The 70,951-nt window shown below is 35.2% G+C and overlaps 6 protein-coding genes across 10 annotated transcripts in view; 3 read left to right on the top strand and 3 right to left on the bottom strand.

Annotated features, from left to right (window-relative positions):
• Window positions 1-7,767, bottom strand: part of LOC133314909 (uncharacterized) — a 7,845-nt gene extending 78 nt beyond the window's left edge. Inside the window, exons 1-14 of the mRNA XM_061516452.1 lie at window positions 7,295-7,767; window positions 4,868-4,979; window positions 4,375-4,487; window positions 4,134-4,256; window positions 3,794-3,990; window positions 3,523-3,598; window positions 2,957-3,043; window positions 2,756-2,836; window positions 2,626-2,658; window positions 2,485-2,538; window positions 2,318-2,359; window positions 2,062-2,140; window positions 1,909-1,979; window positions 1-453 (exon numbers count right to left, since the gene is read on the bottom strand). The exon at window positions 1-453 is cut by the window's left edge and continues 78 nt beyond it. Coding sequence (XP_061372436.1) covers window positions 358-453; window positions 1,909-1,979; window positions 2,062-2,140; window positions 2,318-2,359; window positions 2,485-2,538; window positions 2,626-2,658; window positions 2,756-2,836; window positions 2,957-3,043; window positions 3,523-3,598; window positions 3,794-3,990; window positions 4,134-4,256; window positions 4,375-4,487; window positions 4,868-4,979; window positions 7,295-7,465 — 1,335 coding nt within the window. The 5' untranslated portion in view covers window positions 7,466-7,767 and the 3' untranslated portion in view covers window positions 1-357. The remainder of the gene's footprint in view (window positions 454-1,908; window positions 1,980-2,061; window positions 2,141-2,317; window positions 2,360-2,484; window positions 2,539-2,625; window positions 2,659-2,755; window positions 2,837-2,956; window positions 3,044-3,522; window positions 3,599-3,793; window positions 3,991-4,133; window positions 4,257-4,374; window positions 4,488-4,867; window positions 4,980-7,294) is intronic.
• Window positions 7,768-17,017: 9,250 nt separating this feature from the next.
• Window positions 17,018-42,144, bottom strand: LOC133314933 (uncharacterized). 2 transcript variants are annotated; one of them, XM_061516485.1, is made up of 8 exons: window positions 42,024-42,144; window positions 41,693-41,927; window positions 33,982-35,080; window positions 32,128-32,188; window positions 31,940-32,046; window positions 24,968-25,058; window positions 17,705-17,752; window positions 17,018-17,315 (listed from the first exon to the last, which is right to left on the bottom strand). In XM_061516485.1, the coding sequence occupies exons 3-8, from the start codon at window positions 35,022-35,024 to the stop codon at window positions 17,256-17,258; spliced, it is 1,410 nt and encodes a 469-aa protein (XP_061372469.1). In that variant the 5' UTR covers window positions 35,025-35,080; window positions 41,693-41,927; window positions 42,024-42,144; the 3' UTR covers window positions 17,018-17,255. The 2 variants fall into 2 exon arrangements, with proteins under 2 accessions (XP_061372469.1, XP_061372468.1); XM_061516484.1 differs by having other exon boundaries at window positions 33,982-35,268.
• A 5,536-nt stretch (window positions 42,145-47,680) lies between these two features.
• On the bottom strand, window positions 47,681-54,239 carry LOC133314914 (cytochrome b561 and DOMON domain-containing protein At3g07570-like). Its single transcript, XM_061516461.1, has 5 exons — window positions 54,060-54,239; window positions 53,799-53,970; window positions 51,671-51,907; window positions 50,428-50,711; window positions 47,681-47,911 (listed from the first exon to the last, which is right to left on the bottom strand). Exons 1-5 carry the CDS (start codon window positions 54,237-54,239, stop codon window positions 47,681-47,683), a joined length of 1,104 nt encoding a protein of 367 aa, XP_061372445.1.
• Window positions 54,240-59,959: 5,720 nt separating this feature from the next.
• LOC133314926 (uncharacterized) lies at window positions 59,960-62,534 on the top strand. 3 transcript variants are annotated; one of them, XM_061516474.1, is made up of 7 exons: window positions 59,960-60,115; window positions 60,260-60,435; window positions 60,588-60,640; window positions 60,914-61,028; window positions 61,210-61,332; window positions 61,931-62,099; window positions 62,201-62,534. In XM_061516474.1, the coding sequence occupies exons 1-7, from the start codon at window positions 60,005-60,007 to the stop codon at window positions 62,384-62,386; spliced, it is 933 nt and encodes a 310-aa protein (XP_061372458.1). In that variant the 5' UTR covers window positions 59,960-60,004; the 3' UTR covers window positions 62,387-62,534. The 3 variants fall into 3 exon arrangements, with proteins under 3 accessions (XP_061372458.1, XP_061372457.1, XP_061372459.1); XM_061516473.1 differs by having other exon boundaries at window positions 60,267-60,435; window positions 60,563-60,640; XM_061516475.1 differs by having other exon boundaries at window positions 60,267-60,435.
• Window positions 62,535-64,921: 2,387 nt separating this feature from the next.
• Window positions 64,922-69,352, top strand: LOC133314929 (RNA polymerase sigma factor sigB). Of its 2 annotated transcripts, none has more exons than XM_061516478.1 (7): window positions 64,922-65,157; window positions 65,247-65,428; window positions 66,140-66,739; window positions 67,850-68,080; window positions 68,194-68,334; window positions 68,496-68,696; window positions 68,794-69,352. In XM_061516478.1, the coding sequence occupies exons 1-7, from the start codon at window positions 65,091-65,093 to the stop codon at window positions 69,073-69,075; spliced, it is 1,704 nt and encodes a 567-aa protein (XP_061372462.1). In that variant the 5' UTR covers window positions 64,922-65,090; the 3' UTR covers window positions 69,076-69,352. The 2 variants fall into 2 exon arrangements, with proteins under 2 accessions (XP_061372462.1, XP_061372463.1); XM_061516479.1 differs by having other exon boundaries at window positions 65,247-65,410.
• An 894-nt stretch (window positions 69,353-70,246) lies between these two features.
• Window positions 70,247-70,951, top strand: part of LOC133314915 (uncharacterized) — a 1,419-nt gene continuing 714 nt past the window's right edge. The window contains exon 1 of the mRNA XM_061516462.1: window positions 70,247-70,951. This exon is cut by the window's right edge and continues 714 nt beyond it. Coding sequence (XP_061372446.1) covers window positions 70,247-70,951 — 705 coding nt within the window.

Genomic DNA, 70,951 nt, shown 5'->3' on the forward strand with positions numbered 1-70,951 from the left:
TCCTAAAGCAGTGTTTCTTGTTGAGATTAACAAGAACCTTGAGAAAACAATAAAATCTTCAAAAATAAATATGATAAGTCTGTGTATACTTCCAAAAATCAGTATAGAAAGTGTGAAAGACAGTTTAGGTGATAGGACCCTATGGCTCATTAACTGCTTAACCTATGCACTACCCTTCATCAGATCGTTATTCTTCATAACTAACTTCGTTCTATTTCCTGTCTTCCGCCATAAAGGTTCCTGATCATGTATTTCGGTCCCAAGAATTAAAGTGGTTCCTCATATATTTATCTATTTAATTTTGCTAAGGCAACATGAAGCACGAGTACTTGATTGTGGAAACAACTTGTCCCCACCTCAGACCAAGGCATCCCTGCAGGGGTTACTGTTAATTTTGCCGCACGCTTTAGAAGAATCCGCTCGTATCATTATACTCTGAATAAATGCAATCACCTGAAAAGCAACGTGTGATATGTTAATTTGTTAATTACATGGTTAATAAACGTTGAAAGAACTAACTGACGCATGATGATGAAAAATTTAAACAGTCAGCAGACGAGCTTTCATTAATTAGATCTACGATCATTTAACCCGAGTCTTGATACTCCATGTAAATTAATGCTCCCAACATATACCAACAATTTCAGCACACATCCCGATCATGGTTCAACTTTAGCATAGTTAAAATATTATCATTTTGTGACCAAAAACATATATTTAGTTTGTTTTAGATATTATTTCAACATGTGTGAATTGTTGAGATATTCAAGTGTGATGAGTCCCACATTAGTTGGTAATGTGCTAAGTGAAGAGTATATAAGTGAAAGGACCAATGAACTCAATGCCTTAAGGTTTTGGGTTGAGATGTGGTGTCAGATCCACTTGGTGTACTTGGAGTAACTTGGCTCATTGGTGGTGGTCCCTCGCCACGGGCTTCCCCTGGACCCACCTGATAGTGGTATCAGAGCCGGGTTGGGCTCGAGCCAGCCTGGTGATTGGCTAGGAGGCGGGTCGAGTACTTTGCACGGGCTTTCCCATGGATCCACCTGACATTGTTAGGATATTAAGTGTGATGAGTCCTACATTGGTTTTGGTGATGGGCTAAGTGAAGAGTATAAGTGGAAGGGACCCATGAACCCAATGCCTTAAGGTTTTTGATTTGATTGTGGTGTCGGACCCACTTGGTCTACTTGGAGCAACTTGGCTCATTGGTGGTGGCTCCCCGCCACGGGTTTCCCTTGGACCCGCCTGACATTGGTATCAGAGCCGGGTTGGGCTTGAGCTAGCCTGGTGATTGGCTAGGAGGCGGGTAGAGTACTTTGCGCTTCGGGTACTCGGTTGAGGGGGAGCATACCAATGGTGGGTTTCACACTTGAGGGGGAGATTGTTAGGATATTCAAATGTGATGAGTCCCACATTGGTTGGTAATGGGCTAAGTGAAGAGTATATAAGTGGAAGGGACCTATGAACCCAATGCCTTAAGGTTTTGGGTTGAGACATGGTGTCGGATCCACTTGCTACGGTTGGCGTAGCCTTAACCTATTAGTGGTGGCCTCCCCCCACGGACTTTCCCCTGGATCCGCCTGAGATGAATGAGTTTCGCATAAGCCCTATGTTTGGGATAGATCCATTCCTAGCCAATGGTGTCTTCTGTTATTCCTTTTTATTTTCAGCTAGTTACAAGCTACTAATTAGAGTTCAAAACATATACACTATTAGCGATGAGAATTAAAGGAAACCATATGACGTATATTTATCATATCATTCTAGGCTTAATTTTCCCTTTGTAACGAAGAGCTGCTAACTAAACCCCCACTAAGTGCTCGATCATTGATTTATGTTCTAATCAAGATGGCAGGTTTTCTTACATTAACTAATAGAGAACCCTTGAGGGAAATATCATCTTACCAGTGCTAGCCCAAGGCACATTAGGCTGAAGCCAGGAAAATAAAACGGTGCATCTTCCGACAGGAACAAGGCTGCATAGATGTAGAAGCTTATTAGTTTCTATAATTTTTATAAAAACAAAATAAGTTCCCTTAGATTATGCTCGTCATATACCTGTCAGTGGACTGAAAATCAACGGAGAAATGATGTTGGCTAAGGAACTAATTCCCGAAAGACATCCTTGAACCATTCCCTGTATCAAATACTGATCAGTTAGACTATAAGCAAAAACAGATGATCATTTTTGTACATCTGAAGATGTGATTGAACCCAAGTTGTCCTACAAGGCTACAAATTTCTCCCATGGAAAATATGAAAAGAAGAAATTAAAAAAAAAAAAGCAGGAAATGCAAGTCCTTTGTCATTAGACCTGTTCAGTCGGTCCAACTTGTTTGGATGCAATGCTGCATATCTGTGCAAACAACGATGTGAATGATTAGATTACTCCTTCCCAGTAGTCAAACGCAACAAATTTATACAGAGCTTAACAAGAAAAATTACATTGAAGGTCTAACCGAATACCAGTAAGAAACTTACACTTGGGCGCACAAAAACTCCAAAAATAGAGCAACCTGCCAGGGCATAAGGAATCTGCATGGTTTTTATCAGTTTTGAGGAATTCTTTTGAAAGGATATAAGAAAATACAAAAATGAAAGCGTTTGAAGTAAGTAAATTACCCAAGGTGACCATGATATGCTGTAGATAAAGATCTGCATAACATCATATATTGTGAACCATCAATACTCTCTAAATCTGCTCATTATGTGGAGCTAACTAAGAGTTTCAGGTGAAGGTGGTGGAACTTACACTGATGGAGCTAACAAAGAGCCCTGTGGAGAGCAACTTCTCCTCTCCTATAGCAGGCAATAGTAGGGGCATGAAAAGTAGCTGGGGATTTGCAAGTATCCCAAAGCAGACAGAAATAAGTCAGCAACGTTACCCTTCCTATAGAATGATGAATTTTAAGAAGCAAAATAAATAGCTAAGCTTGGACTTGGGCGGGCCTACTTGTGTAAGAGTTGCTCCAATCCCATTAATTAGCAGCAAATCCGCATATTGGTTCTTGTTGAATTGAAAACGGGCCTTTAAATAATACTGCATGTCGTCCAAGATTTAATTAATTACAGGGCAATAAAAACCTTCACGATTTTCGGTGGCATTAGGGCCTGAATTGCTCATTCTGCCTCTGCTCTCTGCACTTTGAACTTCTTGTTGCAGACAGATAGAAAAGGGGTGAAAATTTAGTGGGATGATTTTTTTTCCTTCAAATTTCACTCCCTGGCTCTTGTTAAATGGTGAAAAATGGGCAAAAAGAATCAATTATATCTCAAGAGGCCATAAATTACAGGGCTGGACTAAAATTAAGTTGCACTTCAATTTCAATTGTCATTTTTTTTTTGGTACCTAGCAAATGAAAGTAAGTTTTATTCCAAATTTTCCTCTGCCAATTATAAGCACAATCAGTCTTCACCCTAGAAAAAACCTCCGTACAATAATTAAGGTCCTTGACTATCTCAAAAGTGTTGCCTGCTCAGATTTGACAATCTTCTTGAGTAGAGAGAGTAATAATTTACCAGCAATGAAGCCATCAACCCGCCATCTGCAAGGCTGTTGAAGAACAAAACAACTGCTGCTTGTGAAAACGTAGGGCTGCAAGATGAAGCTTCTCGGATCAATGAGTTCGTACAAAAAATTAAAATAAAAAATTAAAATAACTCTTTTTGAAAATAAATAAAATAGCTTATATATATAAAAATTATAACAAGAAAGTAAGTTAAAAATAATTTTCTAAAAAGCTTGGGTATATCCCAGACCCCGGTAAAAGATGCTGCATTCCTCACTCACCTACACTTGAGCAAGGAAATTAAATCCCCCAGGGAAGGCAGCCTCTTGAATGGTGCTGTAACTGTTGTAGTTGGCGATGAGTCATTCTCACAAAATTGTTCATCCTCTTTCAACAACGGTTGCCTCTCACCAGCCACACTTTCCTTCAGGAAAATTCTCATGTACACTGCAGCAATCATTGATAAGACTGCTGCAACCTGAATTAATAATAAAGCAAATCAAAGTAAGAATAGTAGTGTTAAACAAACAAACAAAAAAACAAAGATTGAGTGGTAGAAAATGAAAGAAGAAATTAAGAGGGAGGACAGGAGGACATGATGAGATGGAATGAATAAATTACCTGAAATGTGAAAGCAGTAGAGAGGAAACGGGCAGCTAATGTTCCAACCACGAATGAAGCTGATCCTACTCCAGCTAGTATTCCAAATGCGGATGCTCGTTTCCCCTCTGCAACCTTGTCTGCCTAATAAAAACAAATAATTAACAAAAAACATCATCCAAATCCTATCTATTTTACTATTTAATTATTTATGGGATTTGGGAAGAAATACCATACCATACTGTCCATACATGATACATACCACATATCCAAGAGCGAGGCACTGTACGCAGCCTTCCACCATGGCAGCAAAAGTCTTGGCCACATAGTATGCGTAGAAGAAGTTGGCACCCCTGCTATTATATGCCAATATCACTGCAAATATACCCTACAATATATTAGGCCACTTCAAGTTCAAACAAATATATGCCTATGTCCATGCTCACATACTTTAAATATAGAGTAAATAGTCTTGCTCCCTCAAATATCTACTAAATTTTTTTTTAGTCTTGACAATAAAAAATGACTAAATTGGTCGTTAAAATTATGAAAAAAGGGTCACGTTAGTCCTTATGTCAACTCTTGTGTCCTAACGTGGCCCTTATTACATCTAATTTAGTCTTTTTTATTGCCAGAGACTAAAAAGAATTTCGTAGATATTACCGGCACAAAGAGTGTCTACTCTTAAATATATATATTCCCGCAAAGATTATATTTGAGTATAAAGAGAGAAGAGAGTCAAGAGAGAGAGAGACCTAGAGGAATCACAGATACGGTCAGAGGAAGTGTGAGCAAAGCTTTCCTGCCGTATCGGTCTGACAAGTTTCCTATTAAAGGAGTCAGCACCACCGCTCCCACTCCCGTCGCCTGCACCGCCAAACCACCCATTAATGTGAGCTTTTCGGTATTTATTTAACTATTTCTTAATGAACACTTTAAAATTATTAAACACAGGGAAAAGGTTTTCCGGTGTCAACGGATATAAAATTTATTTACGTGAGTTTAAAATATCGTCGTTTTGGACAGAAATCAAAATGTTTTTATAATTATAATATATTGTAAGATTATATTAGTCTTTATTATTATAATTTTTTAATCTTATAATTCCAAATAATTTTGAATTTATTAAAAATAATTTTATTTCCGGTAACTAGAACTTAAACACAACTTAATTTAGAGTATACTTTAAAAACAAAAAATACCACAGTAATGATATTAACTATCCTTTTGATTTTGTAGTCCATAACGGTATTTTTTTAAAGTACCATATTATTTTTTAAAATTATAAACTATTTTAAATATTACTGTCTAAATTATTAAAGTTGTATACTCATAAAAGTTACGTAATTTTATTACCGAATCGATCTGGAATTTATTTTAAATAATTTTGATGGATAATTAATTTTGGAAAACTAATTTATAGTTTTATTGTAATCGAAACTTTATTAAAAAAATAACATTCAGCAATATTCTTGTTCGTGAAAAAAATATTTAAGTAATGTAACCTAACATATCCAAAACTATGGAGACAAAATTTTTGGGCGGAGAGACAAAGTTAAAGAGGGATGATAATCAACGCAGGCACAAAAATTAATTCTAACTGCATTACTCCGTGCAGATAAACTCCCAACCCAACTAATGTTAAACTTTAGAAAATCTTTCAGTTTCTAATAAAGTTTTAAAAATAAACATGATATAAAAATTTTAGATAACAACTCCTTAAAATTATATTATTTCTAAAATGATTAAGCAAAAGTGTATCTATCGTTCAATTTTTTTTTATTAAAGCAAAGTTTAAGTGAGGTTAGACACTGATATTCAGTTAGGGTTAAGAAATATCCTCTAACCTCTTTGAGAATTTTTGAAAGAGATTACATATCATCCATCAATAAAATTCTCACATAAGCTAGCGGAGTTTGAATCCACATCCTTAAGAGATATAGATCAAATATTTAGCCAACTGTAACCCAGTTGACTATCTATCCTACCCTTAATCTCAACTCATTAAAATTCAAGAATAAATACATCTGTATTTAATTCATTTTAGAAATAATTTTATTTTAAAAATAAATTTTGCAAAAGTTTTTATTATTAGATCAATAACTACACGGATCAAAGATAGTAACATACCAACATTGTGTCCATTTAAAAATTAACTTGCATTGAGGTAGCTTTGTCTTGTCTAAAAATGCCACTAATTAATAGTCTTTTTTTTAATACTTTATAATTATTAAGTGAAATCTGATATGGATCTCACTAAAAAACTTAGCACACTACCCGTTAGTTGTGTCAAAACAAGTGTTAAAAAGAGCTTCTACCTTTTTTCTTGCCTTCAATTAACTTAGTTCTCTCATATCTCAATCCAGCAGGGCTTAAGCAATCTTTTTAATAAAATATGACTAATTCAATAATATTTATGTTAAGGTTAATTAATTCTTATTCTATTTTATAATTTTATTCGAGTGTTTTATACATTTATTTTTAATTTGATAAATTTATATATTTTTTATTAAACATTATATATATATATATAAAGAGAGAGAAACAAAATATTTACGTCGCTATAAAAATAATAAGTTTCATTGATTAAAATTAAGAATATACCTTATAGCAAGTGTTTTTATAAGACATCAGATTATATTCTGTAATTTTATTTATTTTTTATTTTTTTTGGTACATGTAATTTTATTTAGTTAGTTATTCATAAAACTAAAGATTTAATGCATCTACCAATCAAAAGCTGAGCCCTTCGGAATGGTAGGTTGGAACTTAGAAGTTTGAAGTTTAGGCGGCGATTTTTAGATACTCAAGCCATCTGAAAAGCCACGTGTATCTTGAACCTCCGCATAGCAATTAAGATAAAACCAAAGGTGAAAATAGTTTAATCGAAAAAGAAAAAAATGTACCTTAATTATATCGTTCAAATATGGAAAAAAAACCTTGATGGACCATATATGGGATGGGATTTGAATAGTTATTTTGAATTTTATGGGAGTGCATGGAATGGAAGCATGGAAGAGAGTGAGAGGCAGAATGAATTAACACTAACTATCCATTGTGACCCATGAAAGTAGCATTCTGGCTAGACAGTTTTGATCAGAAGAGCATTATATATATACATATATATGTGTGTGTGTGTGGAATAGACTATAAGACTATATATTATTTACAGATATACTCACAGCCTGCTGGAAGCCGGTGAGGTAAATGGCAAGCGAACACTGATCTTGACCTGGGCAAAGCGCCGCCATCGTGACGTCGGTGATTGCCGGAAGCACTATGCAACCAGACAAGCCTGTCAGAAACATTGTCACGAAAAGATGCCCCAACCCTGTTCCGCTTACCGCTTCCATCTCCCTAACTCAATCCTCTATGTAGCTCTTCTCTTTCTATATTTAAGAGTGAGTTTTGCACTCAAAAGAATGTCTGCTCTGCACAATATATATTTGGGTCACTTGTGCCCAATTTGTCTGTGAATTAGACAAAGACAAGAGACAGGGACAGGGACAGAGATAGAGCGAGCTTGACCAAGAGAGAGAAGAGATAAGATTCCAAATACCCTATATTAAAATGGAATTATTAACCGAAACACGACTCAGGAAAGCAAAAAGACGAAGGAGACGTAGCTTCTAAGTTAATTGCTCTATCTCTATGTATATGGTTTTAAACGGTGGTTAATTATGGCCATCGCATCGACAAAAGCATAGTGGGGAGTAAGTAATTGCATGCTTTCCTAAATCATATTTTCGTGTCTTTTACTGTTTCACGCTTAGCCTCTCATTTTCAATCCATAGCCAATGTTTTTTCTTTCTTTGTCGCACTGCGTTATGAACCATCCAACTTACTTATCATTTCCTCAATACTACTTATTTCTCATTATATTTGTGGTGCTGACCAATAAGACCTTCAAATTTTGAATTAACAGAAAGACAAGGAAAATAAAAAAACAGAGTAGCGAACAAACAAATCATTAGTTGGAGATTTGAATTAATTTCGTATTCTCACACCTAGTTACTTATGCTTGCCCTAATTAAGTAATTAGCTGCCTAGTTAGCGGGCGTAAATTTATTTAGGTAATGATCGCATAATAAATGATACTTTTGCAGTTTCGGCTCCGCAAGAAAAGGCTAGATATGGAAAACACTCTGTCTTTGTCAAGATGGCGGTGAGACAGAGGGAGCAGATTCAGAGCCGTGCAAAAATGTAAAAAAAATGGAAATGTCATGGATATACGAGTGAAAACTATTAGGGGAACACAATATAATTATAATACATTATTATTCACTTTTCGTTTCTCGATGTTTTACTTTCTTGTTTTCACGTATACGAAAGTTTTGATTTGAGGAGAATTCTTAGTTACCACAAGTCCACAATAACTGAGAATGTTTTAGGAGGAGCTAATATACAATGTCAGAAAAGTAAGTGGGTTTCTTGGAGTGAAAGACACAAATTAGGTCCATGAACATGATTAAAGTTAATTGTTCTCTAAATTATCCAATATCCAGCACAAACAAATAATTAAAGTTCAGAATGTGCATGCTTTTTTAAAGGAATATATCTTGAGTCTATAAACGTTGGGCGTGTCGAAAGTAACCTGTTGATCAATTATTGTACCATGAAAATGTCTAGCATGTGAAATGACCTTCGCAGTTTCCTACAAAAAAGGGGTTAAATCTGGAAGAATTTTGCCACTGTTGAAATAGTGATCAGAGGAATCCTAGGAGTTATAAGACGATTGATCATGAACATATATTCATCGAAATAGTTAGTTGATGGAATATGTGACTTATAATTTGATTAAGTTGGTTACAGTGAGTGATGGGATTAATTAAATTGCAACTGAACTAAAATGTTGGCTAATTATCTAAAAGAATCCAAGCTCAAGCATTCTCTCAATTCATGGGTGATGGCTCGAAGATCCGTTTTTGGGCGGATAATTAGATTTTGATGGGGATCTCAATGAAAAGTTCGTTTCTCATATCTTCTTTTTCTTTTTTCTTTATCTTTACCAAAAATCTAGAAAAGAAAACTGTAAGATTCAAGGCTAAGTGAAAAAGGGCAAATATCACCCAAACTTTAGTTTTGTTTATTTTGTAAGAACTTATCTTTTTCTTTTTGTGTATCCTCTAAATGTTGAACTTGCAGTAAGAAGATACTTCGAAAAGAGAATAGCTTTTGACTGAGCAAAACGGGGCATTTCATTTCATTCCACAGTTTAACGACTTAAAAAGGAGTAAAGAAACCTCCAATCCCTCAGCGGTGAGTAGTAAATACTTTTTAGTTTTTTGCTCCTTAAAAAAAAAAAAAAAAAAAAAAGAAAGAAAGAAAGAAAAAAGGGAATCTTTTAGTTTTTAGTTTTCGGCTGAAAGGGCCGAGAATACTGAATACTTGATCTATGGTTCACACTCTCCTCCACAGCACCCAGCAGGAGAGGTCCATACAAAGCTGAAAGCACGTTATTCAGTTTTGTGGGCTGAGTTCGTCTCATTGCTTGGGCCATCAATTCTAGACAGTGATACATACACTGTCTAGAACTTCCTCTATCTTTCAACTATTGGATCCAATTTATGTCCGAAAACTGTGGACTTTCACGTTTCATTCTCGAGTCCAATCAGATTGCTGCCAATGGTTTCGTTACAGTTACAGCATTCTTTATAACTGGTTTCTTTAAGCCAAGAACGCCGTAAATATTATGTTATAAAATCCGATCCATCCGGATCAATTCAGAAATCGCTGGATCGGTTATGTAACTCTCCAATTTTCATATTGGACCGACCATATTATAGAATTGATGTGATCCAATGTGATCTGGTAGGTTTTGATAAAAACTAGTAACCTAGTCCGTGTAACTGGTTACTCGGCTAATTCATAAAATAAAATAAAAATTGGTTTGTTCTTATCAATTGATGTCTTCCTTCTTTTCATTCTCACACATAAATGGTTTGTTTTCTTTTGAAATATTTGAGTGATCTGTAGCTTATTAACTTACATAGGTTATGTACTTACAACACTAATATTATATTTGTTATGTAATATGCAAGAAATTTTGATTTGATTTATAGTTAGAGATGTCGTCTATTGAATCTGAAACACCAGTATCACAAGTATTATATGTTCAATTGATCTTTTGTTCGACAATAATGTGTAATTTATTTATTATTTCATATTGAAATATTTAAAATTTGTATCATTTTTCTATAGGTATTTAATTATATTTATAGTTTTTTTAATATAAATTATAGATTTACATATACTTACCGGGTCATGCAATTAAACCAGTGATTTAATATCTCAATCGGGTCAAAATAACCGGACGAGTTTAATAACATTTAATAACTACATTCTAACATGATGTCAGCAAAATAATAATAATAATAGCAATAATAATCTAAGGGGAAATGATTTCTCTTTTTTAAAGGATGTAACTTATGTTTTTTTAGCAATTTATAACTATGTACTAAGAGTAGTACGTAGTTATAATATTAAAGTTATATTTTTTTCTCTCTCTTTCCAGACACGGACATGGAAAGTAAAAAAAAATATAATTTTAATATTATAACTATATATTATCCTTAATACTTAGTTATAAATTACTAAAACAACATAAATTACATTCTCTAGACTGACAAATTTTTAACCCATAATCTAATCTGTAAACTAATATTTCCCTTTGTGTTTGAATGTAAACATGCTTTTTCTATTTTTCCTTTTTTTTATTTCTATTATTTGTCAATCAATTACTTGTTCATGTTTAACTAGAGAGCGCAATTTTCCAAAAAAAAAAAAAAAAAAACTAGAGAGCGCAAATACAGCTAGGGCCTGTAGTTTCTTTTGTTATATACACATAAGGGGAAAAGCCCCAAAACAGCAAAACAAAAAACACAAACAGAAAGCAAAACACAAAAACAAAACAGAAGGCAGTAGCAGGAGATCAATCCGATGCAGCAGACAAAGAATGATCCAAGGAGTTCACTGCATCAGCAAACAGCAGCTCAGACAACAGACTATCAGGGTCAGAAATCAGAGTGGTACCCTAAGAACCAGAGAGGGTGGGTGCCCTGTAGTTTAATTAAACTATAGTTGTGTTTGATTTGATAAAAGATGAGGATTGATATTATGAAAATTGTAAAGAACCTTGGATACACCACCCCAAAAGCTAGCTCAAAGGGTGGGAGTGTCCAATACTCACACGAGAGCCCATTGGGCTTGAAGAGTAGATGATGCAACAGGCTCAGCCTATCTGTGTTAAGAACCTCCACAAGAGAAAGTGGGGGGCGGCGAGACTCTGATACCATGTAAAGAACCTTGGGATACATCACCTCAAAAGCTAGCTCAAAGGGTGAGAGTACCAAAGGCCTTATAAAGGCCACATTAGTTGCACATACAACCAATGTGAGACTATATATCTCAACACGCCCCCTCACACAAGAGCCCATTGGGCTTGAAGAGTGGATAATGCAACAGGCCCAGCCTACCTGTACTAAGAAATTCCACAAGAGAAAGTAGGGGGCGGTGAGGCTCTGATACCATGTAAAGAACATTGGGATACACCATCCCAAAAGCTAGCTCAAGGAGTGAGAGTGTCCAAGACCTTATAAACTCCACATTAGTTGCACATACAACCAATGTGGGACTATATATCTCAACAAAAATATTTATTTTATATTGTTTTTAAAAATAGTCCTTGGACACATATAGTTAGTTACAACAGTTGTAACTGACTGTCTATGTAAACATTTGGGACCCACCTTCTCCTGTATTTGTCCCTCTTATAACCCTTCAAGGGCATAACGAAATCATCTTCATACTCAGGATGAATATTGTCAAAATCGAGTTTCTACCTAGAGAGGAAGGGACGGTAGAAACGTAAATCGTAAAATCGACACGTAACGTAAAGTTTTTACTACTTAAGGTTAAGATACAAAATTATAAATATACGCATATAAAAAAATCACATAAGTCACTACTGAAAATTCAATGAACAACTTCATATTTAAAAGATATAAGTCACATAACTATATAAGACATAAGTTCAAAAACACAAAAAGAGTTTAACAACTCCTACAACCAAGTTTCAAAACATCAAAAGAATAAAGTTTAACAACTCCTAAATTGTATCAATTGATTCAAATCAAACACATCGTCTTGCATCTATTGTATGTCCTCAATGTCCCCTTCTCTTGCTCCTATAACGAGTTCATTTGCAATAAAACAATAAAACATGAAAGATTGATTCAAAACCTACTTCAGCTTGGCACTCAAACTTTTCACTAGTGGCTTCACCCTCTTCTTTATTTGCAACAGCAACCTCGTGCGAGGGTTTTTTTTCCAGATAACTAGAAAAAGATACTGTGCATTTTGATTTAGAGGAAATGAAAATTGGTTTTTAAAAATAAAAATAAAAATTGGGCCATAGGTTAAAAGTTGACTTGGTTCAGTTTTTTGCTCTTTTTTTTTTTTTTTTTTGTATAAGACCCGGTTTAGTATTTTTGTTTAAATAAAAATGTAGAAACTTGCGTTTCTATTGTTTTTATGTTATTACGCAATGTTTTTACCAGTTTTTGCTTACGAATAACTTTAATAAAAACATTTTTACACTAGTTTTTTACAACAATGCCTGGGATTGATTCAATTTTGGTTTCCCTTATTTTATAGGTCCTAAATTATTCTTCTATATCACACCTTGGAAACTCTGGCACAATAATTGTAGTAATGTGTAATCCATGTCTTACGAAATTTCTCTGGTTTTTATTAGTGCTCACTGTAGATAGTTCATTTCCCTATTCTTTGTTTTGATAAGCTGTTGATGCATGTGCAAAAGGGTCTTCTTTTATCATTAATGCTTGATTATTTAACTGCTAAGGTTCCGTGGCATCTGATCAACCACAAAATTGTATTAAAGTAAAGTATGAAGACAAGCTCATTCAACAGCAATACAGAAACATATAATTGGTAATCCTAATTCAGAGAAAACTAACATACGATACTGAGAAAATTTTACAGAAAAGATAATTATTATGATGGTGGTTATTGTAGATATAAAATTACAGCTTAATAGCTTAAGTTTTTGCGAGAATTGATTCTTAACATGATATCAAAAACTCTATGAGCAAGTGATAAGGAGTTTGATTCTAGCCACCTGCCTTCTTCTGAATAAAAGTTAAATTGCAGCACAAGATAGAATCAAATTGTGCATTGCCGACACTTCAAGCTCGAGGGCCCTTTGTGTGAGGAGACGTATTAGATATAAAACTATTCATCTCCTTCACCTAATATCTTAAGCTTTTCTAGAGAGTTTGTTTTTGATACTTATCATTATCTTCACCATCACCATCATTTAATTATTTCTATTTCTTTTAGTTTTCCCTAAGTGAAGCTTGATGCTTGGGGAAATGATGTGGAACAAGGGAAGACTACTGTTTCTTTGAGTGGTTTATAAGCTGTTTGAAGTGGGTTATATTGGCCTGAAATAACAAGCAGTTATAATGGTTTTCTTTTTAATAAAAAATAAATTCATCGAGACCGGGAGTAGAAAAGAGTTAGGACTCAAAAAAGAAAAAACAATCAAGAGAGAACAACAGAACATCAACGAAGCAAAGCTTCCCAACCCCCAATATATGTGTAAGCGAAACTCCTTTAAAAAGACCATGTGCTTTGCACCAAGTGGAAGCCAAACGCCTAATCTTGTCTCAAAGAAGCTGCTCATCCAAAGAAATCTCCTTAAAGATTTGTTACTGTTCAACTGACTGTTTAATACAGTCTATTGAGTCTGCATGGTAATATAGCATACTTGGAAAATGCTCCTAGCAATTTATATGGGACACTTAGGAAAATTGATGGTAGAAAGTAGAAAACTAGCTGTTCGTAGGACTCTTAAGAGAATGGATTTCGATGTTGCAGAGACAGAACTAAAACATTTGGCTACTGTCTGACAGTAGCGTGAGCAGTTTATATTTGTTAAGAAGGGGAAGAGGAGGGTAGTTTGCATTGCATGTGTTTCCATCAGTAGTCCCCTCGTGCTCATATAAACCTGTCTTAGGTCCCATTCAGACTTAAGAAAAAAGTAGGGTAGCATAAGTTCACTCATTCTCAAGCTCAGTCTTCCAATTTTGTTCTTGTTATTTCTCATGTACGAAGAAAACTTGGAAAATTCTTCAAAGCTGACTATGTACCCAATTGTCCTATTATCTGCCTGAGTTGTGTGATCTTTCGTCCACTCTCACAAAATTTTCTGACTCCGCTGTTTGTGTTAATTCTTGAGCCAAGTTTGCTGTAGGTTATTACTTTACTTATTAGTATTTTCCATTTCAACACGGTACACATCTGGGTGGTGTACATGTGAGTGTGACCCTTGTTGAAAATATAACTTGCCGAATTTGAGAATCTCCTATATTATTGACTTGAAGGTCTTTTCCTTTTTGCATCAATTGTAGTTTTTTTTAAACATCCTGTCGAATCTGTAGGTTTGTAGATACTTGATAATTATATGAGAAACCGTAATGGACCATTGGTGGATTAGAAATCAGGCTTATTGTTTCCTGATAGTTAATGCGGCTTAATTTATATTTTTATGATAAGAGATCTGTTTTAGCAGGGGAAGTGGTTTGGTGCAGTCCCATTGAAAGAAAATGTCTGAGCACATGACTGCAATGTAGGATGCTGTGCATTCTTCAAATTAGTTAATTGAGACAGTATTTATCATTTTTAAAAAATAAATGAACATGTGACTGCATGTTCTTCTGGAACCTTACCAGTCTTTAAGATTTATACGTTGGACTTTACTCCTATAGATTTATATGGGACCTTTGTGATCAAACTCAGTTGAGCATAGTCAAGCATTTGTAATAATTACGTTCTTCAAGTTTAGACCTCATAAAATATCATCATTGGGACTCGCAATTGCGTTAACATAATCCATTTCTAATTCACGTGGAACCCTTATAGTTAATTGCCAGTTCTACATATATTAAATGGGGAATATGTGTCTCATATTACATGAGATAATTTATCTCATGCAGCACACATAAAAGTGGGTGGAACTCATTGTGTTGCATAGGATGCAACATGAGAAACATTTCCCATATTAAATTTAGGGGTTTACTAATCTCATGTTACATGAGATAGTATTCTCGTATGGGTATCATAAATATGTGGTGTTCATAATATCAAAAAAAAAAAAAAAAATTGGCACGAAATTCTATGATATGACATAAGATAAACTCTTTTATGAAACATGAGGCTATTATTTATCTTAAATTTATTCTAAATTACTACTTCAAATGTGTTCTCAAGTTGTGTCCCCCTTACACGTTTGCTTTTCATATATCTGATAGCCTCTTTTATAATGACAATTATCATTAAATCAACATGCTGATATCTTTATTCTTTATTCTAGCATCATTAACATGGAATTCCAGTATGGGTTTCACGTTGGCATCACTAGACAGATTCTCATTTCTGTTGATTACGTTAATCTAGAATTGCATACCCTTCAAAAGAATAGAAGACACAGAAAAGTATATCTAGCAATGCTTATATCTTTAGTTTGTTTTATGATAAGCATTGTTGATAATCGCAGTATATATATATTATATCATCTAATTTTATGCAGAGTAGATAGTGATCTGACTAAATATTATGTTGAAGGTTAATTCACCTGATGAAGGAAAAGGATGCAAGGTAAAATTTGCTCAAAATGAACCTTTTTTTTTTTTTTAATAATAACAATTATCTGATATAATTGACAGTGATTTGAGAAACTCTGGTGGTCTTATTTTTCTCCAGTTTTTTGGCGCCCTGGATATCTCAACCTGTATACATTATTTTGATCTTCTTTGTAGATTTTCCAGGTTACATATATTATCAGTTTAAATTAAAGCTAGCAGCTTGTTTAGGATGACTGAATAAAGTATGGGGGATGTTTAAGTTGATTTCTTTCCCCACAATAACTTGTACCTTACAGTAGCATGCCTCACAGTAACAATGACTGAAAGGCTCAGCACCAAGTAAACTCACTATTTGGTTCCATTATATTTTTCATATTACCAAAATATATACATGGAGTTCGTCAATTTAAATAATTATTTTAATAAGGCGCCTTTTAGGGACTATCAAATCAATAGAGGGTAATTTTCAATAGCTGTATTGAAAATAAACAAGGTGCATTCACTCTTCATTTAATCTAGTTTAACGACATTGAGTCATTACATAATTTGAGGGTTTCAAATATCTTTACTTAGCTCAATTTATAAGAGATATTTCATTTTATATAGGCCAAGAACATCCTTTGTGTGGAATGTGAAGTATTTATTTATTTATTTTCATATTTTTAGAAGTGAAAAGGCAGTTTAGTTTATGAAAATATTTTTCACTTGCATATTAGTTTCAGATTTTATTTGTGTATTAATCCTTAAATTTAGAAAACTTGTGTCATTAGTCGTTTTGGTATTTCTGATTGGGACTCTCGCGATACCATGTGTCACAATAAATGACTAAATTGCCACTGCGGAATATTTTAAGAACAGCCTATTTAATCATTTTTTGCTTGTTAGCTGGAATGAACAAATTAGGTAGGGATAACTTGTACTTAATTGTATATATTTTTGTCGAAGGCAATTTTAATCCATATCCATATATATCACATTAAGGTAGAGTTCATCAAGGATTATTAAGCAAACAAGTTTTGCCTTCTTACTAGTTTAGGTATTCAAGGTCTGCGGGACATATACCACACAACTAGAGCTGAGGCCTAGTATTATTTTGAAATTTAGTTAACAAGTCTGTCTGAGATTCGAAGTCACTGACGGTATGAAAATTTTCAAGTTTATTGTTAAGAATGGCATCAGCTCATGAAACATTTGGGATGCTGAGCAGATCAATACAGCTTGGTTTTATTCTATCCATGTGAATGTTATTTAGAGCTATAGTTTCGTTTTAAAGGATTGGTCACCTTAAGCAAAACCATGTATACAAAATTCGAAAGAAAAAACATGTATGAAACATCTCGAAAGCCGGCTTATAATGCCTAAAAAGCAAAATGCCAGTGGATGGCATGGAACAATCTCAATTTGGGTTTGTATGACCAGATTGGACAATATACAAGAACAAGAACAAAACGAGCTTTCTCACCAGACTGCTGATTCTTCAATCACCATTATTCGTTCTATCTGAATTTCTTTGTTTAGGAGCAAGTCGCGGCCTCAGCTGTATGGCATATAAGTAGGTAAACATAACCAAGTAAAACGCAAAAATAGGGGAGAGAAAGAATTTAAAAATTAATAGTAATACTAATTAAAAAAAAGGGGGGGGGATTAAAAAGTTTCAAAAAAATAATTAATAATTTCCAATATTGTTAAGCACATAAACCATTGGAGAATGGGAAGACGAATTGATCTGTAGTCCAGATTCTAATATTCCTAGAAAAATTATAACTTTAAGGTGCATCCTGAAAGCCTTTGTCCCTGTTCTTATTATTCAAACCTGTCGTTAAATTATTTATTTATTCTTAATTAAGTTCTTACCCTGAACAGCACACAAACAGAAGTATAAACCAACTACTAATCAATAATCAAAATTCTGCAGTTTAAACATACCGCTTCTATATACTTGAGTTGCTTCAGAACTTGATCTGTTTCCACCTCCTGCAGCAAATAAATAGGGGAAATGGCTAGAGTTCAGTGACACAACAATGATCATAATACAGGATTTAGTAAGATATTGTTAAAAGCAGTTGAGCTGAAAAATAAAGATCCGCATAGGCCCACTGTATTACACAATACCTGAACGGCCCATATGGTTGGGCTGGCTAAAGTCTAATTCAGTTGCATAATAACTGGTTTGTATGGTTTAAGACAAACAATACTTCTAAGAAATGTAAGTTTGAACTTGTATTAAAAAGATGAAAAAAAAAAAAAAGGAAACACCGATAGAAAGGGGACACACGAAAATATATTAACTAACGAGACTTTGAAGTTACAAAACATCGACCTAACACCTCTATATAGTAAAACAGCGACTATGAAAAGACGCTTACACCCTTCATTCTGGGTGCACTACATGTGATTATTAAATTAACCAAGAAGACAGATGATGGTAATAATAATAATAATAATACTATATTTCTCAACAATATGCCTAGTGCATCTAGGGATGCTTCGTGGTGATGTGTTATATAAATCTCTCTTCTAGATATTAGGATTGCTTTAATTTATGATTCACATAAGACGAGCAAAAACATGTAAGGCACAACACTGACAATTCACTACATCACTCCTACATCTAATATCAGAATATTGAATTGCAGTATCAAATATTTTAAATACATTTTCATATATTCGAACTTTACTGATAGTAATCTGATACGAACAAAACTCTATTTAAAACAAATACTTCTGCCAATTGTATTAATGAAAAGAAATCACAGTTCAAATTCACTCTGTACAGCAATTTACTCCTGATTACGGTATGTAAACTCCATCAACAAAGAAAAGGAAATACTCAGCAACACAATACAAATACAGGGCAAATAAGAGATGCCCTGAGTGTCTCCCAAGCCTAGTCTATTTTCCAAAATGACCAAAGATAGTGCTCACAGTGCAACACGGCACTATATCAACCAACAACGCTCCACTCACGTAACTAACTTCTTACTCAAGTGGTTGCATAACAGACTTCCTTGGTGATTCAGCACTAACCACATTTTTTATGGGCCACACCACTTTTCTATTTTTATCCCTCACATAAGTTTTAATGGGCCTAACTCTATCAATACTTCCCCCCAATTTAAGCACCTTGTCCTTAAGGTGGGAGTGAGGAAATAAACCCTGTAACTGCCCCAAATCCTCCCAAGAATTCTCAAAAGAGGGTAAATGTTTCCATTTAACCAGAACTTCCACATTCCCAACAGCACCATGGCGCCACTACAGTACATCTTCAGGCTCCACCTTGAGTTCCCAATCGGCAGAAAGCATGGGAGGTAATGGTTGAGCATTCTCCACAGGTTTTAACGCCTTTTTCAACAAAGAGACATGAAAAACTGGGTGTACACGACAATCAGTCGGAAGCAAAAGGCGATAGGCAGCAGGTCCAACTTTCTCCAACACCTCAAATGGACCATAATAACAAGGACAATTTGTTTTCTTGGCAAGAGTCTTCAGTCTATAGGGTTGAATCTTCAAATAAACAATCTCTCCCACCTCAAAGTCCACCTATCGCGATGCTGATTGGCCTGCACCTTCATGCGATTCTGCGCCTTAACCAAATTGAACCGAATTTTCATCCAAAATAGCATCTCGTTCAGTCCGAAGCTGAGAAACTGCGTCAATACTTCCAGCACTGTTACCTACGCGCAGAATGTGGGGAGGATCACAACCGTACAACGCCTTGAAAGGGGTCATACCCGTGGAATCCTTATAAGTGGTACTGTACCAAAATTCGGCCCAATGAAGCCACTTTGCCCACTGTTTAGGCCTAGGGTGACAGAAGCAACGCAGAAAAGTTTCCAAACAGCGGTTCACCACATTGGTTTGGCCATTAGTTTGAGGGTCCTACACTGTGCTATAATGGAGTTTAGTACCCGCAAGCTTAAATAATTCAGACCAAAAATGACTGAGGAAAACCTTATCCCTATCAGAGACAATGGTTAAAAGGAATCCATGCAATTTAACCACCTCTCGAACAAACAAATCTGCCACTTCCTTGGCTGAATAAGGGCAAGACAAAGGTAAAAAAATGCGCATATTTGGTGAGCCTATCACCCACCACAAATATGGTATCCACACCACTGGCTCGAGGAAGACCACCCACAAAGTCCATAGAAATATTGGACCAAACTTGCGTAGGAATTGGCAACAGCTATAACAACGCAGGCAGGAGATAAATTCTGCACTTTATTCTGCTGGCAGATTCCACATTCAGCCACATATTGTTTACTAAACCTCTGCATACCTTCCCAATAAACTACTACGACGATCCTTTTGAAGGTCCTATAAAACCCCAAATGACCTCCCATACGAGAATCATGGAATTCCTGAAGGATTATTGGAATAAATTTAAAATTCTTCGAAAGCACCAATCTGTCTTCAAAAAATAATCTGCCACCAACCAAAGTAAAGCCTGAATGCGAGTCAAGCTTTAACACAAGATCCTGAATGATCTCCCGTAGTTTAGGGTCTTTCTGAACCTCCTCCTCCCACACTTCCAATATCGACAGTTGAACCTGTGAAATTGCAGAGAATTGCATTTGCCTAGACAATGCATCAATGACAACATTATCTCTGCCAGGCTGATATTGTATTTCGAAATCATATCCAAGAATTTTCGAAGTCCATTTGTGCTGCTCCTCTCCTAACACCCTTTGATCAGTCAGAAATTTTAAGCTTTTTTTATCTGTACGAACAATAAAATGCCTCCCTAAAAGATACGATCTCCACTTCTGGACAGCAAACACAATGGCCATCAACTCCTTTTCATAAACAGATTTTGCTTGAGCTCTAGGAGAAAATCCTTGGCTGATATATGAAATTGGGCGATTATCCTGCATGAGAACAGCCCCAATACCTTTCCCGAAAGCATCGATCACCACTACAAAAGGCTTAGAAAATTCAGGTAAAGCCAATATCGAAACTGTATACATTTTCTGCTTCAACAACTAAAACGCAGTTTCAGCCTCGTCATTCCATGAGAATAATATAAACCATTAAAAAGGCCCTCACCCAATACTTTAAGGTTTTAGGTTGAAGTGGTTCTTTACATGGTATCAGAGCTTCAGTGACCACGAGGTCACGAGTTTGATCCTCATCACCCCACACTTTCTAGTGGAATTAAATAAACACAAGGTAAAATCAAAAAATTGGGCCTGTGCAATATTCATGCTTCAAGTCCAAAGGACTCTTGCGTGAGAGGGTGTGTTAGAGAATAATATAAACCATTAAAAAGGCCCTCACCCAATACCTTAAGATTTTGGGTTGAAGTGGTTCTTTACAAAAACAATTTGTTGAGATATATAGTCCCACATTGGTTGTATGTGCAACTAATGTGGCCTTTATAAGGCCTTGGGCACTCCCACCCTTTGAGCTAGCTTTTGGGGTGGTGTATCCCAAGGTTCTTTACATGGTATCAGAGCCTCGCCGCTCGCCACTTTCTCTTGTAGCGTTTCTTAGCACAGGTAGGCTGGGCCTGTTGCATTGTCCACTCTTCAAGCCCAATAGGCTTTCGTGTGAGGGGGCGTGTTGAGATATATAGTCTGCAACTAATGTGGAGTTTATAAGACCTTGGACACTCCCACCCCTTGAGCTAGCTTTTGGGGTGGTGTATCCCAAGGTTCTTTACACAATTTTTCTTGAGCAAATTAGTGAGAGGTCTAGCCAATTTTCCATAGTCTTGTACAAATTTTCTATAATAGCCAGTGAGTCTTAAAAATCCACACAACCCCTTGACATCTTTGAGAATAGGCCAATTCAACATTGCTTTAATTTTCTGCAGGTCAGTAGCCACTCCCTTGGATGAAATAATGTGGCCAAGGTTCACTTGTGATTGCCCAAAATTACATTTTTTTCTATTAGTAAAGAGACTGTGACTGCAGAGAAACATGAAAACTTGTTTCAAATGCTCAAGATGTGCAGTACGATTGTAGCTGTATATTAATATATCATCAAAGAACACAAATGCAAACTTTCTTAAAAAAGGTTTCAAAACTTTATTCATTAGAGCATTAAAAGTGGAGGGTGCATTAGAAAGACCAAAGAGCAACACCAAATATTCATAATGGCTCTCATGCATTTTGGAAGCTGTTTTTGGGATGTCTTCATCCCTCATTCTTATCTGATTATATCCAAATTTGAGGTCTAATTGGAAAAAATCTGTGATCCACCAACTTCATTCGATAATTCTTCCACCATCGGGATATGAAATTTGTTTGGCACCGTGATTTTATTCAAATCACGGTAATCAACACGCAAACACCAACTTTCATCTTTACTTATTTTTTACTAAAATAGCAGGGCAAGAAAAGGGGCTGATGCTTAGTCTGACTGTTGCTCAACAATTCTCCCACCAGTTTTTCAATCTCAGATTTTTGATACTAAGGATATCTATAGGGACAAATATTAGAAACAAATTTACCTGGAATTAGAGTAACAACATGGTCCTGTGCTCTCTTCGGAGGAAGTCCCTCAGGTAAGAAGAAAATGTCTTCGAATTCCTTGAGAAGCTCTTCCAACTCAGACCAGTCAAGGGGTACAGGTGTAGCGAAGTCCAAAGTCAATTCATAATTCACATAAAATCCCTGACCTCCATCATTAACAGCCTTGACTACTGTTTTAAACGAAGACACTGTACAAGAGAGAGATGGTTCACCCCATATGTGCTTCTCTTCCCTTTTAATGCCATATTTGAAAGTCATATCTCGAAAGTTGGCCTTAATTTCTCCTAACTCTTTCAACCAATCCAACCCCAACACTACATCCACTCCCCCAATTCAAACAGATACAGATCTTGTCTGATCAAATTACCTTGCATTACAATTTCCACTTGCCTGCACACCCCTTTACTCGACACCTTGTGCCCATCTCCAACCTCCACCTGATAACAGTTGGTCTCTTCCACCACCAACCCAATACGTTCGACTAAGCTGCCCTTGATGAAATTATTCGAAGCCCCACAATCGATCAACACCACTACCTTAGCTCCAAAAAAATCTCCCCCTAAACCTTTATAGACTGGCTAGACGTTAATACTGGCTAGACGTTAATCCCATTAAATTTTCCAATGACAACTGTAAAGCTAATTCTTCATCCTGCTCCAACTGCGAACATAACTCTTGTTCTTCCTCAGCCTCTGATTTTTCAGTTCCTTCTTTGCCATCGATAATCAAAAGGTGGAGTTGCTTTACTGCACACTTATGCTCAGGTCTCTACTTTTCGTTACACTTGAAACATAAGCCTTTACGCCTTCTTTCTTGTGCCTCCACCTTTGACAACCGACAGAATTTGTTACCTTGACCATCAAACCCGTGCACTGCCATCCCACATGCTTGACTTGCCATGGACCCCGTGTTTTGGTTACTGCTCACTGAATTAAGGATTGCTAAGTTCACATTTGTGGAATTTTCCCCTTTCGTATTACTTCCGTTGAATTGAGTCCAATTACTTCTACTTTTACCCATTGAAGTGGTCTTAGTAGAAACACTCACTTTGGACCCAAGTGAGATGATTCCCTTATCAGCCCAAGCTATATTCCTTTGGTCTATCTTTTGGGCCAATTTCATCATAGCAGATATCCAAAGGCCCGGAGTCATTAGAACTTCTTCTCTTATACTGGGCCTCAACCCATTAAGTCATGCACCTTTAAGGAAATCTTCATCAGCATAACGCATCGTCCCAATCACGCCTTCAAACACCATCGAAATTCCGCCACCGTGTTGGTTTGTTTCAGTGCGTATAATTGTCCAAAAGGGTTATCTTGCAACTCCAGCTGAAACCGATTCAACACCTCACGCCGAAATTGAACCCACGTCAAATTCGGATTCTCCATTGCCCACCACTGAAACCATCCTAATGCCTCTCCCTCTAACACAGTCATTACCGCTCTCACCTTCTCATCGTCACCAATGTCATTGACGACGAAATATCATTCAACTCGACTTAGCCAAGCTAAAGTATCACTCCCTGTGAATGTTTGAATTTCCAATTTCTTCATTCCTCCGTCGATCACAAGCGTCCTCCGGTCACCATCCCTCGCTCCTTTCGATGCTCCCTTCTGTGGCCCGCCATTGTTAGACCCAGTGGGATCATCTTCTATTCGCAACCCTCTGATGTTTGATGCAATGGTTTCCAACTGATGCATAATCTCAGTTTGCCTCGCATCACTGACATCCATTCTTCACAGCAACTCGTTCAGTCCCGCTTCTGTCCGACGAACTCATTCATCTAAACTCTCCCACCGATTCTCCATGTTTCGGGTAGAAACCATCCATGATACCAAATTGATAGGAACAAAACTCTATTTACAAGAAATACTTCTGCTGATTGTATTAATGAAAAGAAATCAGAGTTCAAAATCACTTTGGATAGCAATTTACTCCTAATTACAGTATTTAAACTCCATCAACAAAGAAAAGGAAATACTCAGCAACACAATACAAATACAGGGCACATAAGAGATGCCCTGAGTGTCTCCCAAGCCTAGTCTATTTTTCAAAATGACCAAAGGTAGTGCTCACAATGCAACACGGCACTATATCAACCAACAACGCTCCACTCACGTAACTAACTTATTACTCAAATGGTTGCATAATAGACTAAGTGATTCAGCACTAACCACATTTTTTTATGGGCCACACCACTTTTCTATTTTTATCCCTCACATAAGTTTTAATGGGCCTAACTCTATCATAATCCAAGATGTTTCATACTTAACATATCAATATTATGTTTTATACGAAATTTAATATCCATTAATATATTAGTTGTGTTGTATCCATATGTTTATGCCATGTTGTCATCACACTATTATGTTGTGTCCCATGTCCTGAATACATGTCTCTGCATAATACTGATTCACAATAACAAACACAGCAATTGTATACGCAAGAGCATGCTGATCTGGCCATAATCGATAAAGGTTTGAAAAAATCTCTAATCATAGATAACCGAAAATGAAATACAAACATACTTTAGTGAGGTTATAGAATTACATAATACTTGGTCTGATAACATTCTATGTTGGAGAAGATTTGCTGAGCAGGTAGGTAGAAAAAAAAAATTGAAGTCTTCCAACTCAAGATTAACAAATACTAACACCTTTCTATACGACAATCATCAGAAAGGTGAAAGTCAAAGTATTAAAATATATTTCACCTGAGGTACAGCACAATCAGCATGATATGGATCCCAATGGATTGCACAGAAGCATTCCCAATCATCAGTTTGAACTTCAAAAAGCGGAGCCCTGTCAAACAGATATATTTGCTAGATTAAGGCGTTTTGAGCACAATCAACAAGAGACTTATTCTCACACTTTATTCATTTCTCCCTTCTGTATACGAATCATCTTCACCAAGAAAGTAGCAAAACTAATAAAAGGAAATAAGTAGAAAAGGTGTGTGATAATGAGGAAAAGGACAATAAAAATATTTAAATAGAGTTTATGGGAAAAGAAAGATAAAGTAAATCTCTTTATCCTTTGAGCCACTCTATAAGACAAAGCTTCGGTTTTACTATGATAAAAACCAAAGAATGTTTAGTCAGTTTAGGGGGGCACTTTTTTTTTTTTCAGATATAAAAAGAGGATAAGATATCCTCCTAAAAGAGAATTGGAAAAAAGTTTTTAGCTAAAAGGAAAAAAGAAAAAAAGGCAGCCTAGACAAACTAATTAGCTAAGCTAAGCTCGCCAATTTCTCTGTATATCCAACAAAGAAATCCCTCTAAATTAACCATTGACTGTGCAACATAAAGAGCCTTAAAAGTCTACTTTATCCAAAGCAGAAGAAGCATAAAAGTTATTATCATTGAAAGTTCAGAACCAATGCTCCTTTCAGTATAATAGAACCTCTAGTGCACAACCACAAGCCTTATGGAATAGTTACCTAATTCTGGAGCTTCCAGTCATATTACAAGTGGTGTTCAAAATTTGATACAAAGCCAACAACTCAATGTTTCAGACCAGGTCTTTATTGGCAATGGTCAAGGTTTGCCAATAACAGCCATTGGCTCTTCTTCTTTTCATTCTCCTTTTGACTCTAAAGTTCAGTTTCATCTTAATAATCTACTGTTAGTTCCTTCCATTACCAAAAACCTTATGAGTGTGAGTAAGTTTGCAAAAGACAACCATGTATTCTTTGAATTCCATCCTAACATTTGTTTCGTAAAATCACAGGACTCACATAAGGTTCTTCTCAAAGGAACTGTCGGACCAGATGGCCTTTATCACTTCTCATATATACGCCTTTTTCCATCCAGTACTTCAATGGCAGCTGCACACTTAGATAATGTGTCCTCAAGCCCTCGCCTATTATCTGTTCAACATGATGCTTGTAATTCTGTATCTAGTAGCTCATGTATGTCAGTTACTGAAACTAGTCCACAAAATAATTTTTCTGGTTCTTCATATTCTCTGTGGCACTGTCGACTACGACATCCACATTATGATTCACTCAAAAGTGTATTAAAAGCTTGTAATATACCTTTCAATAAAATGAATGACGATTTTTGTTCTTCTTGCTGTGTTGCTAAACCCCATCGTCTACATTCTCCTTCTTCTAATACTATATACCATGAACCTTTTGAACTGGTTTACAGTGATTTGTGGGGACCTTCATCAGTGAAATCAACTTTGGGATACATATACTATATTTTCTTTGTTGATGCTTTTTCCAAGTATACTTAGTTGTTTCCACTTAAACTAAAATCTGATGCATTCATTGTTTTTCAACAATTCCATGCTATGATCACACACCAATTTCAAAAGCCACTTAAGGCCCTTCAAACTGATTGGGGTGGAGAATTTAGAATCTTCACCCAGTACCTTAAACTTCATGGAATAAACCATCGGATCACTTGTCCACATACTCATCACCAAAATGTAGTAGTGGAAAGGAAACATAAACATGTTGTTGAGACTGGACTAACCTTATTAGCTCATGCATCTCTTCTCTTACAATTTTAGGATTATGCCTTCAAGGCATCAACCTATCTAATAATGTTGAGATATATAGTCCCACATTGGTTGTATGTGCAACTAATGTGAAGTTTATAAGACCTTGGGCACTCCCACCCTTTGAGCTAGCTTTTGGGGTGGTGTATCTCAAGGTTCTTTATATGGTATCTAGAGCCTAACAAGAGGAATCTTAATCCGTTTAACTTAGTTCTATTTTCCATAATTTCAATATGGCTATAGAGAGATATCACCCTCCTTGAGGGATTCCCGTTGCTATTTCTTTTTCGGGTTTTTCTTAGTATACTCTGTGACTGCAGCTTAGACTGATCTGTCACATCATAAAAGAATGATCCTTGGGAAGTTGTTGGGTTGACCACCGTTGTCGTTGACTGACCACCGTTGACCGCGTCGTCCACCGTTGACAGCCGTCTCCGGCGACTTTTCCGGTGACTTTTCCGATGACTTTCCGGCGACTTTTTCGGCGATCCACCACCGTCTCCGACGACTTTTCCGACGACCCACCGCCGTCTCCGGCGACTTTTCCGATTCCGCGAAGCTTTGTTTTTCTTTAATCTTCTTTCTTCCCAAGATGGAGTATTTATACTACTCATCATCCATCTTGAGGGGGAGCACCGTCCATGTTGCTGATGGTCATTCCAGCAAAATTGTCTTTGTCGATGATCATTCCGGCATCTTCCATGTTGATGTTCATTTCGACGCCATTTTTAGCACATTGTTGATTTTTGGTTTCTCATTTAGGAGATTTATTTTGATGTTATGTTACTTGGTCTTTCTTGTAATAAGCTTGTAGCATAGTCAAGGGGAAACCACGGCTGCTCACCAACTGTTAAATGAAATGTCTGAGAGGGATCTTGATGCTGATGTCCTGGTCAGCTCAGTTGTCTTTGCCGATGATAATTCCAGCACCATCCATGCTCTGATGTCCATTCCAGCACTGTCTCTTTATCAGCTCTTCAGACTGATGGTCATTCCAGTTGATTTGTTGTACTTAGTCATTTCATTTCGTTGATGTAGCATTGTTGTTTTTGGTTCCTAATGGGAGTATTATTTATGTATCAAGCTTGTAGCATATGATCTATATGCTACAGCTTGAGGGGGAGTGTTAAGAGTGTTAGTGTTAATAGTGTAGAAGTCCCACATTGAGTGTGTCTCTTTGTATTCTTCAATTGGTTTGCTATATAATAGCACCAATGTTGTGTAGTTTAATAAAAACAAGGATTACTATCATTTCCTCTTGTATCTATGATATTCAACAAATAAATATACTTCCATCAGCCCCAACTCATTTTAAAGTACCCTATACAAAGTTACTCCAACAAGCCCTTGACTACACCGTTCTAAAAATATTTGGTTGTGTTTGTTTCCCATTTTAGAGACCCTATAATAAACACAAACTGGATTTTAGATCCAAGGAATGTGTTTTCCTTAGATAGTCTACAAATCACAAAGGCTATTATTGCCTTAGCCCTAATGGAAGAGTCTATATCTCAATGGATGTACTCTCCAATGAACATAGATTTCCTTATTCCTCTTGGCATGACAAGTCACAACCCACTGCTCCTTCTTCCTCTTCTTACTCTGTTCCTTTGTCTATTCTGCCCAAAGATTTAAAAAACCAAACCTCATTAATTAAAGCACCAACTCCATAACCTTTTCAACACACTGCCACTTCCTCTTCATCTGATAACGTGTTGGACACTCCAGCCCCAGTTTTGGACACTCCAGTCTTTTCCCTACCTTCAGTTGCCACTGAAGCACATGGTTCCACAAGGTCAACCTCTCACACACAGTCCCAACATGCTCAGTCTGATCCCTCATCCACACCCCTCAGCCTGCCCTCTTCCAATAACCAGAATTCCCCTTCTTCTTCCGCTTCCGGCTCCAGCTTCCCTTATTCTACCTCAGAATATGTCCCATCTGATTTTAGTACTCCTTCCCCAACCCATTCCATCACTACCAGGTCTAAAACATCAGCCAGAAACCTTGTTCTCCTTACTCATACAGAACCTTCAACAGTTAAACAAGCTTTGTCTAGTCCAGAATGGTTGAATGCAATGCAATCTGAGTTTAATGCATTATTAGCTAACAAAACTTGGTCTCTTGTTCCTTTACCCGTTGGAAGGAAATCTATAGGATGCTAATAGGTCTTCAAAATTAAGGAAAACCCTGATGGCAGCATAAGTATACAGCCCGTCTTGTGGCCAAGGGGTTTCATCAAAAAGCTGGTTGTGATTACAATGAAGCATTTTCTCCAGTTTTAAGCTTGCCTTTGTCCGAATAATGCTCACTATAGCTCTTTCCTTTGGATGGTCTCTTCGGCAATTGGACATAAATAATGCCTTCCTCAATGGTGATCTAGAGGAGGAGGTCTACATGGATCAGCCTCCTGGCTTTGAGGCAACTGACAGATCCTTGGTCTGTAGGCTACATAAATCTCTCTATGGTTTGAAACAAGCCCCAAGGGCTTGGTTTGATAAACTGAAACAGTCTGTCTTTACTCTTAGGTTCAAATCCAGTCGTTGTGACCCCTCTTTATTCATCTTCAAGACTGAATCTGCTTGCATCTATCTATTGGTGTATGTAGATGATATTATTGTAACTGGAAATAATAGTTCTCTGCTTTAAACACTGATTTCTTAGCTCCATTCAATGTTTGCACTCAAAGATCTAGGGGAACTTGATTACTTCCTTGGTATTGAGGTCAAACGCAAATCCTCTAGTTCTCTGTCTCACTCAATCTAAGTACATCAAAGATCTTCTAACGAAGGCAGCAATGCATGAAGCAAAAGCTATCTCAACTCCTATGCCCTCCAACTGCAAACTGTCCAGATTCGGCTCTAGTTACTTTGTTGATCATCATCTTTACCGTTCTATTGTGGGTGCACTCCAATATGGTACAGTCACTAGACCAGAGATCAGCATTGCTATTAACAAAGTTTGTCAATACATGAGTCAACCTCTGGATGATCATTGGAAAGTTGTAAAACGCATTTTACGGTACCTTCAAGGTACTATTTTCTATGGCTTACACTTGACTTCTGCCAATCCAGCAACTCCTTTCTCTCTCGGCACGTTTTGTGATGCTGATTGGGCAAGTGACCCTGATGATAGGAGGTCCACTTCAAGTGCATGTATATTTTTAGGCCCAAACTTGGTGTCTTGGCAGTCCAAGAAACAGCCCTTGGTTGCTAGGTCATCAGTTGAAGCAGAGTATAGAAGTTTGGCTCTCACTTGTGCAGAAATCTTATGGATAAATCACTTTTGCATGAACTTCAGCTCCCATTCACAATACCACATATTTTGTGATAATCAGAGTGCCATAGCACTCTCCCACAACCCAGTTTTGCATGCTCGAACAAAGCATCTTGATATTCATTTTATTCGCGAAACAGTGCTTGCCGGGGAAATTCTTGTATCCCATGTCCCAGCTATTGGTCAAATTGTTGATACATTGACCAAGGCTCTCTCTCCTATTCGTTTTGCAGACCTCAAAACCAAACTCAGAGTCATGGACACTCAGCTCCTCCAGCCTTCTTGAGTTTGCCGGGGGGTATAAGAGAATAAGAGTTTATTACTTGCTACTTTGTTGCTATATTAGTTTTACCATGCCTGTACTTTTACCATTCATTTACTGAGTCTGATGTATAGTAAGTAGTATAGTTGTGATACACTAGATCCATTTTTCTATACAGCTGTTAGCTTTCAACCACTTTCTACTTAGGTGGTTTTAGGTGCTGAGTCATCACCTCAGTCACCATCTCCTTTATATTCTTGTATAGTGTGTGTAAGTGATCAGATATCAATAATAGAAATCTCTTTCGATCTTTCTCTTCTCTCTATACCATGTTCTCTCTTAATCCAAATAGTGGGAAGGCGCTTAGCAAGAGTTCTCATAGGGGAATCCCCAATTTCCACCTTGAGGTCAAGGTTGAACTTCAAGCGGGTGGCCTAGGACCCAGGACACAAGAATGAGAAACGTGGAGGCAAAGCAGTTAAAATAGTTACAAAATTAGTTAGGCTGTTAAGAGTAGCTAGTTACAGAATTGGTTAGGTGATTAGCTTGAATGGCAGGAGAAAAATAGAAGAAGAACCATTCTGAATAGTTTGTATTGAAGAACCAACCATTAGCACAGTTGTAACTTGTAAAAGGGGAAACCCTTGGAAGAAGAATTGTCTCCCTTTCTCAGTTTGTCACAGAAGCATTCTTCCACTTTTTCTCCTTTGTTTTCTTAACTCTGAAACCTCAAATATTGTTTCTGGGTTTGTAACAAAAAGGGTGACCCCCAGCGCCAAAATCCAATATGAGATTCATCCTAAATATCAAAGAAACAAAAGAAAGAATCATACCACTATGAGAAAAATTTCCAATTGCTCAACAGCCCTTATATTGTATCCCACCCATTTTGTTGAATCCATAATTGCTCCACATTACCTAGAGTCAGAAAATCTAATTCAAGGGAAAACCACCATAACAATTTGCTAAACGTGGCAATATCTTATAAAACACGTTACAAATACCCAAGCCACCTTCTGATGGGCCTATAATAAATAATCCAAGCCCATTAATATCTTACACCAATTTTGCCTGTGGGGTAAACACCTTCAAAAGGTCATCCTTAAAGATTTGGATCTCTCCTTTTAAGAATGTAACAGTGTCATGTTATGAGAGAGAAAGACAAACTACTTCTGTGCAGTGATTGGGTGGGGGTGGTTTCCTCTACACAGAAAAAGTTGTCTTTCAATCATGTTCTTTAAAAAAAGGAGAGAATTCAAATCACATCCTTAGAAAGCCCTGAGTCCTAACATACCTAATAATCAGCATTCAGCAGTAGTAAAACCAACCGGTCCAAGTGCTTTATCCTTAACTGTCCTCCTCTGCAAAAACTAACTAGCCTTACCCAAATAAATAGGCCAGTTATCCAACCCTTCAATTAAAGGGCTGAAATAATCCATCAGCCAAGAAGTACTATTACTTGGGCTTTATGCAACTGCTATATCCATTGCCTACTCAACCCTGAACCCCCAAGAAACAAACTTCACTACAATAATTTTATGTTGTTTGATAAACAAAGAAATCTTGAATAAGAAGACTATCCTACAAAATAATAACTTGTTAAATCATTCAAAACTAAGAGCAATGTCATGTGACTTACCTGCGCCATTTACCACATACAGTTCCATTGGCTCTATCTATAACCTCCCGACATTGAAGCCAATTACCAATGGAACTGAGTCTAGTTGGATTTCTCAGATTCTCTTCCTGCAGAACCGAAAAGGATTTCCATCACTTGGAGACTCAGATGAAAATGCAGATCATAAAGTAAATGACTAAAACCTTTACCTGTAGTCTAGAAAATTCTGAAGGATTAATTTCAAATGGTTCAGGAAGATCATCTTCATCACTGCAAGAAATTGTAAAATGATGCTGGTAAAACTGTAATAATACCAAAATATGGCTCAAATAGACTCCTAATGAACAATGCTTATGGACAGAGACAGTGAGACACACACTAAATATGCACAATAAGGAAACCTCAGTTCACCCAAGCAAAGAAAACGTATGTTAGTAAGCACACTGGTATATAAAAAACATCAACCAATCAGAAGAGGAATTTCATCAGCGGTGCATACGTTAATTGTGTCTTACCACACACACAGACACACGTTCATCAGCTGTTCAGATATATATGTATATATATATATATATATATATATATATATAACTTTAAAGGGAGTTTTAAGCTTCCAAAACAAAGTAGTAAGGGCTAAATTATGTGGAAGGATTCTGGATTAAAAAACTAAAAGAAAAAAGAGAGAGAGACTTACATGTGAAAAACAAGAGTTCAAGATTAATACCGCGTGAGAACTAAAAAAGCAAAAGATAAACAAGAAACATGGAGAACAAAACAGAAGCTTCTACGTCATTATGATGCCTAAAGAAGTGAAAACTCCACTGGATTGCTATAGGACTAGCAACGCTCTAGTTAGAGAAAGTTGGGCAGAAAAGTGCCAAAAACAATAAACAAAGTGTAGTGGATATAAGAATTATGGAGTGAATATGTGGACATACAAGAAAATATAAGATTAGGAACAAATATTCATGGGAGAAAGTTGAAGTAGCACCTTATTAGCGTAGCTAGCCTGAAGCTTAATGTAGCAGATTATTTTCGCTTTATTAGTTTGTTAGTTGGTTTCCGTTCTGTTAAGCTTTCTGTTTCTAATCTGTTAGTGTGCTGACTCATCACTGAGTCAGTTACAGCTCTATAAATAGAGCTTGTAATCTCTCAGTGTGTAAGATCAATTCATTCTATACAATAACAAAATGCCTTTGTTTCAGTTTTCTCTCTCTCGACACTTTCTCTCATTTTCCTTCTCTTTCTCTCATTTTCCTTCTCTTTCTCGCATTTTCTCTTGCTGATCAAATTCTAATACACCTATTGAGAAGATGATGGAAGCTCACCTAAGATGATTTGGTCACATAAGAAGACCAATAATGAGTCTAGTGACAAAAGTTCATATGGAAGATCTATAACTTTTTATTAAAAGAGAGAGAGAGAGAGAGAGAGAGTGAGAAACCACAAGTGACAGAAGATGAAGCAAATGCTCAAGCAAAGAAGCACATTATAACAGCACGGCCAAAATGAAGCAATTCTACCTTAAGAATCGTTCTTGATATCATTAAGGAATTACAAATTTGTCTGAAGATAAATATCACTAGGCAAAAGTAGATGCTTGCAATAATACATCCATGTAATTTATAACCAAAGGTCACACATAACAAATACGTCATGTATCAACATTAACATTAAAAAATTCTCATATTATTTTGTTACCCCACATTTCCACTTAATCTATTGCACAAATAGCAGCAATGTGTAAAGTAACAATGACTGAAAGATAAGATGTCATAGTCCTAAAGCATAATATTTTGTACTTTCATAACTGAGAGAATTGTTTTAAAAAGAAAATAAAAATAAAAATTGAGCATTGACCAAACATATCAGGCTCTGTAGGTCACTTTCTCTGCCAACTGACATACAACACCAATTGATATGATACTCCTTGTAGATTAGTTTGTTTACATAAAATGAAGTTAAGTAAAGCTTATATTCAAAGCAATGTAAAAACACAAAGTTCAATCGATGGATGTCAGAAATATTTGGTTCCAAGCATTTGTCATTAAACCAGAAGATACCTTCTTATTGGCGCTGACCAGTCAAGTACTTCTGCTTGAAAACCTTTGCCAACCCTCACACGGGTTGTATATGGCTCAGTGTCTCTCAACATCATTAGTATGGGATTCAATTCAGCCTTAACTGAGGCAGTTCTACATTTGCCCATATCACTCTGGTGGCCTGGTGATCTGATAATTGTCTCCTTAAGAATTTTCTGCCTTTTTTTAAGACATGAATGACAAAACCACTCGTCAATTGGTAATTTTTTCAAACGTGGATTGTAGCAAGATGGATGATATGCATCTTCACAACGATCACATAAAAGCATCTTCAATGAACTGTCCAAATTACCACATATTTTGCATGACCTGGAACAGCAGCTATTACCAGTGGTAACAGCATTTTCCACTGAATCCAAATTATCTGCAAGAGAATCTCTTCCAAGAAGTCCATGGCTTCTTAATATATTAATGCAGAAATCCTTTTCAGTTAATTCTTCCCTTGTGGCATCTATAACTATTACACTGGAGGAGGAGCATTCACCAGATTCATCCATTTCAGTTTCTATGGAATCTGAAGCAGGTTCAATATTTGACTTTGAAGAGGAGCAACTATCATTTACACTGTCAATACCTACGGTGTTTTGTCTGTTATCTTTGGCTACTCCATCAAATGAAACAGATGGCACAGTAGGATCTTTAACCATTTCAATTTGATGCTTAACTTGAAAACCAGCTGGCTGATCCTCAGCTGATGATAAACGCGCAGAGGAACTTATAACTGAAGGGCAATTGACACTTGTCTGCATATTAGTTGGCCCTTGCTTAAAAAGAGAGGTAATTGAGTCCTTACGTAGCTTCTTTCTCCTGTATACCATATTACGTGCAGTGTTTTCAGTCATTATACTTGCAGTTGATGGCCGACCAAAGCTACTTAGAAAGTTTGCATTGCGAGGACCATCAGCATTCCTTCCATTCTCTTCCATTGGTTCAGCTTTTCTACACCAGTTAAGGGGGTACTTGTTGCATTTCAGACACACCTGCCAAGTTTCATCACTAGGCATCCGGTCACATAGAACATCTTTCTCATCATCAGATACGTAACATAGACCAGCTTCAACTGAACCAAGAGAACTTTGTATTAACATTATCACCTGAATCAAATTCAGAAAAAATATGTTGTATATTGCTACAGAGTCCCAAACATAAAGAGTTCAGATAACAGCCTTTCCATGTTTCAAATTCAAGATTATTGAACCATTGGAAGTATGTCTACCAATTCCATCCAGTCAACTCACTAATGGCCACCTGATTCGAAAATCACAAACAGAAGTAGGAAAAAAAGATAAGAAACAAGCATACAAAAGGCAAACAGATTTGCAATCATATATAACTAGAGACACCCATATCTTTAGCCATAAAACAAAACATGACTCGAATTTTTTATTTACCGCAAATTTGAAAAATTCAAAATTTTAGGATGGAGGCTTACAACATCCCACCAAACTAAATGAATACCTTCTTCATAGCCCAGACAAATTGTTGGAATATTCAAGTGTGATGAGTATCACATTAGTTGGTAATGGGCTAAGTGAAGTCAATATAAGTGGGAAGACCCATAAACCCAATGCCTTAAGGTTTTGGGTTGAGACATGGTGTTGTACCCACTTGATATGGTGGTGTAGCCTTAGCCCATTGGTAGTGGTCCTCCCACCATAGGCTTCCCCTGGGCCTGACAGTGGTATCAAAGCTTTGTGCTTTGAATTAGGTGAAAAACCAAAGAGTAAAAGATCCAGAATCCAATGGCTTCTTTGAATAATGAATTGCTACTCGAAGGAGGGTCCACAAATAGACCACCTTTCTTCAATGGAATTGATTATCCATATTGGAAGAGTAGGATGCAGATCTTCTTAGAATCTAATGATCTTAGGGTGTGGAACATAGTTGAAGAAGGATATGAAGCCCCAATAATCAAGTTCCTAAGAAGATCAGAGAGTTTAATAAAGATGAGCTAGATAATGCAAATTGGAACACGAGCTAAAAACTTAATCACGGTTGCCTTAGGAAGAGATGAGTATTTTAGAGTTGCAAATTGTAAAACAACTGAGGAGATGTGGAAAGTTTTAGAAGTGACTCATGAGGGTACAAATGAAGTGAAAAGATCTAAGCAAAATGCCCTAACTAGAGAATTTGAAACATTTGAAATACTTGAAGGTGAATCTGTTTATAATATGCAAAAGAGATTTACTCACATTCTCCCGAACTTGAATGCTTTGAATGTTTCTTATTCTGATGAGGTATTGGTGAACAAAATCTTGAGGAGCATAACTAAAAAGTGGGACTCTAAAGTCTCAGCCATTTATGAAGCAAAGGATTTATCAACAATGTCAATTGCAACCCTTTTTGGAAAACTCCAAGAGCATGAAATGGAACAGAAGATCCAGAAGGAAGCAATCAAATTCAAAGAAGAAAAGTCTTGCACTAAAAGCAAAGGAAGAAACCGAAAGTGACAAGAGTTCAAGCGATGATGAAGAACTTGGACTTTTGGTCAACAAATTTAAAAAGTTGGACAAGAGAAGAGGCTATCCAAGCAAGAGGAGCAATGTTGCCAAATTCAAGAAATTTAATGATAGCAAAAATCCTCCTCCAAATTATACATGCTTTGAGTGTGGAAAGCAAGGGCATTTCAAGGCTGATTGCCTGGCTGTGAAAAAGAAGAAGAAGGATAGAAAAGCCAAGAAATTCATCAAAAGGAAGAGCAAAATTAAGAAAACATACATGGCCATGGAAAGTGATGAACAAGCTCCTCAAGTTCTTCAAGTTCACCTTTTGAGGAGGAAGCAAACCTATGCATGATGGCAAGTGCCAAAGAACTCACTGATTCTAAGGTAAAATTTGAAACCTCTTACTGCTCTTTTAATTCCTCTAGTTCAACTAATTGGGAGCCTACATATGATGAACTAGTAAAAATTGCTAAAGTTCTGCTTAACAAGAAAACAAAGCTAGATAAAGATATTAAAAAGGTTAAGCTTGAAAGAGAAGAGCTAGAATCAAAGTTGGCTTATTTGAATGATAAATTGATTGATCTTATAAAGGAAAATGCATGCCTGAAAGATGAAATATTTGCAATGGATGAATCTGATTTGCATGCTCCCCCAAATTCTAACTCTTGTGCTAAATGTATTGAGTTGTCCAAAGAGTTAGAGGAACTAAAACAAACTGTAAATCGCATGACCAAGGGTAGAGATAATTTAAATGCTCTACTAGGTAGTCAAAGAACTTCTAACAAGTTTGGGTTAGGATATGGTGATATCTCTAAGAAAACAGAATATGTACATGCTGGTCCCTCTAAATTCATGTCAAATTAACCTTTTAAAAAATGCACATATTGCTGCCAAAAAGGTCATACTACCTATACATGCGATACAAGAAGATTTGGTTTGAAAGGTACAAATTTGATGTGGGTTTCTAAAGGTTCTATAGGCACATCATCATATTCTCCTTCTCTTACTAACACAAAAGGACCCATAAGAGTATGGGTACCTAGATATATGAAATGATTCTGTGATGTAGGTATGCTTTAGAGCACAGCACAGAGCTCAAATTGGTATTTAGATAGTGGATGCTCAAAGCATATGATTGGAGAACCATCCAAGTTTACAAGCTTCATCAAGAAGAAATATGGATATGTCTCCTACGGAGATAATAATAAAGGAAGGATTCTCGGCTATGGCAACATCAAGACTGCATCAACTATTCTAATTGAAAATATGTTGCTGGTTGAAGGTCTAAAGCACAATCTGTTAAGCATTAGCCAACTCTGTGACAAGAACTACAAAGGTATCTTTTAGCTCTGATACCACTGTTAGACGGGTCAAGGGGAGCCCATGGCAAGGGACAACCACCAGACCCGCCTAACATAAGTGTCAACACAAAAAGAAATCTGAAGAAAAAACACAATATATCAAAAACATCGCAATAAATCATTTGAAGACTAACCCAATGATGGAAGTTCAATTTGCATAACACGATATAACCCCCATTAATTTTCAAGTTTTCTAACATATCAATCATATGGGGTAAACCCGTAACTACTCTTTATTTCCAACTCCTTAGTTAAATGAAGCCATTTCATTTGTTTGCCCATCTGTGAATCGTCAAATTCATATCAAAACCAACCCAGAAAGCTCAAATCCTAATTGACGTCATCAAATATTATTCAATCTGTTTCCAAAAGAAATAATCCTTGCATGTGGTTAAATCCCATTGATCCATACTACATCAGTATAACAACACTTCATCTCTGAAATTCTAAACAATAACACATGTCAATCCTGGACACAGCATACCCTGGCGGATTTCAAAATCTGTGAGTCATCGATTAACTAAGCCATTTAGATTCTATATGAAGCAAGGAAAAGGAGATTCACGGAATCTGCAATTGCCAAGGAATAGGTATAAAATATTTATAATCCACACAAAATACCTCCTACCTAATCCATACGACTGCAGTACTGATTGAAGTAAACTATTATACAAAGTATAAAATACAGCTTATGCGCTACGTTTGGAAGCTTTTGAGTGGAGGCGAAGAGAGGGAAACGGAAACGGGAGGGGTGGAGCCGTGGAGGGAGAGTTAATTTCCCTGTTTGGATATTTAAGGAAAGGAGGAAAACTTTCGTACTCCTGTTTGCGACTTAAAGTAGAGGGCTTATATAATTTATAAAAAATAAACCCTTTACCCCAACTTACCCCCCTCATTCGAGAGGGTAGGTTTTAGGGTCTTCCGAACAAGGGTTTGGGTCACATTTCCCTTTCCCATTCCCCTTCCTTACCTCCAATCTAAGCATGGCAATAAAAGATAAAGCAAATACTACTCCCATTACATGCATGATACCAAAAGTGTATATCAAATATCAAGACCAGTTCCTTCTAAATCCAATTAATTTTAACCCATAATTATGATACAAAACAAAGTCATGCAAATTACCAGCACCATACTTTACATCCTAATTGTTTTTTCTCTATAAATTGTCCCACTTACATGCAGAATGCCCATGCATTTCATTTTACAAGGACTAAACATGATCTCTCTTCCTTAAATAACAGATGTTTAAGCTCAACCACTTTCTCACAACAAAAAAGAAAAACACAATAATGATCCCCTTCTCCACTTTACTTGACAAATAGGAAGGAAAATAGTGTGCGATGGAAAATTACTTGACAAGATAAAAGACCGTATTTAATAAGGCAACCTTTGCCCATTAAAATGTATAAACAACTTGAACATAAAAGGCAGCCTTACCATGCATTTGCAAAAGACTGATTACATAATTCAAATATGTGATCTCTGGGTCATGCTCACATGACGACAAAACCATCAATTATGGCAAGGCTCCACAAACCTTTACCCATTAAAATGTATAACCAACTAGAACATGAAAGGTAGCCTTACCTTGCGCTGCATTAAAGGCTGTTTACATAATTCAAACATGTGACCTCTGGGTAACATGGCAACAACACCATCCGTTATGGGAATGCTAAACAAACCAATGGACCAGATGAAAAAAATTCCCTTTAGAGGACTCATTCATAAATTTTCTAAAACAAAGAACTAAACAAAAAAGTTGTTTTACATAAAACTTTCCCAAATCTTGTTCTTACCAATACACACTTCTTGTTGTTGGCTATGTGTGAAAGTGCGTAGAAGCAATAACATTACCTACGGATTATGTTCAAGTAGTTATCAAATTTCTTGAAAAGAACATTTTCACAAGATTCAGCATACCCAGAGCAATAATCAATGATGAATGCACCCATTTATGTAATCAAACCTATGGCCCAGCAAGATCCACCCAGTCTACTATATCTGAAGGACCAATTAGCTTGGTATCTTATCTTTTCTTCATCATTATTAATCCATGTCAAGTCAATTTCATATAGCTAGTCGAGATATGCACCTTGACCTAGTGTCATCTCCTCACCAGTGAGCTGAAACATTATCCCCTAGAGAGGAACTACAATTCCTTCATGACCTATAAAACCAGGCATAGCCTCCCAGGTAACCAATCTCTTTCGATATCTACTATTCTCCTTTTTTGTAATTCCCAATCCGGTGCAACTTTAAATTTATTTTCCAAATGGTGCAAGTTTTCGGAAGCCATGGGTACCGCGACTAAGTAGGATTTATTTATTTTTTAATATTTTTTTAGTAAAGTCATGGGAACCAAGCATGACTATATAGAGGTTTAATTTTTTAGTATTAGTTCTATAAATAACCAATTTAACCCAAAAGCTTAAACTGTTGGGTGAGGCTATATTAATGGTTTTATATATCTCTAACACGCCCTCTCACAAGAGAGCCCATTGGGCTTGAAAGGTGGATGATATATCAGGCTCAACCTACCTATGCTAAGAAATTCCACAAAGCAAAATGGAGGGCAGCAAAGGTCGAATCCGGGACACCAAGGCTCTGATACCATGCAAAGAACCAATTCAAACCAAAAGCTTAAGCTGGTGGGTGAGGGCCTTTTTGATGGTTTATAATATTCTCTAGCAAGTTCTATGAAGTCATTGATTTGACACAAAACTTATTGCAAATTTAATATTATTTCTAATAAACTAATGAAGTCATGGATGAAAAGCACAAGTTAGGGTAAATCGTGGCCAAGAAATGCACATGCCTTAAACCTTTCAATCCATGAATGGTTAAACTCAAGCATCAAACCAACAAAATTAGAACCAAACACATTCCTAATGAAGATGTGGCTATGGGACATGACTTAGGGTAAGTCTTGCTTCTCATCCTTGACTTCACTAGGTTATTATAAAAATAAAAAAATAAACCAGCATTTTGGGAAATAAATTTGAAGTTGCACCAGATTGGGGATTACAAGACGCAATTGAACCAGATAAATAAAAAAAAGCCAGTTCTCACCCTTGCTATCAATAGGCCGTGTCCAGAGCATATCATATGAACACAAGAACGTTGAATTCACCAAATACTAATTTACAATTTAACAATGCAAAGAGAGAAAGAATCGTATAGCTTTGTAATTACTTTTGGTAATGCATGTGTATTGAGTAATTACTTTTGGTAATGCATGTGTATTGAACACAAGTGCTTGCTGCTCTTCTTGTTTCCATCCAAACAAGTAATTAAAACCCATGCCAATAAAACCTTCCTCCGTGCTTGAAATAAATTTCTAACCCAATCTCCACTCCAGTCTTGGAAACCGATTCATAAAAATCAAATCTTGAATCAGATCATTCCTGATCCATCAAAATCTTCCAAAGCAGAAGAAAAGGGCAGCTTCTTGAAATATTTGAAAGGGAATGGAGTTATGGTTTCACAAGATTCTCGTTCATGGCTTTCCCCTAGATGTAAGACTAAACCTATGAATCTCACCAGCATTACAATTTCAATATCCTTCTTCTTTAGTAAAAAATAATTTACAATGCTCCAAAGTTTCCCAAGTTCCACGACCCACAAAAATCAATTTATTCAATGAAGTCAATAACCAAGTTTAGGGCTTGAACGCAGAGTTAATGCCACCAACATCTCCAATAGGGTAAAAATCACAGGCAATTGAAACCAAAATCAAAGTAAATATTCAAAAGCTTATATGGCTATAAAGTAGACAATGATTTGCACCTCTAATGTTAGGAAAGATATAGCAAACAGTTAAAGAAAATTGAAGAACAACATGAAAGAAGAGGAAGGAAGCATCACCTAATCGGATCAGAAATGGGAAGGGAACAAGCAAAGGGCTTGCATTGAGTTGAGAGTTGAGACCTCAATACCCAAACCCAAAGAGTGTCGTGCCCCGACTCACAAATAGGTTTTAACTTTTAAAGAGAAGCCCTTCCCTTCACAAATATCTATCTATATATGCTAATACCATTCAAACCTTAAATGCCAAAAAGCAAATAACCCTTCTGTTTCTTGATGGATCTTGTCCCAAAACCTGCTTGCAAAACACACACACTTTGCCTCAGAATTACACACAAAATTGTATATTTATATATATCATGCCATGTATGAATGAATACTAAGGACGCACCTTTCTCTCCATTCAATTTTCTATGAATGTCACTTGCCTTATTCTTTATTTACACAATCATGCACAAATATATAGGTGACTTTAGAGTCATGTAGCCCCACCAATTTCCTCTGTCAATTTTAAACGGTGGGGGAACTCCTGCTCCATTTGTGCTATAGTCTATGATGTTTTGTGTCCTAAATTAACGTTAGTATTAAGAATAATTAAATTGTGTAAGGTCAAAAATATCTTGATGTTTTTTGCATTGCTCATGTTATAATATTTATTTTTCATTTTTGACAATTTCAAATTTCACTTGCTAGGAGTGAAGGAGGATAGGAGAATGTGAAGCTTTGTTTAATGTGGGAAGCAAAATAAATAGTTCATACAATTTTAAACGACATTTAGGTTGATTTGGACTAAAAAGAAATATAAAAAACTTAAATGATAAAATAATTTAGAATAAATTAGGAATAAGTGATTTGTGTGTAAATGATAAAAATTCCTTAGGTACAACAGATATACCCACTTGGGTATATCTTTTTTTCTAAAAATGAAAAAATTTCTCCCCTTTAAATTCAGCTTTTAACATATATTTTTATTTACGTCCTAAATTTTTTTTCTTTTTTAGACAGGATATATCTACATCTGCTGCTCCCAAAATTCACTCACAAAGGACATGTTTTGAATTTTTTATGTAAATTCCTTATTCTTACATTTTTTATTATTTTCTATTTATACCATGTTATATTTTTATGTTTAGTTGGAAACGATTTAAAATACTTTTTAAGGCCAGCGTTTAAATAAAATGTGTTTAGTAAGTATAAGTTTCTTAAAAAACTAAGTTTATGAAAAACTAATTTTGAAATACAATTGGTGCTTAAATGTTATATTTTCTAGTCCAAACTTTCCAATTTTTTATTTTTTTATTTTCTCTTACTCTCTCTTAGTTATTATCAAAAAATAATTATTGGATAAGATACAATTTTAGTGACAACCCAATAGCTAAGGAACATATTAAGTTTTTAAATTTAGATATTGATCTCATCAGAAATATAGACAATTGCACGATGATGAACAACCTCTTAGGCTTCTTCCTTCCTTCAATGCTAAGTCCAAGCGCCTATTGAGTGGTTTCCTAAAAATCTTAAATCCTAAATTCCACCACCTCTATATATTCATTAGTTGTGGGTGGAGGCCAAGTTAAAATGAGAGAAGAGATTTGAGAGAAAAATTTGTAAACAAAGCTTTAAGCTTTGTATTTGAGAGATCTCTAGTTTGAGTGAAACATCTCTAGGATAGTTTGATTATCACCATTGTTGGAGATGTTGAGTTAACCACCACATTGATGTATTTTGATTCTTTGTATCCATTATTTTCATAGTGGACGTTTGATATGGACTACGTCCCGTGGGTTTTTATTTCTTCATTATAGAAAGTTTTCCCACGTTAAAACTGCTTGTGTTCTTCTCTCTCTCCTGTTTTTGTTTTTCCGCTGCGCTGCCCGGCCTGGTGAAGTTCAGGCCGGTAGATTGCCGAGATCCGAGATCAAGGATCTTGTTGATTGACTTCCGCCTGCCCGGCCTGGTAGGGTTGGCAAAAACGAGCCAACCCATCGGGTTGACTCGTAACCCGCCAAAAATGAGCCCGGTTGGGTTGGCCAAAACGAGCTGCCAACCCATCTCGTTTCAACCCGTGAAAAACAAGCCAACTCGCGAGTCAAACGAGCCAGCTCGCGGGTTGAGTTTTTTTTTATAAAAAAATACAAAATATAATATACAAAAATGAACAAAACTCACATATGTTGCCATCATTTTCCTTCCTTCTCTAAACCTAAGTCTCTAATCTTCTCACATCCCTGCCATTTTTATATTGTTAGGCTGTGCTGGTTCTGTTTGGTTCAAATATCTTACTCACTTGGTAGCAAGTGGTTCTGATTGTTTCTTGATATTGATCCAAATTTGTTGTGAAGAAAATTCAAAACTAAAATATTTTACTTTTATTTCTCATTCTGTAACCTTTTGCTTAAGCTAATGAAAGCCACATAACTGGTGCATTAATACTACATGGTCATTTAAATAGGCTGAAAACGAGTCAACCCACGAGTAATTTTCGAGCCAACTCGCGAGCCACTTTCCGAGCCAACTCGCAAGCTATTTTTCAAGCCAACCCACGAGCCATGTTTTTGAGCCAACCCTAACCCGACTCGGGTCGGGTTGGGTTGGGTTTTCTGGCTCCTTTTTTTTTTCAAGCCAAACCCTAACCCGGGCTCGTTTTTTCGGGTTGAATGCGGGTTGGGTCGGGCCGGGTTGGCCCGTTTTGTCAACCCTACGGACTGGTGAAGTTCAGGCCGAGGTAGATTGCCAAGATCTGAGATCAAAGATCTTGTTGATTGACTTCCGCGCAAAGACTGCTTAGCCGATTTGAGGGAACCGAGTTCCCAACACAACGCAGTAGAAGAATGACAAATGACAATCCCATCTCGTAGAACGTACAAGATAAAATTGCAACCATCAACCCCTCCATGATGATGAACAAGTTCAATCAAAGAAAAACTTCCCAAGAAAACAAGGAGCATAGAGCTTAAATTTACCTGTAGCCCATAACTATATATCATATCCTGAAGGGAAACCCAACTTACCTCCCAAACCTCTAAGACAAAAAATAATCTCGAGTTATTAACCCATTTATTACCAAAATAATAGTCACGCCCATGCCAAAGAATATTAAACTTGCCATACAGAAGTACATAAGCCTTGAAGATTATAAACGGTCTCGTATTAATGTTGGAATTAGAAAAAATGATTCTGGCGAAAGGAGAGAGATCGGGTCGCGAAGAAAATTCGAGGAATATAGTCCTTTGAATACTTCACGATCATGTATCCTCGTGTAAGTATTTCATACAGAGTTTGTAAATGTCCAGGAAACCAATCCAATCCACACAAAAAAAACCCTAGATAAATCCAACTTCTGTGAATTCCATAAAAGTCACGATCACGCCATATACGAATTTATGACTTATAAGATGCAATTGAAAGATCCAAATCGAGATAGAAATACACCAACAAGATTTTATAATGACATAAGGAGATATAATAAAATGATCGAATTCCATCAAAGTGGCCATGATAGGCACTCATGCAGTTCCTCCAGAAGATAGAAGATATCAGCGGAATAAATAACCCCAACAAGAAAGAATTAACAATAATGATCCAGGTATTCTCAACTCTACTGCAGGTGGTTTTGCAAGAGGAGGAGAATCCTACTCATATAGAAAAAGACATTTGAAGTCAATAATGACCATATCAGAGCACATAACTCATATTCTTCCAAAAAAATCACTCCCCAATAAGCTTCGATGATGAAAATCTGGAAGGTGTACTTCTTGGGCAATGCGATTCGTTGGTCATCATTGCATTCATTGTAAATCTCCAAGTTCGAAGGATATTTTTTGATAATAGAAGCTAAACTGATATTATTTTTGGGAAGCATTCCAAAAGTGAATATCTGAAGCGAAGAAATGAGCCTATGTTAAGGTGATTTCATAGGCTTCTCAGGAGTGCTGCACATGCAAAATAATTCATTAACTTGTGAGTAACTTTTGAAATGATGCCTCATGTCAAGATAATGAAGATACGCTTTCATATAATAGAATACCCTTTAAACTACAACGTGATTATGGGTAAGCCTTCAACTAATAGCCTTAGCGCAATTATTTCCTTGTCGAATTTAGCTATGAAATTTAGATGCCCTCTTGTCGAGGTAATCATGCTAAAGGGCAACCAAAAACTTGCTCAAATTTATTATCGCGTGAGCCTAAAAACCTCAAGACCTCCCCTACATAGGATGCATGCCTATCCCATGACTCTAAAACAAGATCACTCTAATCCACAAAAGGCCTCCATCCACTTGACAGACATTAAAATACGCGAAGAGCTGCAGATATAAGACCATTATAACTTGATTGAGAATTAAAATAATCATAAGTAAAGGCATAACCAGAAAACATCAAAAAGATTGACAGAGACTTTCTTGAAGAAGAAATATAGAAGCCGAATTTTGTCCTCATCATTTATCCATAAATCTAAAAAACGAACTAGTAGCCAAGAAAAAGAAAGAAAGTGGCACTAGAAAGACAATAGATTATTAATGCAATGGTTACATGTTACAAGCATGTGTCATCAAGGAAATAAATTACACCTTGAGGCTCTTAAATGTGGCCATTGTTAAAAAAAAGCAAATGAAAATTGGAAGATGTGCGTGGACTACGTAGATTTAAACAAAGCATGCCTTAAATATCCTTACCTTCTCCCAAATATTGACAAATTGATAGATAACTCGTTGGGATACCAAATTCTATTATTTATGAATGCGTACTGAGGTTACAATATGATCCTATCATTGAGGAAACTAGATCTCGCGGGAAGAATGATAACTTGATCCATTGAACTTTTTGAGTATTATATTTCTTTTGAATAAAGACAGGCAATCAAGATTTAAGTTTTGGTAGATTTTGTAGCTAAAATATCATACCAAGCATCCTATGATAGAGATGATACTTGAACCATATATGTATTGAAAATGTGTTTGATTTGATGAATTTCTGACACTTATACATAATTTCAATTAAGGAATCCACTGTTCAGAATAAAGGTTGATGAGTCCTGAATATATTGAAAAAAGTTCATCTCAATCCGACAGAGGACGAATAAGATATCAAATATGGACAAAAAATGCTCTTTCTCTTTCTTCTCTTGAGTTTTTAGACACTATTACCGCTTTCACTCAATTCCTCATGCAATGTGATTGTTGTCACCTTGTCTACCACTTTAAAAGCTACTCTCACTCTTACTTTTGCAAAATAAAACCTAGAAGTGCCATTAAACTAGACCTTTGGACTATTACGAGAAAAGCCCAACAAAAATGATGAGCTTAGCCTTGTTTCTTATGGAATATGGTACCTTATTTATTAGATACCTTCACATGGAAATTTTCTTGGCTTGAAATATTCCTCCATTTAGCTATGTGAAACTTAATGTTGATGGATCTACATAACCTTCTTCAATGAAGACAACATGTATGTAATAACGAAGTAAAAAAATTGAATAAAAGGGATCGAAGTTGAACATACATTATTTTTTATAAGTTATAACTATTTATACGTGAAAAAAATAAAAAATTCTCACAATTAAAAGTTTGTATGAGTTTGGAGGGTGATTACTATTTATATGACAAAAAAAAATACTTACAACTAAATGCTTATATAAACTTCGAGGAGGGCGATCGTCCACCCTATGTCCCTCGTTTCACCACTATTGAAGTACTATAATATTTCTTACATAGATGATATCTTTAGTATTTATTTACTATAAATTAAAAAAATGATTCATGTGGTGTTAATTATAAAAATGAATAAAATAAATATATTTTTTGTTCTAATAGGTGATGTGTTGAATCTAATACTATGGGAGTATAAAAAAATATTTTGTCGAAATGACACAAAGTGAAATTCAAACTCAAGAACAAATTGAAACAACTCAATATTAACATAACTAAATTAAATTACAACGTGGAATAAATTATTTTACAATCCTCTTCGTCATGAAATAACAATACAAATGTAATTTGCTGGCGTCCTAACGAAAACCAAAGAGAAAACAAGAACAATATAAAAAAAATTAGCTTTTGCTCCACAATCTTGTCTCTAAAATTACAGCGATAAAGAATAATATGACAAGGACAATTCCGTACCCAATCCTCCACTCACTTGCTTCCTTACCTAAATGGAGTCCGTAGAAAATATTGGATATAGCAAGGACTATCAAAATTCTCCCAGTCGTATGATGGTACAAATTCCAAGACTTTCTGACTTTTGATTCCTTGTGTGGTCGAGCAAGAAAAGCCATAATCTGCAAAAAGTAATTAAATACACCAAGTAAATTATACTTTTGTGCATATAATTTATAAACTTATCATCATATAATTTATAAATTTATAAATTTATAAATTATATGAAGAGAGATATACTTATAATCTAAAATTTTTACAATTTTTTATCATTAAATCTTAATCATTGATTTCACCAATCTAACAGTTATTATTTATTGAGAATTAATAATTAATTAATAAATGTGATCCAATAAATTATAATCGTTAGATTGACAGAAATCAATTATTAAGATTTGATGATAAGAGGTTGTAAAACTTTTTTTTTTTTTTGATAGACGAGGTTGTAAAACTTTTAAATTGTAAGTATAAAAAGGGGAATAAACTCATCTTAAAGTAAAAGAATGACAATAGCCGATTGAAACAAACCAAAAAGGGTAGGAAACACGTAGAGGAGGCATCAAACCCTTTTTACCGATTGGTAAGCCGTACTTGTTTCGGATTAAAGACTTAGAGCATTTTTGTAGCTAATTTTTGTTAAGGATAAAACGTTTATAATTTAGTGTTGGCTGATATGGCCTCTGTGAGCTACCTTCGTAGCTTTGTAACTTGATTTTGTTTTGTTTTGTTTTTCTGTTTGGGCTGGGGGCTTCGCATCCTTAGCCACACCAAAAAAAAAAAGTTTATATATTGTTTTTTTTATCCTTTCGTACAAACCACCTTCCACTACATGTTTATGTGTTTTTTTTTGTTTTTTTTTTTTGAATACATGTGTTTATTTCTTTGGTTTGACATTGCCTCACATGTACCGCTATCCACTCGCTTCTCTCTCTATATATATATGGGCCTCATCCTTTTCCCATATTGAATGAACAACACGGGTTGATTGACCCCTTTGCTTTTAGGGTGTGTTTGGTACCATTTTTTTTTTAAGTTTCCTGGAAAAGCAAGTTAGGAAAAATAACAATGCCATATTTGATATGAAAAAATACCATACTTTTCCGAATAATTTTTTTTTTCGGAAATAGCTTTTATGTGTAAATTTGGGTACGGTCCCCATATGTGGAATGCCATGGATTAGGTGAACTTTTTTGTTACCCGGGAAAGTAAAAATTAAGGGAAAATGGTTTGTCATGTTACATGACAACAAATCAAATTTTCTACACACATAATTTAAGCTGGATCCCACATTTTCTCACTCCACTATTTAATGGACTCCACATATATCATGAGTGTGTAGGAAAATGATTTGTTGTTATGTAACATGATAAAAACAAAACCCAAAAATTAACCCGCGAAGAAATAGACCACATTATCCTTTGGTTTGTACGATCTATGAAGAAATGGTGTAACGTTCAGACAACTTTTTGAATCAAAATAAAAGTAGGTTATTTTAGTAAAATAATTTCACTAATATTTCACAATCAACTAAATACAAACTCAATAAACTTAACCACAAAATCCCAGAAAAAAATTGGACCTTCCAAATACTTTTTTAATCACATTCCTGGATAACTTATTTTTTCACCATATTCTAAAGAATCAAGATTCTCGGACAAACAAAAATTTCTCTTCTGTCAAATGTCCCATTAAAGATTTATACCATTTACTTTGTTATTCCCAAAACTCATGAATCAAGCATTTTTTTTTTATCAAATACCATATAGATATTTGCTATCACACAGATCTCAAAAAATTACGTGAAATAAAAAACACCTAATTCGAATAATTGAGCCAAAAGTTATACTCTTTCAAAATTTATATAATTTTAGGGTATAAAAAGCTTAGATGGATATTGTCCTTGATTGTTTTGGACCCGCAAACATTCATCCCAAGTCCATTTATATATGTACAAGACATTATTAGAATTTGGTGTCAATCAAAAAAATTTGTGGATACAAATTTGAGTTGCCCATTTGCATAAGTTACTCGAGTAACTGAGCTAGTTAGTCATTTACTCGAGTAACTTTGCCAATCACTCGAATAACTCGCAGTCAACATAAACAAACAGGGCATATTAATATATAATTTTGATAAAATATTTAAATTAATATATAATTAAAAAAGAAGGATAAAGTGGTGAAGTTTTTTAAATACGGGGCACAATAATCAATCACCCGAACAGTATGAGTCGGTGCACCGCTAAGCTAACAGCTCGTGCAAATGAGTTTCCAATTCCATTATTCCAAGTCAAAAGGAAATGTCTATTCCCCATTTACAGTACAAGCTTTTATTTGGTTCTTTAAAAATAAATGTTATTATATTATTTACTCATATTATAATTTTTTAATATCACCAATAAATTCAAATTAAATTTCTTTCTCTAGTTATAAATAATTTATATATAAGTTTTGATATCAAGGGTGACATCGTAACCAAATAAATAGATAAAGAACAAAAATGCGTTCAAATTAAAAGATAAATAAGAATTTACTAAGAAAAAGATAAACAAAAAATGCAGTCTCCTCCACCATTAAATTAGTTGGGAGAAGGCAAATATAAATGCACCAAATAGATAAAAGGGCAAAGAAGTAAGTACCTGAAGGCAACCTAGAACGAGAATGGTGATTCCAAGAGCCTCGTGAATACTAACGTCAAGATTGAGTTGATAATCCAGAACAAGCCCGGTGATTACACCCATCACTCCCAAAACAAAACCTAATGATTGAACGGAAGCGTGGAAATTAAACCAAAATGGATCCCATTCCTTGAAGTGGCGAGCCACTATTGCTCCAATTATGACCAGGATGCCCCATCCCAAGATATTCAACATTCCGTGGCTTCTTTTCAGGTTCACAGATGGGTTTTCTGATTCAAATGAACCTGTTTCCAATAAAATGACAAATAAACTCTATAAAATTAAGTCATGCCTGAAGACAAACGCAGATTTAAATCCGATAACAAATCCATTAATTAAACTCTGAGAGTAAATAAGAACAAAAGAGTTCCTAGTTTAACATGAATAGCCAATAGAATTGCAATTTGCTACTTTTGTCAGTCCTTACTTTAAAATTTTAACTCACCCAAAAAGAACTAGACGCATCAAGTTTACAATAAAACCGATTTGTTAGAAACGTGTGATTACATCCATTTGAGATTTGTCATGGTTTGAATAGGAAACTCCCTGTTCAATTCCAATTAAAAGGATATATTGTTATTATGATTAGCATTACGATAATAATAACTTAATTACTGAAACTGTATTAAAGTTATTTCTAGTATAAATCGATAATAATTGAAGCCGAATGAAAATGGTGATCATGACTATGTCCAAAATGATGGCAACGTCAGCTGAGGTCAGTTTCTATACCGTATGCAGTTATGCACCACTAAACGACTGACTTCTGCCCCAAGATAAATACTACAGTGTTAGTAACTAATTAAAACCGTGTCAGACATTCCCAAATTAAAGTTCCACAAAATTTAATATTAAATCTTGTAATATAATAAATTGTTATGCATAGTTAATCAATTAAAAAATAGCTTTAATTATGATTGTAACTAACATGGTAGAAAATTTCTTTTATCAAATAATGTCGTGTCCAATTAATGTACTAAATTTCTCTTTATCACATGATATATGATTTGGTTTGGTAGAGGGTCGATTCAGATATTATTACATTTCAACCTATTCTAATTAGCAACAAAACGATAAAAAAAAAAAAAGTATGTCCTCTCAACCACTCCAAACTACCGTTCAAGTCTAATGTAGATCCTTTAAAAGAAGAATATTATAGACAGCTAGCTAGAACTTTTTTAAATAAATCAATTTGGTAACTAACCTGTATCATAATTGAAAGTAGTGGAGACTCTGTCTCGGTGCTGCGCTAAGGCAAAACTTGGTGGGGATGGGAAGAAGGCGTTGGGACCGATAGCGTAAATGAGGCGGGAGGGAGGTTGGTTGGTTTGTAACTGAAAGGCCATGTAGATGCGAGATGACTGTGATGTGATTAAGGTTGAGTTGTTGATGATTTGTATGTTGCCCTTATCAGCCACCACCTCGTTTGCCGTGGTCCCACCTAGATAATATTGCTTTATCATCCCACCTCCGGATCCACTCGATGAGACCCACCCAACAATGGCACTCGAACCCACCATGCCTCCATCCGGAGAAATACCCATTGCTATGTAACTATTTGCATTTGGGGCCGAGAGAACCATGCTCCATATATTTCCGGAACTCACTGAATACTGCAAATTAAATTAAGTACTATATAAATCATACAGTACAAGATTTGGTGTTTGTAGTTATGAAATTAAATGGTAATAATTAAACTTTTGATAAATAATTTTCCGTTATTTTTAGCTAGTGTGTACCTTTTCTTTCTTTATTTCTTTAATTTTTCTTTTTTCCAATGATCATAATGGCACAATCATTAACTATTGCGATAGCAACTTTACTTTAAAATTATTGTTAAAGTTCAACAATAACATACTTACTCTAAGAATGAACCCTTGAGCATTCCATACAGGAAGACAATTGAGCTTGGTTGTGTCAAAAGGGATAGGAGTATTAATGAGGTTTAGCCCGTTGCCACACGAGTCTACCAGTGTACTTCCATTTCCTAACGAGCCTCCATTTTCTTGCGCGCTTCCGGGATTGGCTGAAGCATGGGAAGGAATTATGAATATGAGGAATGCTACATTAGTCAATAGTACTTATGACCAAATATGAGAAGCTTAAAGAAAACAACAAAGTTAGGTGGACTGGGGGTCAAGGCTAACTTAAACAAACAGACAACCTTTCATGAATATAGTACTTATTTAATTATACATGATGCACGATAATTGTTACTGGAAAAAATATATATGAATATATTATTAGATTTTTTTTTTTGTAATATTTTTTAAGATATTTAAATATATTTTTTTAAAAAAAATATAAAAGTCAATAGAAAACAGTTTCATTTTTTATATTTTTATATGTTTTAAAAATAATTTATGAAACAAATATATAATTTTTATTTTTATTTTTTAGAAAACTTATCCCAACACACCCTGTATCTTCTTTCCCGTGGCACTTTGATGTTTTCGCTTTTCCTGTTTTTGATTAAACACCTCACCTACTCGACCGATGCATGATGCCCAACCTAATAATGTCCACTTGCATGACTACTTGACCATCGATCGGCTAATTATCGTGCTCGTGTTTACCTTGCATAAAGGAGAACGGAAACAAGGAAAATAAGAATAAAAATAACGAATATGATTTCTACTTATCCACATGGTTGCTCGAGTTACTTTCCTGTTTTTTGGTTTAGAAAAAACAAAATCACAACTTATTCACAAATTAAATACATACATAAGTACTGTTATTGTTGAACACTAAAGTTTAGATCTTAGTAATTTCATAATTACTTATCTTAACATTGCTCGTACTTCATAATGTAAATATATAATTTACTTTTTATTAAGTATTAAGAGGATTGTTAGAAGAATGATTTTTTTTAAAAGAATATATATATATATAGCATTATTCGTCTTAGAATTAATTAATTGCAATATTTATTTTCCTAAAACAATTAAGAGAGTTACGTAATAAATGCAAAATATCGGTGATAAAGTACTATTAATTTAGTAATAATTTATTTAATTACCCGGAAGGAGTCGGTTCTACATAAAACCACAGCTTAATTAAATACTTATTTAGTTTGTAGTACTAACCTGATGATGTTGAATATTCTATCCGGGTGGATAGCTTGTGTAGGTGTTTGGTTAGTTCATAACTTGGTGCTGAAGGGAATATAGCGGTAGGTCCAATTGCATATATAACCCATGACTGATCAGGTTCAGTGATTTCTAACTGAAACACCATGTATAGACGAGATGACTGTAAAGTAATGAAGGTTGAGTTGGCTATAACCCGAAGGTTGCCTTTATCAGGAACCACCTGGTTTGCTGTAACCCCACCTACAAAATATTGCTTTATCCCTCCAGTACTGCCTCCTCCGGAAGCCACCCACCCCACCATGGCACTTGAACCCACCATTCCACCGCTGGCCGAGAAACCCATAGCTATGTAGGAATTTGTTTCTGGGGTTGAAAGAATGAAGCTCCAAATGTTTGTACTAGTCTCAACATACTGCACAAGTTATGATACATATATAATATAATATTAGTATATCGGGTCGTATATTGAATTAATGAAGTTTTAAAAAATGGTGCACTTACTCTGAGGATGAAACCTTGAGCATCCCATACAGAAAGGCAGTGAAGATTGGTTGTATCAAAAGGGATAGCAACTTTGAGGTTGAGATTTGCAGTACACGAGTCAGCTTGTGGACTTGCTAGGAAGAATGAGCCGCCAAAACCAGTTATGAAGATAAGGAATATTGGTAGATATGCCTTCATGCCTGTCTACCTGTTGGTGGGATTGATCACTGTGCTTCTGCTGGAAAAACGTGATAAGCTTCACCAAGATTTTATTTGAAGATTGTCAGAAATTTTAACATTTGTCTTAAAAAAATAAAATAACAATGTAATGAACTAATGATTGCATGTTCTGTTGCAACTAACACGGTGCAGGGCACTAATGTCTATATATGTTGTTAGCATAAAGGTTGCAGTAAATAGGTAGGATCCACTTTTTTATTTTCTCTTTCTTACTTTTAGTGGGTTTCATCCACTTTTTTGTTTGTTGGATAATTTATCTTACGTAATACGAGAAAAATAATACCTATATATATATATATATATATATATATATATATATATATCCACTCCTTGACAAACTTACCGAATTTCTCTCTCTTTCTCGTGATTGAATATATATATGGGTAACAATCCGTTTATAAATTTTTTTTATAAATTTTTACAAATTACACTATGTACTTCCGGTAGAACATAGTGTAACCTAGTGTTCTCACGGAAGAATATAGTGTAGTTTGTAAACAAAAAATTTGTAAATATAACCCTCTCTAATATGGGGATGGATCTGTTTATAAATTTTTGCAAATTACACTATATACTCCCGGAAATATATATGGGGTGTTTGGTAGGAGGTTTCTTTTAGGATGATTGAGAAAGTTGAGATGGGTTTTCTAATTGACTATGTTTGGTAGAAGATTTTAAAAAATTTGCTCATCATTCGAATTTGCATAGCAATCTCAGTTTGTGTGTAAAATTGAAAAAAATTGTCATTTCAGAATATCACTGATAAGATGGTATTCTCGTTATCCCATCAAACCAAAAAGTAGGGAAAAAACAATGGACACAAATATCCCTTTTAAAAAACGTGCCAAAATAAGACTGGAGAGAAAAAAGTCTTTTTTTTTTATTTAGTCAAGGGTTAGTTTAATAATTTCATCCCATTTTCTCATCAATATTTTACCTTCAATCAAACATAGACTCAGAAAATTTAATCCAATTTTTCTGGCAATATTTTGACCTACTAAATAACTTTTTTTTTTAACTTTCCTACCAAACTCATTTTCTCACCATATTTCTAGTAATTATATTTTCCTGGTAAATTTTTTTGTTTACTCAACCAAACACCCCCATAGTGTAGTCGAGTGTACTTTCGAGAGTACATAGTGTAATTTGTAAGAGTTTATAAATAAAAAATTTGTAAATATAAAATTCGTCTTATATTAAAGGATAAAACAAATATATCCACTCCCAAGTTTATTTTAACCAACGTTAACAAAGTATAACTTGCATTTTATATTACCTAAATTCCGAAGACATTTAGAGGACTTGGCCTGAACCACAAGAATTCGTTTTAGGTTCAATTTTATTTTATTATCTTTTAATTTTTTTCACCCCTTTGTTTATCTGAGTTTAGCAATTTAGCTTTAACTGTTCATTTGGAAAGTTAAGAAATGTGCTATTTGATTAGTTTAATCATACCAATTAAGTTAAAATAATATTATCTGATCGAATTTTATCTTATAAAGGTATAAAAATATTTTAAAATAAATTATGATAGACATACAAGTCTCATGTGATATATAAAGATTGACAGAACGATATCCTTTTAGTTTAATTAAATGGGTTGAATATCTTATGTCATCTTGTAATATTACAATTTTTTTTTCAAGTTAATGACATTTAATTTAAATAGATAAAAATAGATAAGATAAAAAAAAATTTAAAACATAAAATTTTAAAAAATAAATTGATAAAATTTATATATGATGAATTAAATTAGTAAATGATATATTTTTTAAGGACAAAAATACAATTTTATTTTTTTAAAAAAAATTAACTACCTCCTTAAATAGAAAGATGGGGATACCCAAAGATTCGATTCAGCGACTGATTACAAGAATTGTCGTTTACTTGTTGGATTTTCTTATCTTAGCATAATACTTATGGGAAATAATACTCTCATGCCACATGAGATACTCCCATTTTCCTACACAAATTCGTTTTTCGTACCAATTGATTTTATTTTTTTTAATATAAAATATAGGACCCACATTTAATTTCTTTCTACTTTTTTTATCTTCTACAATACTACAACATAAGAAAAGTTAAACCCAATACTTATTTAAAGAAACAAATCATCACCTTCAAATTAGAGTTTTGATGTCTTTACTTAGTTTAGACGTGACATAACCCCACGCCTCACGTTGTGTTTTTAATGAGCCTTCTCTCAATTCAAAAGTCAAAGTTCCCATAGTTGGTATGTCTTAAAGTTCACGCTTTTAAAAAGCTCTAACCTTGGGTCAGTTAGTCAACTTTGAAAATGATTTTTGAGGAATGCATAATCATATTTTCTTGGTCATTTTAAGTGTTTGTTAATTATATTTTTAAATTTTTTGTTTATAAACAATACTATATATTATGAATAATACATTTTAGCACATAATATACTATTCCTAGTTAGAGATGACAATATAGATTAAATCTGAAACGGAATGGAACGAATTATATATCTTAACCCATCAACCCAGCCAGTTAAGTGACAGGATAAAACGGGGTTATAGGTGGAATGGGATGGAGTGAGCTACCCGCGGGTTATTGATTTTTTTTTTTGAATTTAAAGTTATAAAAAATATATTGTTATTATTAATTTTTATTTTGAAACTACAAAACAGCCTTTGCAGAAACGTTGCTCCTTTTCATATTTGTTGTCTTTGTTTATTAGTTGGGTGCGCAGATGATGTGAGAAGGAATATATTTTGCTCTGATACAGTATGCAGTGTAAAAGCTTACAATAAAATGTGTTCTCATGATTATTTGTTAATATTACTACAGTTACATATATCTTGTTAATGTAAATATTGTGAGATCTTTGAAGTACCCAGAGGCGTACTTAGAGCGGGGTTAAGGTGGGCCCTTGCTCCTTAAAATTTGATGGAAAAAAATTATATACATAAATAATATTTTAATAATATTATAAAATGTGTGTGAGTGGATAAATTACTGACATGCGTGAAAGAGAAGAGGAAACACAAAACCTCAACAGCTCAAATCAAACTTCTAAAAATTGTTCAGCCTGTAATTGCAAGAGAAGACAACTGAGGAGGAAGCACAAGCATTTTTATTAAAGGAGGACGTGGGACTCAATCTTGAAACACTCTTCAAGTACCTCTTCACTCTTCAGTTTTCAGTGATAGTTAATAGCCCGCCTCAGCCTCTTTTACTTTCTTTTGGGGTAAAATTTAAGAAAAGAATTCAGCTTTTGCATTTTTATTTTTCATTTAGCTTATCCTAATTGTACTAGTTTTGAAAAGTCAAGGACAATTTTGGTTATGAAAAAGACAAAGAGAAGTTAAATATTTCTAGGATTAAAAAATTAAAAAGTGGGTGGCTTGATTCGTTAGTTCATTTGCCAATATATAGGTTATGTGTTTCAAAAAAGAAGAATAAGAGTGTGCAAGAAGAAAACAAAAAATAGTGAAAACAGAGAAAGAGAGTGTCGTAGCACTTAACTGTGAGATTAAAAAATTGTAGTGTGTTCTTCTAAATTATTCTTAATCTCTTTAAATTTCCAACAATTTTAGCTATAAAAAGAATGAAAGGACATATATAACTTTGTGCGTATCTAATTTATTATTGATAACATGATTTATTTATGAGTTCGTCTCTTCCACAGCAATAGCATATGAATTTTTTTGTAGCAAACATATTTACACATGTGGATTCTGACATTTAAAAGAAAGAAAAAAGTCAGGATTCGCATGCGTAAAATAAAATCAAGAACAAGCTTCGAAATAAAATATAAGACCAATTTCTTGATTATTTTTTAATTACATACATTAAAAAAGAAATTGTTTTGAGTTTTAACACGAATTCAATTATGTATGAGTTTAACAATAAGAAAATACGTAAAATAAGAGTCAAATGAAGTGATCTTAATCTTTATAATATATTTCTTTTATTTTTTTTATATTAGGTCTGTATTATAGTTCAAATATTTTTGTTTATAATATAATATTTTTATTTTCGCCCCCCTCATTAAAATTCCTGCGTCCGCCACTGAAGTAGCTACGTAAATAACATTGAAAATGTTATACTTAAGTTGATTTTTTTAACATTAAAAATCATTAATGGATAGCATTGATAGTTTAATCAAAATAAAAACATAAATAATTATTGAAGGTTCATTTTAGAATTAATATTACTTATTGTTTTTGTTGAAAGAGTTGTTTTGCAATTAATATAGCCATGTGTTATTTTTTATTTATATAATTTTTATGGGAAAAGTATTTCTCCACTCACCGGAGATAAAATTATCTCCAGTGAGCTCAAAACGACGTCGTTTTGGAGTTATAAGATTAAAAAATTATAATGATAAAGACTAATATAACCTTGTAATATATTATAATTACAAAAACACTTTGATTTTCGCCCCAAAACGACGTCGTTTTGAGCTCACTGGAGATAACTTTATTTCCGGTGACTAAAGAAATCATTTACCTAATTTTTATTTTTATTTTGGCCGATCAACCTACCAACCCAATAATTTTTTGGTGATATGTGATCCAACTTGCCAACCCAATTTAAAAAGGAATGATTCAATTTTTCAATCTATCATCCAATGCGACGGGTCGGTCCGTTTTGACACCTCTGCTCCTAATACACAGTACAGTTTATAAGAATTTATAATTTTTTTTTTTATATAAATATAACTCTTTTCATACTTTTATTCTATTTTAATAATTTTGTTTTAAATTTTTTGAATTGGGTTCCTTATGCCTAAACAAAAGACAGAAGATAGTTGTCAATATAGGCTAATTCATTCCACCAAATGGGTTAAGTCCAGAAGTCTATAGGATCGAAGTGCCAACAAAAACATAAGCTCACACGAGATTCAACCCCAACCTCCACGACGCACAAAATTCTATGGGGTTAGGGTTAGCCCATACTTACTAGATTGAAAAAATCAGCTTACTTAAACCATACTTACTAGATTGAAAAAATCAACTCACATTTAAGTAAGCTGATTTGTATGGACATCCTTTGTAGCAAAATCACTAGATAAACTGCAACCATTTATCAGGAATACAAAATTATTAAAAAATTAAAGAAAATAACATTCTTGCTGTACTAGTATCTATTTAGTCTTTTATTTTATGGGAATAATATTTTTCATATCCATAAAAAGCCTTTCTCATGTCATAAAGACAAAATGCATGTGTTATCAAAAAAAAAAAAAAAAGACAAAATGCATGTACAGCTCATATATTAGAAAAAGTCATATGTGAAATCTACGTCAGCAGATAAATTGAAGGTGTTGAGAGATATAGTTTTACATTGGTTGTATGTGCAACTAATGTGAAGTTTATAAGGTCTTGGACATTCTCACCTTTTGAGCTAGCTTTTGGGGTGGTGTATCCCAAGGTTCTTTAGATGGTATCAGAGCCTCGTCGCCGTATGGGGGGCGTGTTGAAATATATAATCCTACATTGATTGTATGTGCAAACTAATGTGAAATTTATAAGGTCTTGGGTACTCCCACCATTTCAATTTAAGCTTTTGGTTGAATTGGTTTATTTTTCTTATTTTTAATGAGAAGTGTAAAACCCTTATTTTATTTAATGAGAATATATTGGCTTAAAATTAAAAGTGCCAAAAAATAGAAATAAGGAACCACGTAAGGCTATGTAAGATGTTGGAAGTAAAGTAAAGGGTAAGGCAGAGAGAGGGAGAGAGTTTTGTGGAGGGAAATGGATGTCACTCTGTCCATCTCTCCGCAGAGACCCAAATGCTCAAACTCAAGCCCATCATCGCTTGTTTCTTCCTCCAACCCTCGCCCTCGCCCTGCTGTTATTCTCCCGGTCAGTTAATCTCTCTCTCTCTCTCTCTCTCTCTCTCTCTCTCCACAACACAACTATTTGCCAAGTTATTTATTAGTGTGCTTGCTCTGCTTCCATTCATTTTCATTTTCATTTTGATTCTCATGTGATGTGATGTGATGTTAGGGTTTAGGGAACAATTCCGGTGATTACCACAAGTTGGAGAAAACGCTTAACGATAAGTACGGGGTTCCCACCGTGGTCGCTAAGGTATCAAGGCTTGATTGGTTCCGGAATGCCGCTGGTTTGCTCGACTCCAATTACTGGCGTGGCACTCTTCAACCAAGCCCTGTCCTCGATTGGTATTTCTCTTTTTCTCTTTCACTTTCACATCCAATCACTTTATATATGTACCCTTTTTCTTTCATTTTATTAACTTATATATATATATATATATATATATGTATATATATATATATATATATATAGTGACAGTGTGCTTCTTTTTTACTAGGTACCTCAAGAGGGTTCATGATGCTGTTCAAGAGGCTAACGAGTTGGCACAAGGTTCGACTACAACATTCCTCTTTTTTGTTGAATGTATTGTTGGAACAACTCCCTCCCACATGCGGTTGGAGTGAGAAGAAAACATGAGTGTGAATAAGGAAATAGTGTGCCGACAACACCCATCAATTAGCGATAAGTGAACCGTGAAATTTGAGCCAATTCACTTGTTCTCACTTCCTCATCACTTATCTGTCACACAACATTTGTTCACCATCCAAGAAAACATTTGTTCACCTTACCATATCTAAGACCCTATAAATAATCTTATTTTAGGTGCAACTTTATCATTGATTGGGCACTCAGCAGGAGGATGGCTTGCACGTGTGTATATGGAAGAATTTGGGCTGTCCCATATATCCTTGTTATTGACTCTTGGAACCCCTCACCTGTAATTTCCTTTCTGATAGTTATTGGATCCCAGTAGGATATCTAGCAAATGGTAGAAACTTCCAGCAGTTTATTCAAGAAATACTCTTATCAGTTTCAATCATTCCATCTTTAAGGGTATATTTTGTATTCTGTTATGAATGTAAACCCGTAATCAACATCTCTTTCACCAATCTTTTCAGCCCACCCCCAAAAGGCGTGCCAGGGGTTATTGATCAAACACGGGGTCTCCTTGATTATGTTGAAAAATATTGCTCAAAAGCTGTTTACACCCCTCAACTGAAGTATGTATGTATAGCAGGAAGGTAAACTTTTACTTTATCTCTTTTTCTGCTTCATGCAATGTTGATTGGATTCCTTGATAGTTGGATAATTACAAATTGTTTTTCCTAGTTCGATTGCTGAATTGTTGAGTGCTCTACTGCTATGCATGGTCGAGAAGATTCTATTGAGTTGTGATATGCCCCTAAAAAGTTGTTCAGTTATGCTGATCCTTGAGTATCCTGCAGAAAGAATTCTAGCCTAAACAAGGAATACTATGTCATGCCTTTTTGAGTTGATGACTAAATCTTGCATGCTTAATATTTGCAAATTTTAATGTTTATTCTGCATTGTTGGGTTAAGCTTATGGTGTGTTTTTCAAGGGGGTGACACCAGCTTTCATTGGTTTGATAAAGTAAAATTAGATACTAGTTTATAACTTGAACAGTGCAGTGAAAAGTTAATAGGAAAGTTATATCCCAGAGAAGTAGACTTAAAGAAATAATGTTTTGATAATAAGTTAATAACTGCTATAATTTGTAAAATGCAGACCATGCGAAAGAAAGATAACTTACTAGAGAATCAGTTATTCATTGCAAGTGTGCTGAAATATGGATTTTAATTGCATACTACAAAATGAAGGTATATTGAAGGGGCTCGGCTTTTTGGCAAGTCAAATCCAAATATTGAGGTTGTAGTTCCTACTAATAGTTCTCAGCCAGTTCCCGAGGCTGCTATCATGAACACTGCAAGCACTTCGCCACCTAATGCAACATTACGTGCTCGCTTTGTTGGGCAGGGATACAAGCAGGTGAATGCAGTTGTTTTAACTGTTCATTTATAGTGACAACTAGTAGAGTGTTTAAACTGCTATCATCTGACATGCTGACCAAAGCTATAAGATTTTGTCAGGTTTGTGGGCAAGCAGATGTGTGGGGTGATGGTGTTGTGCCAGAAGTATCAGCTCATCTTGAGGGTGCACTTAACATTTGCTTGGATGGGGTCTATCACTCACCTGTTGGTTCAGATGATGCAATGAGACCATGGTATGGTTCCCCTGATGTGTTGGAGCAATGGATAGAATACCTCCTTAATTAACTTGAAGACATTAGAGCACTTCATCTAAGTAATGTCATTTTATTAATATGCCACTAAATGATTTTTTTTTTCATTTTTTTCATTTTTATTGTATTTGTGTCATTGAATCCTGTTGTTGTTTAATATTTTAGAAAGTCATCGTTTTATCTTTCTGTAATGTTCGCCCGCCTTTACATTCTATTGCTACCAAAGAAAGAAGTTCCGAGAATAATGGCCCCTTTCCAGCTCGTTGGTACTGTAATTCATTTATCAGTCCGTGCTGTTTTATCTTGGGATGACATAAATTCACTTGAATAGAGCTGATTCAAATGTTTCATTTTCATCACGGTTAGCGATGACAATATGGGTTGGCCCGTCCGGATCTGTCATTAATCCATAAAAAATGGGGCGGGAGGGTTAGCGATGACAATATGGATTGGCCTGTCTGGATCTGTCATTAATCCATCAAAAATTGGGTGGGAGAGTTAGCTAGCGATTGAATATAGGTTGAAAAAATGAATTCATTTCGTTTTATGGTGGGTTGGTGAGTCAATTCACCAGCCCATCAATTAAAAAAAAAATTTAAAAAAAAATTATATTTTACGAATATTATATAATTTTATTTCACACTACTCTTAATTATTTCCGATCTCAATCTTACATATATATTAATATTCACTTAAATATTTTTTAGGAATTCATTTGTCTTCATATATAGATAACATTTGTTATAAATATATATATTTTTTTATAGGGAGTACTAAGATAATTTTTTTTTGGATAATACAAAAACTTAGTGACAAATAAAATAATACTTAATTGTAAAAAAAAAATTTAAAAATTATGATGCGGCGGGTCAACCCGCCACACGGCTGTTTAAACTTTTTTTGACCCATTTTTAGGCGAGGCGAGGCGAGTTGAAATGGGTTGAAAACATCAACCCAATTCATCCTATTTTGATAGGTTGATCCGCCAAGCTCAACCGATATTACCACTTCTACCTCAATTCACGTTAAACAAAGTGGATGCCCTGTGATAGTATATACTGGAAATGATGAAAAAAATCCATCAATGTATTGGAAATTGACAACACACAAATCGAAAACGGAAAAGAAAGAGAGAGAATAGACACAACGATTTACCCTGGTTCACCCAATTTATGCTACGTTCAGCTTGTCTGTACTATATTCACCTCACCACCACTCGTTACAAGTCTCTCGGTTTACAAGGCAAATATAAATAGAATTACAAAACCCTAACATCAGCTATTCATGGGCCCAAGCCCAAACTGCTAAGAAAATTACGATAAAACAGATGCCTACAACAGTACCTAGCCTCTACGGGCCTGAGGGCGCTACCCCCAGACCTCCGCCGGGGTGGCTCCCCCGGACCTCCGCCCGCTCACCTGGGAGCGGGACCCCAATTGTTTTTCTGCTGACCCCAACAACTAAGGCCTTCATCAGCATGCGAAGTATGAGCCATACCCAACACGTATAACCCAGCAAGTGTTAAGGCTTCATTAATTTTCAAAACTCATCTAGTGAACTTATATTATTTTTGAAAACCAGCCAATGTCAAAGCTCAGTTGATCTCAACTCGGCTTCGCCACCGCTTCCGATTCTTGCAATATTTAAACTTTAAAAAAAAAAATTAATATTGGAAAACCTTTAAAACAGTTTTTTAATACAAAAAATTTTAAGTATAAAATAATTTAATCTAACTTATTTATAATCTTAAAAGTGTAACTAAAGTTCTATTCAAAATTCAATAATGATATTAGTTGATTTATTGCCGTTGATTGTTGCAACATTTGAAAGTATTTTCATTTTACAAGAGATTCTGTATTTAATAATTGATAATATACAGTGCTTATTAATGGAAATTTAATTATAATATCAAATAATAGTCATTAATTGTTAATAATAATTCATACTTTTCAAGGGAATTTTAATTTATTTATTTATCTAATAAAATCCATGCCTTGAATATGCTAAAAATATTAAATAAGTTAAGATATATAATTAACGATAATTCTTTATAGATATATTGAGCTTTTAAGAATTTAAATATTTATCAATATAAGAAAATATCAATATTGAATATTAACAAAGAAAAACAACTAAATATCTTTAAACTTTAAAGTGTAATTTAAGATAAAATTAATAGTTATCAAAAAAAAAAAAAAAAAAAAAAATTAATTTAATAAAGGGTAATATTACTCTCATGTAACATGAGAGTAGTTCTCTCATGTTACAGAGAGAATTCAAGTAGGGCCCGCTATTTAAAAACAAAAAAGAAAAAGAAAAAAGAAGGGGCACGATTTTCGAAGTAAGAAAAAAGGAGATAACTAACTCATGCAAAATGAGAGTAGTAATTCCCTTTAATAAAAAGGGGAGTTTTTATTATCAAAAAAAAAAAAAAAAAGGGGGAGTTTTAGGAGAAGGCAGCAAGCGGGGAGGGGTAAAACCGTAAGATGCAAATAAGAAATTGGGGTTTGTGTTTAGTGTTATCATGGGGTGCTCCTCACCTTCTTATCCAGAAGTTCTGTCACAAACACCTATTCAACACAAATCAAGTAATCTGAACTCCTCTTCTTCTTCTTCTTATGAGACTCCTCAATCTCAATCTCAATCTCAATGTTGATAATAACAATACCTTACAATTAACAAAGCAATACGTTCTTCTTCGCTTGACTTAGTTTGTTGTTCGGACAGACAAGAATAAAATGTCGTGTTTGTTGCCACACTTCAAGTGCCACCCTGACACTTTCAGACCTCATCCTCATCCTCTTTGTAACTCTTTCTCTCTTTTCTTTCTCCCATTTCCCAATTGCTATTGCTATTGCTATTCTATCGTCACTTATCTTTTTTGTTTTTTGCAGCAAAATCAAGAGCAAATTTGTATTTCCAGCCACAATGTATTTTGTCTGCAACATCTCCTTCACCTTCATTATCAACAGGATCAGCCGCACTGCTTAGTTTGGAAAAAAAGTTGGCGTTAGATGCTCCTTCTGATCCAAACACACCCTGGCCCTATATTCCTGCTGTTGCTCCACCCATACAGGTTACACAGTCATCTTTTCACCAGTTCAATTTCACCATTATTCCGTTCAGTTTGTATCTTGGGATTCTGAATGATGTAACCTACTCAAGTCATCTTTCGTGCATGGTAATAACAATGTTCAAGTGCTGCAGCTTATGATTAAATGATCTAGTTGTCTTGTTCAGGGTTTCGTTAGGTCCTGCGTTTAACAAAGTTTAGCCGCATTTATCATCATTTCATTGCTAAAATTAAGAGTTCGCAGCCAATGAAGGTTGGCTCAACCGGTAGGATTGAACTGCTGGTGGCCCCTTCATTGGTAGGTCCTCCGTAATTAACCATTGGAAGCCCTTGCTAAAAGCTTGTGCCATGCCCTAATCTTTGAATGGGGCAACTTTCTCCCCTCCTCCCAAACATTCTTCCTACCAAAGTAATAAAATAAGTAAAATTTCTTTTTATTTTTTCTTGATTTCTGGATATTGAAACTTCACTTACATGCTCACATGGTTTTCATTGGCAACCAAGTCACAAGTAAGAACTATTATAGAATTGTATAAGGCGGTTTCAAACTTTCTTCTCTATTTTATTCATATGCAAATTTCAGGAGTGAATACACATTTTATCTGTGGACTGATTTTTTACTTTTGGATCATTTCTACAGTTCTCTAGCCTTGCAGAGAAGTTTATATATATCAAGCTTACCCAGAAGCTAATTATATTTATGCATTTAATCAGGCGAACTTTAAAGCAACCTTATCTACGGAATCACTTCTTACTAGTGAAGAGGCTGTAATAGCTGCTGCTGCTTCTGAAGCTCTTGCTCTTGCTAAAGCAGCTGTGAAGGTTGCAAAGGATGCAACTCTACTAGTAAAAAAGAAGCCCCCAGCAGAAGCAGGGTATAGAATGCACGTTTCTTCCAAACCTGATGATTCACTTCTCAAATGGTTTCAACATGTGGAAGCAGAAGATGTAGCAGGAGGATCCATGGGCACTGGATCAGAAATAACAGAAGATGTTGGCATAAGCCCCGGCGAAGAGGAGTCTGATCATGTGGAGCCTACCAATGAGGAACTTGAGCGTCTGCAGGAACAGCTTTCCAATAGTATAGCTGTAAGATCTAGGCGTCAAACAGAAAGAAAAGATAAAAGAGTCAGAGCAGCAGAGAAGGCTGCCACAAATATTGTGTCTTTTAAGTATGGCTCCACCAGCAGGAAAAAGCGTGTTCCTATGCAAGAAGTTGACTATTCTGATCCACTTCGTCAGTTAAGAACAACAACTAACACTACTAGGCTTCTTACTCCTACTGAAGAAATTGAGTTGTCTGAAGGAATACAGGTGGGATTCACATGTTAGTGATATTGCATTAGTATTTAATCTGGTGGAGAATCAACCATGCTCTTCAGGCCCTTGATATTTGATATGCTCCTAAATCACCTAATAATCAGGATAAAATCTTAATAAAGTGCATGTTGATCTTATGATTTTGTGAATCATATTTATGTCATTCTTAAAGATTAAAATATAAAAATAACAAAACCCCAACTTGTGAGGGTAGGAGTAAGGAAGTCCTTGTACGCAATCTTACCTTTGCATCTTTATAAAGATATTTTTTCTTGAATTTGGATTCATCTCAAAATGCCACAAGCCTCATTCATCAAGCTTTTCATGTCCAACACCAGTTACAATACAACATCACATGGTCAGTTGCTTCAAAAGATGCCAAGTGAACATAACATACCTTCTTTGGCTGCTTAAATTCTGCTTCCTTTTTATCCTACTAGATACACAAAATGGAAACTTTTAAATGAAATTTTCTCCTCATATGATGATCTGTTATATTTTCCTAGAATTGTCTAGGAGAATTAATTTCTCACATTTTCATGCTGTTATCTCGTACCTCTTTCTTAATTGTGGACAGACAAGTGTGTACATTATACCCTGACCTTTATTTTTTAAGAATAGGAAGGCTTTTTTTATTGGGTTGGGATTCTCTTCAAGATACTTCCTACTGATTAGTTGAGAACCATCCAGAAAGGAAAATAATGTTACAAGGAATTTTGCAAATTATTCATTTAATCATAGTGAATAAAGTCATGCAAATATTATTAATCATAAAAGATTGGGGCAGGATATTCTTACACCGATATAAGAATAAGAAGTTTTACACTCAATCTAAACCATTGATTCACTTGTATCCAATGGCTCACATTACTAAAAAATTAGAACCGTTAGATCTAAGTGAGATCAACGACCAAGATTAAGAGTGTAACTTACACTGGTGTAAAATGATCCTGACCTTAAAAGATTTTATATTTCTGGTGATTGTAATACTAGTTATAAATAATTGCCAGCGTTGATTCTTTCTGATTATGTAGTAAAATTTTATTACATTTTTGTTGTTATCTAATTCATTTGCCTCCTCTTCTGTCAACCAATATAATTCAGGACCTCCTAAAGCTTGAAAAACTCCAGGATGATCTTGTAGAAAGATGCGGTGGTCAGCCCACATTTGCTCAATGGGCTGCAGTAGCAGGGGTAGATCAGAAGACACTGAGGACACGTTTAAATTATGGCACGTCTTGCAAAGACAGAATGATTAAAAGCAATATACGACTTGTCATATCAATTGCTAAGAATTATCAGGGATCTGGGATGAATCTGCAAGATCTTGTCCTGGTATATTCTCACCTATACAGTTTTTTTGCTTAAATAGATAACAATAACAGAAAACATGGAAACTTTAATGGTTCCAGTAATCAACCATTTAACTCTTGCTCATTGATTTACAGGAAGGATGCCGAGGCCTTGTAAGAGGTGCAGAAAAGTTTGATGCTTCCAAGGGTTTTAAGTTCTCCACCTATGCTCATTGGTGGATTAAACAGGCAGTTCGGAAATCACTTTCTGATCAGTCAAGGACTGTTCGCTTGCCAGTGAGTATTATCTATATCTTTGATTAGTTTCTTTCTGACAATGAATCTAAGTATTTCCTTTACAAACTGTTCATGGGAAAAACCATAAGCTAATCTTGGTTATATAAATTGCTCTAATGTTTATAAATGACTACATCATTGCAATATTTTTGGCATAACAGTTCCACATGGTGGAGGCAATTTACAGAGTGAAGGAAGCTAGAAAAAAATTGTATAGTGACAATGGAAGACACCCTGATGATGAAGAAATTGCTGAGGCAACTGGACTGTCAATGAAGAGGCTTAGTGCTGTACATTTGGCCCCAAAAGCTCCCAGATCTCTGGAACAGAAGTTTGGGTTCAACCAGAATCTTAAACCTTCAGTCTGTCCTAATCTTAATCTTGTTCAAATTTACGCTTCAGAAAAAACTCTTGTTTCATATGTTCATTTTACTGATTCGTATGCTTTTGACCAACCAGGAAGTAATTGCTGATCCTGATGCTGTAACAACTGAAGAACAGCTCATTAAGCACTTCATGAAGAAGGACCTGGAAAAGGTACTGGACAGTCTCAATCCAAGAGAGAAACAGGTCATAAGATGGAGATTTGGTATGGATGATGGAAGGATGAAGACCCTGCAAGAGATAGGGGAAATGATGGGTGTGAGTAGGGAGAGAATTAGGCAAATTGAGTCATGTGCTTTTAGGAAGCTTAAGAACAAGAAGAGAACCAAGCATTTGCAGCAGTATTTGGTTTCATAACCCTACCAAATATTGATATTACCCCGCTGGATGAGTTAGCTTATTTGATGCCTTTTGTTCTTCCTCCATTTTTTTCTTCATTCTCCAAAATAGAAAAAAAAAACTTTATTTTTAGTATAGTAGGAATTGTATGCACACACAAAGGAATAACTTTTGACTAGGAGTTCATTTTTTTAATGTACGTCATTGAAAAAATGTTTAAGGGAAGTACTATACTAGTTCTTTTGATGTAGATAACCAGACTAATATGATAAATCACTTGAGTACATTAACCAAACTGACTGGCCTGAATTATATTGTCTGGTTAATACTTTAAAATCAACGGTGGCGGTGATAATCTTTTTACCGACGGTTGTAACAAGTTTAATAACAGTTTGCTACAGTTCTATACAGCAGGGCTGTTTGGAGTTTCTCATCCTGGAAATACTCGTTAAGAGAAAGAAACAAAGCCATTGGTTAGCCTCAGTCTCTATAAAATGTACAGAAGCACGTGCAATGTACATAGTTCTTTTCAGATGTTTCAATACTTGAAAATTATTAACTGGTTTGGACATTGTTGGTTGGGTAAAGCTACAACTAATAAACGGGAGGGTTTATTTTTTTTATTTTTTTATTTTGTGTGTGTGTCTGAGTATTTTTTTTAAGAGGGTACTTTACAATTACAAGACAACTTAAAAATAAAAAAATAAAAAAATTCTCATTTAAGTTGAATCCGACAGGAGCTAATTTTTAGTATATTTTACTATTTTTATTTTTTACCTTCTGTTAGGATAGTGCTTAGTGGTGCCTATTTTCATTTTCGGTTAATGCACATTTGGTGCTGATTTGTTAGTGCTAGTTTGTTACACATGCCATTCTGTTAGGCATCTTCTCTTTGTATAAATTCAGCATTGTACACCTGATGATAGTTGAATGAGAATTATGAATATTCAGTTTCACAAAGTTATCTTGTTCTGCTAATATGGTATCAGATGAACATCATTAGCCCTTGCCTTCCACCATGGCTCGTGGCTCCAACGCTACCCGTTCCACCACTGCTGATTCCTCTGGTTCTTCGGCAACCATGGAGGATAGCTCCAGTCCTTATTTTCTGTAGAGCGACGATCATCCCGGACTCATTCTAGTCTCCCACACACTTTCTGGATCCAACTTCAACTCTTGGCGTCGAGCTATGACTCTTGCTCTGACTGCCAAGCATAAACTCTATTTTGTTGATGGCTCCGTTCTTCGACCACCTGCTTCCGATCTTCTTTTTTCATCTTGGCTTCGTTGTAATTCCATGGTCATCTCATGGATCTTGAATTCTGTTTCCAAGGAGATCGCAGATAGTCTTCTCTATTTTTCCACTGCCTACGAAGTTTGGACTGATCTGCAAACTCGCTTTTCTGAGGCTAATGGACCACGAATTTTCCAGCTGAAGCAACAAATCTCGTCTCTCTGTCAGGGCTCTTTGGATGTCAATGGCTACTACACCAAGCTTAAATCTCTGTGGGATGAACTTCAAGACTATGTTCCTCTTCCTTCCTGTACCTGTGGTGCTCTTCGCACGATCCAAACACAACGCGAACAGGATCGTGTTTTGCAATTCTTGATTGGACTCAATGATTCGTTTTCATCGGCCTGTGCTCAACTTTTGTTGGTGGAACCTCTTCCATCTCTTGCTAAGGTTTTTTCCTTGATTCTACAAGAAGAGAGACAACGTCAAATTTCTGTTTCTCTCCCTGCTTCTGCTGTTCCAGAAACACCTCCATTTCATCCCCTTCCTTCTGATTCTTCTTTCCCATCCATGGTTGCCACCACCCAACGTCGTTCACGCCCTGTTTGTACCTATTGTAATATTCCGGGTCATACCCGTGAAAAATGTTTTAAACTCCAT

The sequence above is a fragment of the Gastrolobium bilobum genome, unplaced genomic scaffold (genome assembly GCF_033153095.1).
Source record: "Gastrolobium bilobum isolate Gb01-03AN ecotype WA unplaced genomic scaffold, APGP_CSIRO_Gbil_v1 utg8637, whole genome shotgun sequence".
In the NCBI taxonomy this organism is placed as follows: domain Eukaryota; kingdom Viridiplantae; phylum Streptophyta; class Magnoliopsida; order Fabales; family Fabaceae; genus Gastrolobium; species Gastrolobium bilobum.

What these genes read in the sequence shown, in the direction of transcription:
- LOC133314933 (XM_061516484.1), bottom strand. Translation starts at nt 35,108, where the DNA reads ATGTTAATACAAAGTTCTCTTGGTTCAGTTGAAGCTGGTCTATGTTAC. An exon ending in TGGTCAGCGCCAATAAGAAG is followed by an intron (nt 32,189 to 33,981) that starts GTATCTTCTGGT and finishes AATTTCTTGCAG; the next exon opens with TGATGAAGATGATCTTCCTG. An exon ending in CAGAATTTTCTAGACTACAG is followed by an intron (nt 32,047 to 32,127) that starts GTAAAGGTTTTA and finishes TCGGTTCTGCAG; the next exon opens with GAAGAGAATCTGAGAAATCC.
- LOC133314914 (XM_061516461.1), bottom strand. Translation starts at nt 54,239, where the DNA reads ATGAAGGCATATCTACCAATATTCCTTATCTTCATAACTGGTTTTGGC. An exon ending in GATAAAGCAATATTTTGTAG is followed by an intron (nt 51,908 to 53,798) that starts GTGGGGTTACAG and finishes AATATTATCTAG; the next exon opens with GTGGGACCACGGCAAACGAG. An exon ending in TACTTTCAATTATGATACAG is followed by an intron (nt 50,712 to 51,670) that starts GTTAGTTACCAA and finishes TATTGGAAACAG; the next exon opens with GTTCATTTGAATCAGAAAAC.
- LOC133314926 (XM_061516473.1), top strand. Translation starts at nt 60,005, where the DNA reads ATGGATGTCACTCTGTCCATCTCTCCGCAGAGACCCAAATGCTCAAAC. An exon ending in CCAAGCCCTGTCCTCGATTG is followed by an intron (nt 60,436 to 60,562) that starts GTATTTCTCTTT and finishes ATATATATATAG; the next exon opens with TGACAGTGTGCTTCTTTTTT. An exon ending in ACTCTTGGAACCCCTCACCT is followed by an intron (nt 61,029 to 61,209) that starts GTAATTTCCTTT and finishes CAATCTTTTCAG; the next exon opens with CCCACCCCCAAAAGGCGTGC.
- LOC133314929 (XM_061516478.1), top strand. Translation starts at nt 65,091, where the DNA reads ATGTCGTGTTTGTTGCCACACTTCAAGTGCCACCCTGACACTTTCAGA. An exon ending in CTGTTGCTCCACCCATACAG is followed by an intron (nt 65,429 to 66,139) that starts GTTACACAGTCA and finishes GCATTTAATCAG; the next exon opens with GCGAACTTTAAAGCAACCTT. An exon ending in ATCTGCAAGATCTTGTCCTG is followed by an intron (nt 68,081 to 68,193) that starts GTATATTCTCAC and finishes ATTGATTTACAG; the next exon opens with GAAGGATGCCGAGGCCTTGT.